General features: G+C 26.2%; 1 protein-coding gene and 1 pseudogene across 1 annotated transcript; both read right to left on the bottom strand.

Annotated features, from left to right (window-relative positions):
• Positions 1 to 18,049: 18,049 nt before the first annotated feature.
• LOC145846475 (mitochondrial adenyl nucleotide antiporter SLC25A24-like) lies at positions 18,050 to 39,938 on the bottom strand. Its single transcript, XM_082953233.1, has 13 exons — positions 39,759 to 39,938; positions 37,053 to 37,179; positions 36,894 to 36,904; positions 36,371 to 36,459; positions 34,886 to 34,997; positions 31,029 to 31,181; positions 29,791 to 29,901; positions 29,519 to 29,616; positions 28,637 to 28,698; positions 21,915 to 22,078; positions 19,616 to 19,763; positions 19,023 to 19,132; positions 18,050 to 18,121 (listed from the first exon to the last, which is right to left on the bottom strand). The coding sequence occupies exons 1-13, from the start codon at positions 39,915 to 39,917 to the stop codon at positions 18,050 to 18,052; spliced, it is 1,416 nt and encodes a 471-aa protein (XP_082809359.1). The 5' UTR covers positions 39,918 to 39,938.
• Positions 39,939 to 40,411: 473 nt separating this feature from the next.
• On the bottom strand, positions 40,412 to 41,282 carry LOC145846474 (exosome complex exonuclease RRP42-like; annotated as a pseudogene).
• Positions 41,283 to 66,801: the final 25,519 nt, after the last annotated feature.

Genomic DNA, 66,801 nt, shown 5'->3' with positions numbered 1-66,801 from the left:
AAACCTTTAACTATTTTAAACGTTTAATTATAATTTGTGCTTCATTGTTAATATAAACTTTATGAATCAATCTATTTTTACTAAACTTTTTTAAAGATATTACCTCATATACAATACTTTGCCTTTCTAAAACTCAAAGTAGAGCTGAAAGTAAAACCTTTGGGTAAAAATTCATAAAGCTAAAACAAAGCTCCAATCATAAAATATATTTTAATAACTTTAAATACTTTCTTACAATATCAAAAACATATAATAATTCTCATAATTTTAAGTTATTGTAGTTTTTTTTTACTACCTAGGAAAATTTAGAAAAATTTAGAAAACATAGTCTAGTTTATTTTGAATTGAAACCAACTTTTCTTTTAGAATAAATTAATACCTAAGCTACAACATAACCTGTTAATAAACCCCGTCAATAGTGCTCGTCGCATTCAAATGTTTGAAATTATTTTGCAACAATTCGTTTTGTCAGCTTGAAGTGCCATTCGCTTTGATATGACGAAGCTATCGATTAAAAAGGCGGCTCGATTTTTAAATTATTCAGCGCCGCTTCGACTATTCGCGCTGCTTTTATTTTCCGAACATTTTCGCCACAATCAGTTCATATTGCGTTGATTAAATTTATCTAATTACATTGCCACAGCTCGATCGAGACTGTTTATTAAGATTAAGTTTAAATTTTATTTAACTATTAGCTTTATTCCGTTATTTTATATCTACACTTTATTGTTTATCCCAACATTATAAAATCTGTAGCTTGCATATTGAAATCGCTTGATAAGTAGAAAACTTGTGCTGAAAAACTTAGTTGATAAGTAAAAAACTAAATCTCTTATTTAAACAAGCATCATTCAACTAATCTAGGAATCCGTAGTTTGTAAAACAAAATTTTGGTAAGCTAAAAACTCCTGCTGAAAAAGTTTTTGAAAGAAAAAACAACTTTATTTTTCTTATTCAAACAAGCATCATTCAATTGATCTAGGTATCTGCTGCAGCATCTTGAACAACAAGTTGCCAACAAGTATTGTCAGTTCATTTGAATAACGTGAATATCTACATCTAGTTGAACGAACATCTGATAATACACAAGGAGTTTGTTCTGCAAATTAGTGTATTGTGATTTTATCAACTGCCTTATCTCGCTTACACGGATGTTGTGTTATAAGAAAGATAACTGTGTTTAAAAATAAACTTGATCTAGTTAAGAGAAAAATTTGTTGAAAAGTGTATATATAATTTGATTACTTAGTTACGAAATATAAACATATGCAAACATAAGTTTTAAAGTTATCTGTTTTTTTGTCTATAATAAATATTAACATTAATAAAATAATATTTTTTGTCTATAAATACTTTAAATAATTAAACTTCTAGCCTTGTTATAACAGACTTATTTAATCAAGAAGAATAAGAAAAAAAAATTAATTATCACCTAAAAACATTGTTCATATATAAAGTTTTATTTTCTACTTCCTTTTTTACTTTTATGTAGTTTTGATCATACAACTCCGATCATCAGACCACTTAAACCCGGGGTGTGATTGAAATTTTTATAGAAATTTCACATGTTCTTGAGCTTGTCTAAAGGCACAAGAAATTCGAGATTCTAACAGACTTTTTCCGATGTTTTTTATCGTGTACTTCAACTTAAGATAAACACAAATACAGTTTACTATATTATAAGTTTTTTGTATCGCGTTTTTAACAGACTTTGCAAAAATAATATCAAATATGCTCGTTAAATTAGAGGTAATAATTTTTATTGACATTGCACTCTATAATAAACAAAAAGTTAAAATGTTCAAGTTAACTACGTCCAACGACCTGGTGCACGAAAAACATTTCTTTTATCGAGTCGTACACCATTTGGATAAATTTTAACGTCTTGTGACAGTACAAGGTATGTAGAAGTAAGTAGCTTGACTTAAAATTTTTAAAAAGTTTGTTTATACCACATAAAACTTTATTTCAATAACTTGAATACTACAAGGGTGTTTTTGTTAAACTTACTTCGTTGCCTTATTTTGCTTATACTTAGTTATTTAAAGATCAAGTATTTTATTGTATAGATTGATTAGGCCACTAAGTTTTGTATTGGAAGATATAATTTTAATTTAAAAGCTTTTTGATATCATTAACAAAAAAGTTCAAGTTTTTAGCTAATTTATTTTTACAGAAGTTTTTGAATTTATCATATCGAAAACTTTTTAAATGACACGGGTCTATCCTTATAAATAAAGTTTATAAAATTACAAAGTTTACTATGCACAAATTCATTTCAGTTTTATACTTTTCATAAAGATAATCTTTATGCAAATATGCTAATGTAAGGCTGCATTTTTTGTGAATATTTTGAATAAGTAAAATGATGGTACAGTAACAACATTTTGGCTATTTGAATATTTTTGTTATATTAAAAGTTTGGATGTTAGAAAACGATTATAGTTACAAAATAGTTTAGTAAAAAAGTTATGATAGTAAGTAAAACTTTGTATTGTTTTTGTCATACATTTTTTTAATGAATTTGTTAGTTGAAATTTATCTATTTACCATAGATAATGTTAGGTGCTTTGAATAACAAACACAACACAAAAGAAAACAAAAGCTACTTTAAACTTTGGTTCAAACATTTATTAACTGGTTGAAAGTTAAATTAAAAATCACTTTACAATGTTTAAGCTTTCAGTGGCTACTTAATAATAAATAATACAGCTAAATAATAATAAAAGAACAACTGTTATAGTTTTAGTTTTATAAACACAACATGCTAAAATAATTTAATAATTTTAATTTTTTTTGTTCTTCAGGTGAGAAAGCGACAACTAAACAAAAAATTATTAATTTAAATCCAGTGTGCCTCACAAATAGTTGTTTTAGCCAAGCTACAAAAAAATAGCGATTTATCCTAAAATAAATTCGTAACAAAAAAAAATTAAAGACATCAACCATGCCGAACCATACATTTCAGGGTTTCTCAATATTTTTTCATTAGCCGCCTTTTGAAGAAACTTAAAATTTATGGCCCCTTCCTACGGCGTTTCTCAAAACTTGGTACGTTTCTGTAAATCTACAGAAACGTATACTTATATGCGAAAAAAATTGCTTAAAAAATTTTCGCTTATAATTAAATAATTCAGCTTAAAAAGACTCTGCTTTCTTAGCTTTAAGTATTCATTTAAACTTTGTTATGCACTCCTGAGAGATAATTTCGACATGTATGTATTCTCTAGCGTTTTTAGTGTCGTAAAGATTAAACGAATTATATACATCAAAATTGTAACATTTAGCGCGTTAAAGCTTTTAATTTGATCCTAATGCAAAATTGAGGGTCGCTTGAGATTTCCACTACTAGCAAAATTCCCTCAGATACACAGTAACAAAAACTAATTAAATTTTATTTTAACCAGAGCGAAAAATAAACAGTACACATATAAAACAAAATAAAATAAAAAACTAATTTTTACGTAATACATTATTATACGACAAATACTTTATTTTTAAAACTTTATTATGTCAAAAATCGAACAAGACAAAATTTCAAGACTAATTTTGTGGTAATGTTTAACTAATAGTTTTTACAAGTTGAAGTGAAGCAATTAGTCTTAAGTTAATTTATACAAAACAAAAAGGGATATGTCTTAAAATAATTATTTTAGTGACAGTAACTAATATATAATAAAAAAAAATAATAATAATAAAATATAACACAAAATTGATGTTAGTTATTGAAATTTTAGTAAATATTTTGGACATAAATAAGTGTTTTTGAACTATAGCTGGGTAAAATATTTTATTTAATTTTAAACATTAATTTTAAAGTAAAATAACAGATCAAACTAAAAAAAAACATTTTTGTTAATAAGTTATTTAACTAGCGATGTACACTAACAAACTATATTTTTTGAGTCCTATAAATTGTTTATTATCAATTAAACGACAAAATACGCACAAAATATCAGTTATCGAGTTGCACACTACTTGGATACCTTTTAACGTCTTGTCTAACTTTATAATGTACATTAATACTATCTTGCTTATATTAATACTTCTGTAAAAAAAAAATATTTGAATTAAAGGAATCTAATAAATTTTGATTTATTGTAATTGTTCTAATAAAACAAATTTTAACCTTTATTTTAGAGCTTTAATAAACTTGAAATATGCAACTTTGTTTGAATACCAATGATATTGTAACTAAATTAAACTATTAATTCAGCAGTTTTGTTCAAAAGTTGCTTTTATTCATAATTAGTACTAAGATTATATTTCTGTTTCAAAAATTCAATTTTTAATAGTGAAAACAAAACTATATAACTTTGAATATTCTTATTAACGTAAAATATTGTGAACCATTGTTTTTCTCTTTTTTTTTGATTAAAATAAACAAATTGCGGTCATTAACCAGCTTGTCTAACTTTTTTGTTTAAACATTTTGAAAACGTCATCTACTTGGTTAGCCAATGACTAACTCGCTGTAAAATAAATTTGGGTAACAACAACAGATCATTCATATAGAAATGCTAAGACTTAATGGTCTGACCCACTTTATATTCAACCAAAGCATATTTTTCGTTTGCAAACGCAACTTTGTAAGGGCAAAATTAGTTTATATGTAAATGGTATATGATAGCTGTTTATTAAGTTTTGTACATTAATTAATAAAATTATAAATTAAACTGAATAGAATTCTTTTTTAGCCGCGGTATTTGAATTAACTAGTTATTTTTATAACGTTTCACATCTAGGTCAACTGTATTTAAACTATTAACATTGGTAAAGATAAATAAATAGTTTTATTTTTAAAAGCTAGTTTTTGGATAATGTTAACAAGCTCTAGTATAGTTAGTAGTGACAACTGTGAAAAAATTTCAATTAATGATTTTTGTAAAAGTAACTTATATACCGGAATACATTTTGTTATAGTAATTAGCTTTTTATATTTTTAAACTATTTTTTAAATTAACAATGTCGGTAGCAAAATATCTTCCAGGTTTTAAAAAGCTACATGCTCAAAGGTCTATTTTTGGTTCAAAATTAAGTTTCTGGTAAAAAAATGTGTTAAATAGTATTATTAAATTGTAAAAGATATGTTAAATCTTCTTTAAATGTTTTGTTTAATATTTTATTTTATGATGAAAGAAATTTTTTTATCTATACAATCGATATTTTGGTGTCAAATTTAAATTTTAGTACTTTACATGTAGAAGTTTTAAACTACAGTTTTTAATTTTTTTTATTGATTTTTGTTCAAAATGCCAGGTTTTTTTTTTAATTTTTCAAATTACAGTTTTTTTTTTTAGCCTAATTATCTAATAATTTTTTTTAATACAAAACTATTATATTTTACGATTTAAAACATATTAAGTAAATTTTTTAAATTATATGTGTTTGTAAAACACATAGTAACACGATCAAAAATGCTCAAATTGTGAAGTTTAAAAAGGGTAAGATATATAAATGCATAAAACCGCGATTCAGGAAAGCGAGCCGTAACGTGGTGGGTAATGTGTCAGATCAAAATTTTTAAGAACCTAGGGTACCTAGGTTCAAAGCCAGCCAGTTGTACATTTTTTAATGTGCTCATTTACCATTTCTATAGGATAAAATGTTTATGATCTATAATCAAAGTTGTATTTTATCTTAAAGTATATTACTTAGTTCAATAATTTTACAACAATTTTGTTGTAAAAAACAAACACTAAAAAATTATTAATTTTTTATTTCATAATTAATATTATAGTACAGAAAAATAAATATTTATTAAATTAAAACTTTATTTTTTGCACAAAAGTATTTAAATATAACAAAAGTACGAACATGTTTTCATCAAAATGTATAGAAAGTAAACAAAATAAGAAACAGTAAAAATATAATAAAAAACTGGTAAAATATTATAAATTTTTTAGTTTGTTTGAAAAGAAAAATTTTGCAAAAAATAACTCTATTAACTTTTACACTATTAAAAATAGTTACTATTACATATAGTTTACTACCATCCGGCTTTATAATAAAATAAAAAACTAAGCTTTTAAAAGCATTTTATTAACTATAAATTTGTTGGAAATTGGTTTGTTTTACTTAATTATTAAAATCAATCAAAGTTGAGCATTTAAAAATCAATGAATTTTAAAATAAAAAAAATTTAAGTAGCTATAGTTTAGTAAATATAAAGAGAAAAATAAACATCAGTAATAATTTTTTTTGTAGATATAAAGTTGACTTAAAATGTAAAGAAACTTTTAAAGCAATTGATAAAAAACTGCTTTAAACAGTAACTTTTTTTTAAGACACTTAATAAATTCATCAAAAATAACATCAAAAATTGAAAAAAATAACTAAAAAAAGTCAAACCTGTTCACATTTTTAAATTGTAATTAAAAACCAATAAATAAAAAAGGCAGACATGTTTACATATTTAATAAAAAAACTGTATTAATAATCATTGATAAAAACTGTTTCTAAACTAACATACAAAAGCTAATCTGAATCTAACTAATACACTAGTTAAAATTAATGCAAGTCTGGTCACATTTTAATAAAACAAACTATCTGAGTTAACAAAATTGAAAACATGGATCAAACTTAATTTGTCTAAGTAGCACACTTAACACATTTAAAATCTTTTTTTTTTTGGTTTGTAAATAAAAAGTAAAATTATACAAACAAAACATAATCAAAAAATAACTATCACTGAAATTTAATAACGATTAAACTATAATTAACACAATTTTATCTTAATAATAGTTCTAATTAAAAAGAAAAACCTAAGACAAGCTCTGCCACCATCTCTTTTTTGATAGCTGAAAGATCAGATGGACAGATTGAAAAATTTATACTATTCTTGATTTAGAAATTTTTTACAAAATTTTGTTGCATAAAATAAAATATAATTAAATTAATTTAAAGAAAAATTAAATAAATAATAAATAACTTAAGTATCATGTGTTTTCATCAAAAACATATAAATAGAATCAGAAACAGTAAAAATATAACAAAAAACTTTTGTAAAATTAAAAAACTTTGAGTTTTGTAAAAAATTACATTTTTCTATTATATATCATGTTTACACTCATTGTTCTAAATTATATAAAATTCAGAAACAGTAAAAGTATGATCACCAACTTAGATAAAAATTGCTTATATATGATTTTTCAGACTGCTACAAAAATTAATATAGCAACTTTTAATTGTTAAAACAAAGATTAAAAAATGGTTAAATTTGAGTTGGAAACATACCGACAATTGTATTCAAACCTATCTTGTTAATTTCTCTGACTGCTACAGAAAACTATTTCTCCCAAATCTTACATACATTGTTTGACTTACCTACCCATGATTCAAAGGCATAGAATTGGGGGTGCACAACTATTCAAATTCCATCTAAAAATAAAATAGGCTCTTATATGCTTATAAGAAAGCTTCAAGTATAAACTACAAGGCAGTTTTTATATGATTGAAAATTTATTTAAGTTTTGAGATATTGTAATTTTTGTAGAAAGTTTCCAATACAAACGTATGTACCTCAAACTTTCTGGAAACGTTCCTTTTATAGTTTAAAAGTTTTTGAATTTTGCTATTTTAAAATATTTGAAATAAACATAAAATCTAATTACTGCAAGGAATGTTTATATAACAATCAATCATATAGAATAATTTTTTAATATAATATAAATAGAAACTAACATAAATGTGAAGTATGATGTCCTTTTTCAAAAATTGAGCACTGTCATCCTATTTCTCCCTCTTGTATGAAGCCATTATTTACTTTAATAAATAATATACAAATTTATTTAATTTGTATATAAAAAATTACAAACCTGTAAATAAACAAAAGTTAAATAATTTTATGTAGTTAATGATCTTAATAATGTTACAATTTGTGAATAATAAACTTTTAATTATTATTTATATATAATTTCAATACATACAATTTTTTTTTAATAGAAAAAGATCAGTCTCACTCAATCTTCTACAACAATAAACGCTCATTTACACTATTACAAAAACAATTAATTGGTTTGTGACTAATAAAGTTTATAATTTTAAATTCTTTAGTAACAAAACCTGCATATAGAAGTTAGACCCACACTTGGGCTTAAACAATCTACTAAACAGCGTTATTGTATTTGGATATATACCAATTAAAACTTTTTTCTTAACAAGTTTTGCCACATACTTTTTATCATTTAGATCAAAATATTTTTCAAATAAATGTTTTTTTATTGTCTTTTTTAAATTGCGACCAGTTATAAAAATAATGAGTATGATCATAATTATTATATATTATATTTTTTTTATTAGATATGTCATTGCTTATAATGTCAGTATTACAAAGAAAATTTGAACATTTAAAAACTAATTCCATAGCTATTTTAGGTTTTAGTTTTTTGGTTAATAAGCTATTTGTAAAAACTTGGTCACCTAAAGTCAACAATATTAAAGGATTTGAAGAAGGTGAAGAATAAGAAGGTGAATAAGAAAAAGGTGAAAAAGAATAAAATGGAGAAGTAGAAGAAAGGGAAGAGTTTAAAAGGATTGAACCTGAAGGATTACAAAATTGTTTAACACAAAGGGGTTTTTTGTGTTTTTTTAGGTAAAATAGTTGGTGAAGTCAACAAAGCCATTTTTTTAGAATGTGGAGAAAAGGAAGACTTTAAAAGGATTGAACCTGAAGGATTAGAAAATTGTTTAACACAAAGGGGTTTTGTTTGTGTTTTTTTAGGTAAAATAGTTGGTGAAGTCAACAAAGTCATTTTTTAGAAGGTGGAGAAAGGTAAGAGTCTAAAAGGATTGAACCTGAAGGTTCAGAAAATTGTTTAATACCAAGGGATTTGGTGGGAAAATTTTTGGATGTAGAAGTTGGTTGTACTAGAACAAATAACAGATCAGAAAAATTTAATAAATAATAGGTTGTTTTAAGAAAACAGGTAAGCCGTACTTTGGGGTCCAAAAACAAATCCAATTAACTATTGTTTTAGACAAAGCTATACAAAAATTTTCAAAAACGAAAAAGCTAAAAAATAGCCCTTAAATAGCTGTCTAATGAAACAATAACCAAAACACTTTAGTTGCAAAGCTTTCGTCCTTTATTTCGAACATTTTCAATGCAAAAATACGGCTTATTCAATATATTGTTTTTAGTATATAGGTTGTTTTACTATTTTAAAGAAGTTTGAGGAAGTCTTATTGTTTTATTTGAAGAATTTTCCCTGTATTTACAAAATTCCAGAAATTTATTAACTTCTAATAAGTTAGTGTTAGTTTTTTTCTAACAAAATTGCCTGAAGGGCTTATACAACTTCTATCTTCTCTGTTGCTTGTAGAAAACAAGAGCTAAAATTATTTTATGTTTTAAAAGCGTTTCAATCATAACACTGATAATTCATTCTAACTTAAAAATTAGAATACAAAAAGTACACTTAATATTTTTTGTAAATTACAACCAACTCATTCTATTTAAATGCTACAAAAGAATAATAATAAGAAGTACCTCAACGAAATTAAATATTACTAAACAAAATAAAAAATGATGATATATATTTAACCTTAATACAAAACTTTAAATATAAATTATTTTAAATTTCATTAGGACATTACTAGCTAATTTATAACTATCACTATATTATACTAGGAAAATGTATTAATTTCTTTATCTATCATAATATACATTTTTCATTAAATTCTTCTTTTATTATTTATTTTATTTCTTATTTCAATGAATGATTTACAATTCTCAGCTTAGCATCAGTTGTTGTTAAGCTACTGTTACTACTCTTAAAACAGCCTCTGATAGGCTTAAAAAAAGCTTGCTCTAATTGGCTAATCTAGTAGTGGAATTCTCAAGCGACCCCAAAATTGATCCTAATGGAAGCTGTAGCTTCAAAAATCAAAATCATACAATTTATGTTACAAAAAATTTGCATAACTTGTTGTTACTATTGACTACGTATAATGTTTGATTTAATGAAATATAAATGTTTTTGAGTTAAATTGTGGTTTTTTTATACTTATTTTTTATGAATGTTTTCTGGGTTTGCAGAAGTGGCAACACATAAAGAGTCATAGGGGGTGTGGAGTGGAGCAAAATAAATTGCCTTGTATACACTTATGACTCTTACTTCAACATTCCATTTTTAATGTCTTAACATAACTGCAGAGTTTCAGATTAAATTCAATAACATTAGAGGTAGCTGTGTTCCCGCTAGGACGTTATCACGCGTGTTTTCATATGTTTAAATTTTTGTAGATTCGTAACTTTTTTGAGCTAGCTACGTCCCTGCGCCTTAGCATTCTTTTTTTTGATTTTCAAACGAGCAAAACTTCAAATCAAGAATATCTAGTTTATGAAAAGCTTCATAAGTAAGCTAGTTAGTTTTAAAATTTTGAACTCATATGTCCCATTTGCTCATTTGCTGCTTATTGCCACCAAAGGGGCCAAATGTCCCATTTTTGGGAAACCCTGGTGTGTGTTAAGAAATTTTAAAGTAAGTTACACGCTTGAAATATAATCGCAGTTTTGTAATATTTTCCAAATAAACTTTTTTTATATATTTTCTAAACCTTTTACTAACTCGATTACGTTTCAAGCCAAAAAGCCAGCCTCAATAAAGTATGACGTCGTGAAGCGCCTCTAGATAGTGATGACGTGTCTCAAGATAACGATGACGTGTCTCGAGATGGTTATGACGCAGATGGCACGATTGACCATCCAAACCTCGCATGGCCCGAGAAGAGGTTCTACTCTTCGGGGCTAAGGGACGCGGAGGCGCGCCCTGACAGCGATGACGTGTCTCAAGACAGTGATGACGTGGGTCATTGGAACTATGACGCGGTAGATGACGTAGACGACGACCGAATTGTCGATTCGAACGCGATCCCGCGCAACTTAAACCCACAAACTGCAGCTGACGGTTATGTAACATTGCAATCTGTTTAATTATGCAGCCTTCCAAACGCTCCACTTTTTTGCCAGTTGTAAAAAAATAACTCTTATGTTACTCGGAAATAAATTTTCATGAAAAATTTTGTCGTGGTTTTTGACGTTTCCGTGAAATTCACTACTTTGTAAATATATAAAGCAGTTTTTTGAATATTTTTATGTGAACATAATTTTGAATATACTCGAATACATTATTGCTAAAAGAAATGTGAATAGCTTGAACAATCGTTCTTTTTACTTGAACTTTAACAATAGATCCCTACATAAAACCCTGTATAAATTAAAGTTACAATTTTAGTTTGACGAAGAGCTAAACAATAGCTAGCTGTGGCATCGTGAAAAACTTCTACAAATATTTTTTAAAACAGAGAAGGAAGTTTTAAATCAGGCGGTCAGATTTAGGTGAAAAATTTTAAGATAAACCTTTAAATGAATACTGTATAATTATAATGAAGTATTTGTTTAATCAGTTCTACTGTGGTATGCTAAAAATAATACTAAGATTATTATTTAAAGTATTTAGTATAAAAATGCTCAAATGTTTTTTAAAGATTTTTGCTATGTAAGAAAATTTTCAGATAGAAATTAAATGAAAACTAGCCTCAGTAAAAAAAAACTGGAGTTAGCTATGTTATACTATATTGAACGACAAAAAAAAAGCTTAACATTTTTTGGTCCTAAGACCTGGTGCACGAAAAAATCTTTGTGCTTTTTCGCGAAGCAAAATGTACGAAAAAAGCTTACTGTTCCGAGGTACGGAAGCTAAGATAAAATCTGGGATATAGGTAAATTAGCAAGAAAACTACTTATTAGTAGTATTTGGAAATTAGCACGAAATTAAGAAAACTAAAAAATTTTAACTTTTATAAAATTTCTACTTATAATATTTCTTCAGCTAGAACTAAAGTGCGGTGTGCAATATTGCTCTTAGCTACTTAATTTTCAGTAAGCTAAGAACATAATAGCTAAGAAAATTGTTTGTTGTAATTTAGATAAAATTTAAATATCATTCTTTATTATTGAGAAAGTAATTTTATTTTACTGCTTAGTTTAAACAGTAGTTTAGTGGTAGTTGGAAATTAGCACTAAGTTTTAAATTTGGAAACTTTCAACTTTGTTTAATGTTTCTACTTGTAATTTATTTGCTTTCTTCTAAACACTAAAGATCGCTTTGCCCGCGGTGTACGACCTTACTCTTAGCTATCTAACATAAACTTTTTTCAAACTTTTTTTTTAGTTTACTAGATAGATATACTTAACCTAAAAAATACTCTAAGAATTTAATTTATGGTAATCCATATAAAATTGATATATTATTTTTTCCCTTCTAAAAAAGTTTTAGTTTAATGCTTAAATTTGAATAGTTTTTAGTAGTAGTTAGAAATCAGCATGAAATTTTATATGTTATACTATACAAATAGTTTCTATGTTTTTACTTTCAATGTTATTTATTTGATTTTTTTAGGTAGCACTAAAGCGCAGTTTTTTTTTTTGTTCTATAGTTTATTGAACAGAAATGTACTTAAGCTAAGCTTATATTAACACCTGCAAGAATCAACTATAAGAAAATTAAATACCTCAATTTTTTGTTAATATATTTATTAGAATTATCTGAATTGAAACTATTTTTTAAAAGAAAAAACTAAAACTATGTAAGCAATGTTTAATACTGCATATCAAAAGGTTTGATGTAAGTAGTTGCTTGTTTAAGCATGTAGCAATAAACGTGTTAGTTATTGGACATCAGTGTTTTCTAAATGATTTAGTAGCTTACAACATAGCTTTTAAAAAATATAAATAATACTTATTAGAATTGTTGTAAAGTTTTTAAAATATATTTTTTGGTAAAAAGTGTTGTAATGAAATGAACAGCAACAAATTCAAAAAATAACAACTGAAGTAAATTTATAAAAATCATAATAAAAATTGCATCAAAAGTAAAGTTGTGGTATATTTAAAAAATACTTAAGTTTTCCACATATAACAATCTAATTTTCCTGTTTACAAATTAATTTTAGTAGTTTTATATAAACGACTTATTTTAATTAATACGAGCAACAAATTTGCTTTACACAGTACTTGTGATGTTACTTTTCTAAAAATTATACAATGAGTACTAAAGTTATGTTAATGATGTAGATTTTAAGATAAAACAATTTTTTTTGTCCGGTGATAGTTATTTTACACCTATTTTACATTTATTAACTATAAACAAATTTTATGAGTTTATTTTTAAGTTAGCTTGATGTATTATGATTTGTTTGAAACAAAAAAGTTGAAAATTTAGTCACTTAAAAGCTTTTAATTTAAGGTAATAAATCTAAAATTTTAAAAATGAAACATAATGCAGCCTAAAATAGCTATGAAAACTTTTAACTTTATTTTAAAAGGCTTCTTATCATGGCTTTTAACTAAAGTATAATAAATTGTGGTTTGGACCTTATGTTAAAGCTGTGAAAAATAAATTAATTTTAAACTCAACCACAACTAAAACATAAAGAACTAGTATTTACTAAAAGTGTTTATTTAGCTGTACAACTAGATTTAACAAATATTTAATAATATAAACGGTTTCAGAGTGGAAAATTAGTAGTTATTTAATTCAACATGAACATCGATTCGTTTGATGTCAATCTCTTCAACAAGTTCTGTGAATTTATATTTAAATTTTCACCGCTAAGTATTTCACTTGCTCTTTCCATGCTACTGTTAGAATGTTAGAAAACCAAGGAGCAGCCAGGAAAGGCGTTGGGTTTTGTTAAAGAAAATAACATTCTCGAAAAGCTTAAACCACAACTACCCAGTTATCATGCCAGTAGCTTAAAGTTGCCAACTCCGTCTGTCCTTCGGAAGCTTTTCAGATCACCCCCAAGTACAAACGTGAAATGGAAACTGCTTTCAAGTGCCAAATGCAGAATTTAGACTATGAGAAAGACGCGAAGGGGTAAAGAAAAAAATTAACAAATGGGTTTCAGATAGTACAGATAGTAAAATTGAAAACACGTTTTTTAAATTGATCCCTGACACTGCATGTGTGCTAGTCAGTTGTATCAAAAGGTGATTGGTATCTCGAAAAAAAGTTCAATTCAAAGATAATCAAATATTCTAAGTTCTGTTGTGCAGAAGAAAAGCAACCCTCTAACCTTAAAATGATGGGAAAACTTGACGACTATGAGTATTGTCTTGCGAAAGAGTGTGTGAAACTCGATTTTGAGGATGATGATTTTGCCTGATAAGCTATTCGGTTTGAATGACGTTATGCAAAGACAAGATGCCAAAACAACTGAAGATCTTAAAGCAAATTTAATTACCAGCATATTGATTTAAAACTGCATGAATTCAAAATTGAACGCGACGCAAGCTCGGAAGGTTGCCTGAGTTTGTTGGGAGTAGAAGACGCTTTTGATGAAGAAGGCGGCAAACTTCAGCTAGATATCACTTCAGCTCGACATCCGAGAACGCTTTGCAACCAGATCGTCGACTTTACGTGTCCGAAGTGACCCACAAAGCCTTCGTTGAAGTGAACGAAGCAGGAATTGGAGCTGCTGCAGCAACAGCGTCGGAGATGGGAGATTAGTGTCAAGTCAGACCTGAACCGATTCCGTTTGTTGAGGATCATACGTTCGCGTTAATGGTTTTGTACAAAACTCAAACTTTGTTCATGGGAAAAGTATGTTCGTTGTAGAATGATTATGTTGTCTGATGAGGATTTTATCAAGTTTCTCTTTCAAGGTATAATGAATTTTAGTTTGGAATAAATTCTGTTTGATCTTTGTTTAATATTTCGTATTTATGTTCGTACTTTTGTTAATAAAATAGAATAACAGCTGGTTTGACTCTCTTATTGAGTTTAATGTGTTATAAGGAAGTTGACAAACTCTTGCTAATATGTTAAAATAACTTCATAATCAACTCCAACACAATAAAACCTCATCAGGCCCGTTAAACTAACATAGGACATTAGTATTACAACTTGCTAGTATACTGTTAAGTAGTTTATCTAGCTTGCGCAAAGGTAAGTAGTCACTATGTTTTATTTAAGTAAAAGATTCAAAAACATTTTATTTGAGGGCGGATGTGTTAATGTTTGTTACAAAAATTCATTTTAAGTGATGAAACTTTTTCATAAGGATAAGCTTTAAACAAATAAATAAAACCCATAACTAAACATTGAAAATTCTTTACTGCTATTTAGTAGTTGTTTATAAGTAAGATAGAAAAAAATCATCAAAGTTATAAAGTATTTGCCTGTTTTATTTTTAAACTTTCAATAGAAATTAGTATAAAGGTGGCTTTGATTTAATCTAAAAAACTAAAATGCAAAATAAATTGCTAAGACGCACAAAAAACGAAACAAAGTTTTAAAAATTTTGTACAACTACATTTTAAAAATATTAATTGTAACTTATTGAAACTTTTCTTGTTAATAAATCTTTCCTGTTTTTTCTTTGAGCTAATTTATTATATTTTGACGTATTAATAAGAAAATTATTTAAAAAAAATTAAACTAACAACTGTATTAAGCTGATTATTAATCTTGACATTAAATAAAAGTTAAAAAAGTTAGCTAGTTTTTCAGATGGATAAAAAAAACTTATTGACCTTAATATTAAATAAAAACAATTGATCTCAGCTCTACAAAATACAATAATTCGTTTGAGATAATTTTTGTTTAAATTTAAATTGCGAACGTGAATGATTTTTAAGAAACGTGTCAACTTTAACAAAGAAAAACAAGTGAAAAATAGCTTGATATTCAGATAGAAAAATTAAACTTTTCTATAATGTGTAGTATAAATTTTAAAGTTACCATTAAAAACGCCTAAGACTTTTTTATTTTTGCTCTTCATTATCAACTCAGAATATCTAGTGTAAGTTTCAAGTTGTATCCTCATGGCCCCCATTGCTGCTTATGGTTCCTTAAGTTTCTAAAATGGCCTTCAAGATTGCTACTTGGCCCACTTTCGGAAACCCTGATTTAGACAATCGACAATAGTTTGACAATACATTTTATTCAATCGTTGTCCAAAAAAACTGCATGGGCGAAACTGCTTAAAGCTAAGTTTCATCACAATGCTTAAGTGTTATTTAAATAAAACTCTCTGTTCCTATATGTACTTTTGTGTCTTACGGTTTGTAAAAAAAAATTTAAATAGATATTCTAAAAAACAAAAGTATTTTAAGTTTTTTAAAACTCCTTATTAGTTTTTTAATTTAATTGTTTTACCATTTAAATCTGATTAATTTGTTATCTGTCATATGACTTCACCACATGTGATTTAAAATATAAATAATATTCTGTTTTTTTTCTATAAATCAATAAACGTTTTCTGGGATTAGATTACCGTTTTTCAGTTGTAGCAAATTACAACCAAAAAGACAGAACAGCAGAGTTTCAAGTTACTACAATTAAATGACCTACTTCTCTTTTGAATGTCTTTCATTGCATATACATTTTACAATCTTAATTTTAGCCTTTAAACTACTTTCAATCTTATTATTTCCTACTTTTTGGTACCTGCTTCAAAAAAAAAAGCCTGTTTCATCTTCAATCAATTAGTTTAATGCTGGATATGAAGTTTTGACACATGTATCATGTGTTTTTCTTGTTAATTTTTTTATTTCATTTTATATTTTTGCTATCACCCATACCCCAAACCTTACCCTTAGTCGGTAATTTGTTTTTATAACTTATCTTTTTTTTCTACTATCACTGTCACCCCTAACTCTTGGTCGGAAGCTTATATTAATCTATTTATCTTTTTATTGTTATTTTTATTCTCGTGCTAAAGAGTCTTCGTGCATATTTGACCTGTTTACTAATCAAAGTGGATTACATAGGGGCGATCTTAGAAATGTGGGGACAACAAGTAGTGTTAGTAAGGGGCGAAAAGTTATGTAGGTAATTAACTAGTAAATGGGCGATGTCTAACAAAGTGAGCAGTTACTTTAACAATTTCTTCCAAGTGAGCTATTGTGAAAATTAATAAACCCTTGTCTGAGTTCCACAGTTATTTTTATCACTATTTAAACAAACACTTAAAAAACAACCCACTACTACATAAAAACTTGTGCATTGTACAAATTAATTTTTTTCTTAAAGCATAAATGTTTTCAAATAATTATGAAAGTTTTTACTAAAATTTATTGTTTATTTTGTTTTATCTACTAAGATCCAGTCGGTAGTTTACTTTATTTAAAATAAGGCAGTTAAAAACGTGTAACAAACACAAAAAATGACTAAGGCTTTTGAAATAAATACTTTGAGTAGTTTCAAGAATGTTTTAATTTGAAGTCATTTATAGTTCTTTAAAAACAATATGTTGAAATAAATCTAAAACACAATAAAAATTGATTAAATAAGAAAACTAGTTGTAAAATAATTAAACTTGTGCTTAATTTGATGCTGAATAAAAGTTTGTGTGTTAAAAATTTTAATTTATTTAACATTAATCTCTGTTTTCGTATGAAATTGTAATAAAGGCTTATATTGTTTAAAACTTATATAAAATTCTTTAAAATTTTCAAATTTACTAAAACACACAATAACATTCCAACACAAAAGTCATAAATAGCCTAGATAGATTGCATTGTAAATAAATTAATACAAAATAAATAAACACTAAGTAATTTTGCCTAATGGGAATAACTTGTTTTTTGATGTGCAAAAAATGGAAGACTCTTTTTCCTAAATGTTCCACCGAAAATATTCCTAAAAAAAAATAGTTTCATACAAATTAAAGTTGATAATACAAATAATATAAGTTTGTGGGTTACGAAGTTAAAAACAATCAACTAAGTTTACTATTTAGTTTTTAATGTAAAAAAAGAATTAAAATAGCTTTATAATAAAAAAATTATTATAAACTTATTAAACTATGTAAAAATATTAATCATATTTAATGTAAAATTTTGTTAGTTTTATTTTAGAAGCTAATTTTTTCAAATAGCAAATTTACAAAAAAATATATATATATATATATATTCAGATATTCATCCTTAGTAACTAAAAGTATTAAAAAATAATACATTATATGATGATCAAGTTAAATTATGAAAAAGTAAACATTTTAGTACAAACACAAATGTGGAAACTAACAATTAAACTTTTCAGCTGTAGACGCCAAGTTTTATCCTCATTTTTTCATAAACAACGTAACTAATACTGACTGCGGGAATAACCTGAAAATTATTTATTTATTTATTAGATTATTTCAATAAAAATATAAGTTCTATTTACTTTCAACATGTAAGTTTGCATATTAATATTGAAGTTAATAAAATACTTTAATTCCATTTTACTAATTGAAATTATGTATACAACATCTTATTTTTTACTTGTCTAAAATAATTTTACCCTGTAAGCTGCAGAGAAGCTTAATTTTTACTTTTCTTAATAACAAAGCATCCATTTAGCAATTAAAAAAGTTTACTTACTTAAAGTTCAAAATAAATTATACAAAGTATATTAAGAACGTAAATAAAAACACTCTGCATTACAAAATTCACATAAACTAAGTTTTTACTTAATCAGTTTTTTGCTTTGGCGTTAAAACCTCAAAAAATCTGTTGCTGTAAAACTCACATCAATTATTCACAAAAAAAAATCTATAATTGTAAAAAGTTTTTCCTAGTGGTAACAGGTAAAAGTATAAATTCAACTAAAAACTTAAATATTAATATGCTTAATTTTTTTTTTCAGACTAACTGAAAGAAAACTAAAAAAAGGGTCCATTTAAATTTTGAAGTATAAAAGCACTGTGCTAAATATTTCTATAAACAATATGCTTATGAAATTAAAAAATTGAATTATCTTAATTTATTTATCACAAATTGTTTCTGTAAAAAATGTCTATGTCTACATTTTAAAAGCAACTTATACAAAGTAACTTAACTGATAAATAATAAATAAATACAAAGAGACATTTATACTGTTAAAGGTGTTTAATTTTTTGTCTATAAGATAAATATGAATACTTTTAAAACAAATAACTATCAATTTAAATCTTATATTTTATGTAAAAACAAACCTTTACAACAATCTTATTAAATTAAACTACATGCTGTTAGATCTTTTACAAACCTTCATAATATTAGGGCCGAGACCGCGGTACAAACCAAAAAGTCCTTCGGTCCTGGCAATTGTGCCCAGCATTGAGAACATTCCTAACTTGTGGGCGTCGTTCTTTTTTACTGAAGAAAAATTCAAGTTGATATATTTATCACAAATTTAAATAAACTAGATAGATTTTTTTCAATTTATCGAGCTGAAGTGAAACCAACTGCATTTTTTGTCCTCAAAAGAGCGATTGCGTAGCTTTTAAGTTTAAAAAGTAGAACTAAAATCAAATAAACCAAACCTTGCGCATAACTAACGCAAATCGGGTAACTATATATATATATTTATTTATTTATTTATTTAAATACGCAGCACCAGCATTTTATTGCTGCAAGAGCAAATAGGTAACTGGATTTTTTTTTTAACTTAAATTAATGTTTATACCTTGAACATGTATTTTAGTCCTAAACTTTAACATGTATCTACCAGTACAAATGAGTAAGTTTGTTTTCAATATAAATATAAGAAACTAAACCTTGAGCTTGCATTTTAGTCCTCATTAATGCAAATAGGATACCTTTAAAATGAACAAAATAAGTATTAAATTATTAAAAAACCTTGGGCTTGCATTTTAGTCCTGACGAGTGCGAACGGGTAACTGGCAAACTGCCCGCAAGTGGTTGACAGGCACCCAGAAAATATTATCAGGGGAGTCCCCGGTTCCTTGCTGTTCCCGTACCTCTTCAAATACTGGTTCTTGAACGTCTGTTTGAAATAATAATTTAAATAATATTTTATTTTCTCATTATTATGTTAATCAATATGCATATTTGTCTTCAAATACTGGTTCTTGAACGTCTGTTTGAAATAATAATTTAAATAATATTTTATTTTCTCATTATTATGTTAATCAATATGCATATTTGTCTTCAAATACTGGTTCTTGAATGTCTGTTTGAAATAATAATTTAAATAATATTTTATTTTCTCATTATTATGTTAATCAATATGCATATTTATCTTCAAATACTGGTTCTTGAACGTCTGTTTGAAATAATAAATTAAATAATATTTTATTTTTTTATTATTATGTTAATCAATATGCATATTTATCTTCAAATACTGGTTCTTGAACGTCTGTTTAAAATAATAATTTAAATAATATTTTATTTTATTATTATTATGTTAATCAATATGTATATTTATCTTCAAATACTGGTTCTTGAAAGTCTGTTTGAAATAATAAATTAAATAATATTTTATTTTTTTATTATGGTGTTAATCAATATGCATATTCATCTTCAAATACTGGTTCTTGAACGTCTGTTTGAATTTGTTATTATTTGGTTCACTTTATCGATCATTTTGATTAAATAAAACTATGCTTATTTCAACTTCTACTAGGTTCTTGAAATCTGTTGAGTTTAGCTTAGCTTGAATAATATAAATTGTCATTGACTTCATTAATTAATTTTAATTATTTATTATATGACTGTTGTCAACCTCAAATACTGGTTCTTGAATGTCTGTTTGAAATTTTTAAAACTTTGAAAACTTAAAAATATATACGTTTTGTAATTCCAGTACTTAATATTTTTTTACTTGGGAGTTTTTTTAATACTTTAAACGTACATTTCAAACAATATAAAAATTTACTGATTAGATTTAAATGTTTAAAAATTTAATTTAATACCTATATACAAACAGCTGTTTCAAGTTGGACTGAAAATTAATTTATTATATTTTATAAACGTTTAATAGTTTAGTAAAAATTAAACTTGGCTCGTAAATACTTGAGACATCAAGTAAAAAAAAAATTGGTTTTTATATTGATTTATAGTGATCGATCATTTTATTACTTCAAAAATTTAACCAAAATTTAAATTATTAATAAGGTTAGCTTTAATTTTATTTAAATTAATCTGCATTAATTCTTTTAAAAGGTCTGTTAAACTGCTAATCAAAAAATAGCTTAATTAATATGTTTATTCTATTTATAAGTTGATATATTTTAGCAAATGTGTTTTCTTCTTACCATTTAGTTGGTGTTAAGTTTTATTTTTGTGTCATTGATTAGAATAATCTAGAAGGAAATACATGAAAACTTAACTCTATCTTAATCTATTAGTCTTAAGCTTTTTTTTTGTAAAATTATTACTCAAAAAAAAAGTTTTGCAATAAAAAAATCATATCTAAATAGTCTGCAATACTTAAAACTTTCTTTTTTTTTTAATGCATTAAACTAAGTTTTTTTTTATAAAAAGCTAACAAAAACGTATTTCAAACAAGTGTAGACTATAGTATACACCAGGGTTTCCCAAAGTGGGCCAAGTATCCAGGGGGCCAAGTATCCAGGGGGCCATAAGCAGTAAAGGAGCCACAGGGGGGCAACGAGGTCATAATTTAAAATTTACACTAGATATTCTGGAGTTGCTGATAAAGAGAAAAAAAAAGGTTATAGGTCTTTTTAATAGTAGTTTTTTTTGAGTAATCTTGTTGAAGGGGGCCATAGCTTTTTTCATTTCTGAAGGGGGCCATTTAAAAAAAGTTTGGGAAACCCTTGTATACAACAAGTACAGTAAAAGAACAGAAAAAAAAAGAAAATTTGAAAAAGAAAGAGTGAACAGTATAAAAAGCTGCATTTAACTTTCAACATAACTAAACTTCTATTGTGCAAACGCATCAATCCATAGCCAGAAAAATTATTTCAAGTATCACGTAAACACTGCAACATAAAAAAATGCACTTACTGTAAAAAAAATTTACCTAAAAATTAAAAAAGTAATTTATTGTATGAGAAATTAAAACCTCTTTTACATATAACTCATTAAACTTGTAATTTATTTACGGGATAGCAGTATATAATAAATTATATAAATATAATAAACGCTGTTATTTAATTTCCAATTTTTTTACCTCGTAAACGCACAGGTCTATGCCGGCGTAGGGAATTATTCCGACGAGGTTCGGAACGTAACCCTTAAAAAAGCACCTGGGTCCCTCGTTCACCAGCAGCTTGTGGATGCAGTCGAACACGCCCGTGTACTGGCCCGTCTTGCGGATCGCTAAGCGGGTCTTTACTACCTGCGAAATATTAAATTAAATACAAATATGTAGAATATTAAAGGTGTACTGGCCCGTCTTGCGGATCGCTAATCGGGTCTTTACTACCTGCGAAATATTAAATTACATACAAATATGTAGAATATTAAAAGTGTACTGGCCCGTCTTGCGGATCGCTAAGCGGGTTTTTACTACCTGCGAAATGTTAAATTGTATACAAATATTTAAAATATTAACAGAGTTGCCACTCGTATTTTCCAAATTTTTTCCAGGTTTTTCAAATTTCTTTCAGGTTTTTAAAAGTACGCACATTTTTTACAAAAAATTGTTATCTACATGATAGAATTTTTGTGTGAAATCGAATATTTACTATTGAAAGTGTTAAAATAGTTGAAAATTCCAGGTTTTTCCAGGTTTTTTGTTCGAAATTCTAGGATTTTACAGGTTTTTTTCAAAATTTCTCAAATTCCAAGTTTTTCCAGGTTATTTTTGCCTAAATTGTCAAATTCCAGGTTATTCCAGGTTTTTCAAGGTTTCCAGGTAAAGTGGCAACCCTGTATTAAAGGTGTACTGGCCCGTCTTGCGGATCGCTAGTCTCGTTTTTACTACCTGTAAAATATTAAATTACATACAAATATGTAGAATATTAAAGGTGTACTGATCCGTCTTGCGGATCACTAAGCGGGTTTTTACTACCTGTGGAATATTAAATTATATACAAACATGTAGAATATTAAACGTGTACTGGCCCGTCTTGCGGATCGCTAAGCGGGTTTTTACTACCTGAAATATTAAATCGAATACATTTTTTTGTTTCTTATATCAAAAATATTTGCATAACAATAATATTCATTATAATAGTTAATATGATTTAATTATGAATTAATATAATGACAATAATATTATAATTTTTATAACAAGTATATTTTTTTACTATATCATATTTTTAGCGTCTTGCGGATCGCAAGTCTCGACTTTACTACCAGTGAAATATAAAGTTTTATGTATACTTTTTTGTATTGTATATCATAAAATAGTTAGATGCCTGTATTTTAATTTATATAATGAATTTCATTATCATAATCGTCTGTCTTACGAATTGCAAGGCCTGTTTTTACTACCTGGAATATTTAAATTAATTGAGTATATTATATCACAGGTTTTTACTACCTGTCTGTGTAAAGTTTGTTGATATTTATTAAATTTAATACATGTATGTTGGAAATTATTTTAGCCTTTCATACGGATTGCTAAGGGGATTTTTACTATCTGTATTATATAAAGTTTTAGTTACATTTTTACAAAACTTGTATTTATAGTAATTTTCATTATCGTAACCGCCGGTTTTACGGATTACTTATCTCGTCTTTACTACCTGTGAAACATAATAGTTGTTATTATTTTTATAATTTTATATATACATATATATTGGTTTAATACAGGTTTAATGGTCTTACTTGCGAATAGCTAATTTGGTTTTCGCTACCTGTTGATTATCAACTTTTATTCATACTTATTAAATTTTATACATATATATTGAAAATTTCAGGTGTACTGGCCTGTTTAAGGATTGCTAAGCGGGGTTTGACTGCCTGGAAAGTGTTAAAAACGGTTGCCAAATGTTTTTGGCAAATTTTCTCCAGGTTTTTAAAAGTACACATTTTTGGGTCTATTCTTAGTTTAAAGTTAAGTTTAAGGTAAGAAAACTGTGTTAAAGAGTATAAAAACATTAAAAAGATACTTAAAAGCTACTTTAAATGTGTTTTTCGATAAAAAAACTTGATGATGACAAATTTTTTTTATCTATACATTAATTTTTTGTGTCAAATCGAAATTTTACTACTGAACATGTTAAAAAAGCTCAAAATTCCAGGTTTTTCCAGTTTTTTTCAAAATTTATCCGACTCCAGGTTTTTCCAGGTTTTTTTGCAGCCCTGTATTTAGCATATGCCTTTTTTAAGTCAACACGTCGTGTTAAACACTAAAGGTGTACACTGTAGTACTGAAATTACTGTACTAATATAGCATTTACTGATTTTTATATAAACAGTAAACATTTTATATGTTAATGAAATTTTGGTAAAAATTCATTTAGTTCATATAATGGATCTTTATTGCTAAGCAAGTTTTTGCAACCTGTTATATCAACTACTACAAACTTATGTTTAAAGTATAATACAAACAAGCCTGCTTATTTTATTGCTTTCAATTTTTATTTTAGATGTTTTTACTACTTTATTTTGTTTGAAACGTGCTAAACATGTTCTGTTTGTCTACTACTAAACATTATCTCATAGATGAACTAGTATTTAATATCTATCTGTTAAATAAAATTCACATTTGTAATCTTGTGCTCATATATTAGTAATTGCTTTGTTGTTAATAATTGAAATTTTTTCTTGGGTACAACTTTAACAAATACATTTAATATTCTGTTTAAAACTTCTTATTGATGGCACGAATAGATTTTATCATTGAAAAATAAACATGCTGCAATAAAATACATTGAGATATTTACTACTTGATTTATTTTTATTTATAATTGAATGTATTTTGATTAAACAAAAATTTATGCTATTTACTAGTTTCAGAACTTGCCTTTTTTAAACCATAACAACAATAAAGCAACAACAAGTCATTTTAAGAACAAAAATCTATTTCTTTTAAGTATTGTTTTTATTTTTTAATCAAACCGTACTCATACCAGCGTACATAAACCAATCAGGAAAAAAATTATTATCTTTTTTTGCTTTTAACACCAAAGATAAATAACACATGTTTTAAAATCAAAAAATTATTCGAAAAGCAAAACAAAAAATATGTAAAAAATTTTACTAGATATAGGTAAAAGTGAAAGGTATGTTATTGTGTTCACTAAACAAATAATATAAAACAAACACAGCTCAAAACAAAGATGAAATATTTGAATGTTAATAGGAGAAATATTGTGCAACAGTTTTCCCCGGAGTCATTAATGAAATAAATAAATTGTGAGAAATATAACCAAGTTAAGTGGATTTGGACTGAGCACAATAATAAGTATTCAAATGTAAATTAGGTAGGATTATATATCTTCTTTGATTATTTAACCGGGTTTATCTTATTAATATTTAAATAGAACAAATGTTCTGCACAAAATTAAACTTTATGGATTTGTGTTTAACATAAAAGTTTTACAAACTTCTAATAAAGAGTTGTTTATACGTTTTTTTTTGTTTACAGTTATACTAAGAAAAACTGTTAACTGCTAAAAAAATAAACTCTTATACTAAAAAAGTTAAATAAACGGTCAGTTTTTTTAAGTGCGAGTAGATTAGAGCGTCTGTAAACTTCAACTTATAGAAATCTAACTGTACTGAGAAAAATTAATAAAATAGATAAAAATATAATTTTCTTTTAATTCTTATTATATACTTAATACTTATATTAAATTTTAAGAAAATTATATTTTTATTTATTTTATTAATTTTTTTAATCTACTCGCAGTTTTAAAAACTGACCGTTTATTTAACTACTACATTAAAAAAACTAATCCAAATGTCATTAAAAACTTAGACTAAACAAAAAATACTTTAATATTAATTACAAATACGTAATTTAGGGATATCCGGTTAAAATTTGGTGTTAGGCAAAGTTAATTTATTACTCTTTTGTTTGTTTTTCAAGTGTTTTGAAAATTAAGTATAATTTATAAGTACTAATAAAATTTATATTAGTACTTCAAACATTCAAAAACTAACTAAAAACAAGTGTTAAAATTTTAGTAAAATTATTTAAACTACAAAGTTTAAAAACTAGGATAACATTTTTGCGACTTTTATAATATATCATTATTTTTATTTATACGTCTATATATTTAAAAAATATATATAACAAAAACTAAGCTAAAATAACTATGAAATACTACTAACTTGTTTCAAAAACAATAAAATTTCATGTACGTACGAAATGATTAGTGTGGCAACTTTAAAAAATTAAAACAAAATTTTTAAACTCACTAAAAAACAAACAAACCCATATAAACTTTCAACGCTTATCCACTACAATATGTAATATATATTCAAGATCAAACCATTACTTAAAACTTACATTTGTACTTCAAATGTTTAAAAACTAACTAAAAACAAGTGTTAAAATTTTAGCAAAAGTTGAAAAACTACAAAGTTCAAAAACTAGGATAACATTTTTGCGACTTTTATAATATATCATTATGTTTATTTATACGTTTATTATAACTAAAAAATATATATAACAAAAACTAAGCTAAAATAACTATAAACTACTACTAATTTGTTTCAAAACAATAAAATATCATGTACGTACGAAATGTTTAGTGTGGCAACTTTAAAAAATTACAACTAAATTTTTTTACACACTAAAAAACAAACAAACAAACCTGTATAAACTTTCAAAGCTTTTCCACTATACTACCGTCATTCTTATAATTTATTAGTCTCAGCAACAAAAACTACTTTAACTTTTAGCCTATCTTATTCAAGTACAGAGTAAATACAGTTAGGTGCAATTTATGACCTTAGTCTATATTTAAGTAAACCTTAATCGACAATTACACTTTAGTACTAAATTTATATTAATTAACATTTACTTTATTTAATACCGGCAATGTGTGCTATTTAAAATCATTAATTGCATATCTTGCAAAAGTGAAAAAACAGAATTAAGATTTTAATTGTCTGTAGATATCTTTCAATGTCGTTTTGGCAACCGTTCATATTTTAAAATCTTATATCAGAACCATACCGTTTCAACATGTGTAGTTGATAAATTATCTGATGATTTATTTTTAACTTTAAGTTAGAAATTTACAGGGTTTTCACTAGATTTTGGCACATTTTGGCAGGTATTTAAGAGAACTCGTTTTTATGCCTATTTATAGTTTAAAACTAAGCTTAATGTAAAAAGCTGTGTTAATTAGTATAACAACAATGAAAAGATACTGTTGAGGTACTTTAAATATGTTTTTTAATAAAAAAATTTTAATAATCAAAATTTTACAACTTAACATGTAAGATTTTAATTCAAGGTTTTTCCAGGTTTTTTAGTGATTTTTGTTAAAAATTCCAAATTTTTAAGTCTAAATTGTCAAATTACAGTTTTTTCCAGGACTCAATGCTTTTTGACAACCATGCATTTAGCATTACTGACAGTATACTAACTTTTAAACGAGTGGATGTTATTTTTAGTACTAAAAATTAAAATTCCAAAATTTAAAATTCGGACAAATTTGAATGATTGTATCTTCAACTGATATATTTTAATGTTACACCACAGTTTTTATTAATTGGCCTTTCTGGTACAATTTTTTTATTTCAATTTTTTTTTTAATATGGCTCCTGAGAAATTTATAATTCAAAGATTTTGAACTTTTGTAACTTTAATTTTTTATTTTATCCATTCAAACTAACTATTTGTGCTACTAGGCAAAAAAATAACCAACTAAATTAATTAATTAGGTATAAATTAAACATATCTGAATGCTAGAGCTGTAATTAATAAAAATATTACTTTAAAAATTTTACGTAGAACAGAAAATTTCAAGCTATTCTTAATTTGTTCACCAAACTAAACCAGCCTGTGTTATTCGCAAAGCTGAATTTTTATCAATAATTTTAAAAATAAATATATCTATCAGTATCCAAATTTTCTAAACAGCGTCTGAGTTTATAATAGATCTCGATTGGCCAGACTCAGTCGGCTTTTAAATTGTTTTTATTTTTATCTTTTTATAAGTTGCATTCAGTTTAGAATTCCGGTTACATCAAATTAAATAAAAATTTAGCCACTTATTGTGACTAAAATTTATTACGTCATTATGAGCTTCAGAGTGATCTCAACTATTTTTTTAAAAACTAAGCTTTTGTTCGATCTCAAATAAATTAACGTTTTTTTTTTCATAAAACTTATACTTTTAGTCTTGATCTATTGACTGAACCTGACTTTTTCTTCAACACTTTTAACTCGCATGCAAATAAATAACTGTAAAAAATCAGAGTGTTTCAAGTAACGCCCGTATTGGCGATGTAGATTTCCCCGAAATATTTTAATAATTAGCCAACCTCAGTTGACTTACAAATTGCATGTTGCAATACTTCAAGCGGTTAGACTTATTTAATTAACTTATTACAGCTCATATATATTACATTATTTATGAACTAACTTCAAGCGGGTAGACTACAATTTGTGAAATTGTCTTACCATGTTAATTGATCAATATGTAAAACTACTAAATAATTAACTAATTAGTACAGATAAATTAATTTTACTAACTTCAAGAGGGTAGACTACAGTTTTTGATATTTACACATACCCTACTACCCTATATAAGTTATTTTTATTATTAAATGATTTATTTTAACTAACTTCAAGAGGGTAGACTACAGTTTGTGAAATTGTCTTTACACATACCCTATATAAGTTATTTTTATTATTAATTAATTTATTTTAAGTAACTTCAAGAGGGTAGACTACAGTTTGTGAAATTGTTTTACACATACCCTATTACCCTATATAATTTAAAATAATTTATTTTTTATAATCAATAAAATTATTTTAACTCACTTCAAGAGGGTAGACTACAGTTTGTGAAATTGCACCGGCGCATGCTCCAGCTAGAAACCTGTGAGATGAAAATATTTTAAAAAATAAAAATAATATATAAAATATAAAATATAGTATTATTTAAATAATACATAAAATAAATATATATATGATCCTGTGAGAAGATAATGTTTAAATAATAATAATAAAATGAAATGTTTATTTTAATAAGAACCTGAGTGAAGAAAACAATAGATATTATATAACATGAGTATTAATTTTTTATATGAATCTGAGTGAAGAAAATTTTAAAATGTTATGCATCATGAAAATCTATTTGTTTGTATGTACTTGTGAATGTGAGAAAATATTTGAAAATATTTATTTGTTTTGTAACAGCTTGGTTTAACTTATGAGTGGAAAATCTTATATTTTATTTTAAACCTTTTTTTTCTTTTTCCTGTCAAAGGTTATACATAAATATTTAACATTAATGCAAAATAAACTCTTGAAATAATAAATACACTATTTCTCCTCTAGTAGTTTAGATTTTTTCATTTGTTATTTAAAAAACAAAACATATAATATTAACTCATTATTTTCACTCACCTGTGAGTAAAACACATTTATGTGATAAGTTTATTATAGTTATTATATTATTTTATTTTTTCACTTACCTGTGAGTGAAATAAATATAAATATTTAAACTTTTATTTCTTAAACTTATGAATGAGAAATTAAAAAAATAGTTTACATTTTATATTTATTTTACTAACCTGTGAGAATATATGTATTGTTGTTTAAGTTTTTTAATTTGTTAACTTGTTCAAATTACATGTCAGTGGGGCAAGTTTATATTTAAGGTTTTCAGGTCAACATTTATACTTATTATTTTTAACTTACCTGTGAGTAGGGCAAGTTTCTTCATTTCTCTTCTCGCGAATAACTCCTTCATTTTCTCATAAGCCAAGAACTTTATGGATGTCTCAGGTGCTATCTGGCAGTATAATACAAGATCACATTCAACTTTGAGTTACAGGTTAGTGAAATACCCGCTAAATATTTATACAAGTTCAACAATTTACCTTAACAATACTGGGTTATAAAGAAACTTATAATTATTAAATAAAAATAACCTTATGTAAAAAATGTTAATAAATTATTTAATCACCTTGACAACGTTCACCCCGTTTCCCCTCCAAAAAGATCTGGGTCCGCCCTCGTCCAATATTGACTTGAAGGTTGAAATTATTCCCATCCTGTTCTTGTTTGTTGCATGTACCTGTAAAAAAAAACTATAATATTGAAAATTGTTCCCATTCTATTTTTGCTTGTACAGTGTACCTGTAAAAATACAAATTATAACATTATTACAGACAATTTTTTAAAAATATTAAAATTGTTCCCATTTCATTCTAGTTTGTAGTTTATGTACATTCTGTTATTATTTATAAAATATATAAGTATACTACATGTTTAGTTTTTTAGAATCCATATAAATTTGTTCAAGAGAATTTATAAATATTTATTATATAAAACAACAGTTGTAAAAATAAACTTTCAATCAAGTGGAGCAGTGCACGTCCTACTTAATTAATATATATAAATATTATATAAGATGTAACGTTAAAAAGCGCTAAGTCCTGGAGATCCTGATAAGCTAAGCTTATCGGAATATATACCACAGAAGTTTTTGAGTCAAAACTTTATTCCGACTAACGGCGTTTCACTGCTCTCAAATAAATTTAAGAACAGATCTATGGAGTCTCAAAAAAAAATATTAAAGCTATTCTTAGAGCTTTTTTGAGACTCCATAGATCTGTTCTTAAATTTATTTGAGTGCAGTAAAACGCCGTTAGACGGAATAAAGTTTTGACAGAAAAACATCTGAGGTAAATATTATATATATATATTTAAAATAAAACAATAATTTATAAAAAACTTGCATCATAAATTTCAATCTACCCAATGGTGCGTTACGAATTCTAGTTAATTGATACAAATAAATAAATAAATATAAATAAAACAAACAATCAAAAACTTGCACCATAACTTTCAGTCTATCTAATAAAACGGTACAAGTTCTAATTAGTAAATTTATATAAAATAAATAAAACAAACAATCAAAACTTGCACCATAACTTTCAGTCTATCTAATAAAACGGTACAAGTTCTAATTAGTAAATTTATATAAAATAAATAAAACAAACAATCAAAAACTTGCACCATAACTTTCAGTCTATCTAATAAAACGGTACAAGTTCTAATTAATTAAATTATATAAATAAAATAAATAAAATAAAACAAACAAAAACCTGCACCATAACTTTCAGTCTATCTAATAAAACGGTACAAATTTTAATCAACAATTTATATAAAATAAAATAAATAAAACAAACAAACAAAAACCTGCATCATGACTTTCAATCTGTCCAGTGGAGCGGTGCAGGTTCTGCTCACGGCACCGGCCATGGCTCCAGACAGAAGTCTTTTGAAGGTTTCTGAAAATTTGACGTCGTTGTAATCGTCAGGTACCAGCAATGATTCGCCCGAATCCAGAAACTGAAAATTAATATAATTATTAATAATATCATCATTTTAAAGTAAAGATTTAATATTTTATGCAAGGTTTTAATTTTTTGACAAGGTTTTTTTAACTTATAAAGTGAGAATCCTACATAATTAGTAGAAATTTAATTCCGAACTTCCGACATTATTTTTACGGTAAAAGAACACGAGAACTATCAGACGTTTCAAGTTTTATAAATAAGATTTAGGAAATTTCAAAATTTTAGAATAACTTTTAAAAACTAATACCATGTTAATAACACACAAAACCTTACAAAGCACAACACATAAGTTTTACCTTAAATAGATTTACAACAATTGGAATTATAGTGTACAGCGGTATTCATGGTGTGCACATGAGTACATTAAAGAGTATAAAAGTTATTTTACTGTTCACACCAATATTAGTAAAGAGAAAAGGTTTAATTTAAATGACGTTTGTTTTGTCTTTTTATTTTCATTAGAAAAACAGTTATAACATAAATAAATGCTCTTTAACACGTAATTTAAAAATAAAATATTTTAAAAAAAGCGTTTTTTTATAGTCTTGTGTGCACAGAGTTTATTTACGGTCAATTTATTGTTCAGAGTCTTAAAAAAGATTGAAGACAACAGGTGTTGTATATTTTTTACAAAAATTCTAACGGCTTTTAGTTCTTAAAATTTATCAAAATACATAATTTATACAATATTTCGATTAAAAAAATAAACATATTTTAGTTTAAATTAAAACTTATATAAACAGCATTCAAACTGTATATGTAGTTTACAAAACAATGAAAAACAATTAAGAAATCAAAACAAATGTCAAAAAAAGTTACTTGTACTAAAATTTAACTTATATATTTACCCGTGTTGAAAGTCAACATAAAAAAATAATATATCATTAAAAATTCTAAAAATATTAACGTAAAAAACCTAAAATAACCTTTTAATACATAAGAGTGACATGTGTTAATATTTGGATATTACTTTGATTTAAAAAAAAAACTTTATGAACACAAAAAACTGAACACTTTTAATTGTAGCTAAGTCAAGGTTTGTAAGTTTTGTAAAGCTTTTTATTAAATAAAAAATGCATAATTAAATAGAAGCAAAACTTTAAAGAAAAACTAAACTATTTATGATAAGATTTTTAACTTTTAAAAAAAACTTTTTTTTTCAGAAAATTCTAAAGTTGTACATACCAATTTTGATTAGATATATGTTCTTCACAAAACTTTTTAATTCAAAAAATTGAAAACTAACTTTTTCTCACAACTTTTCCTAACATTTTATTTTAAATCTAAAGTAGAATAAAACTGAAAAACATATTTTATTATTCAGTATTAGTCTTAAATACTAAAGTAACTTTATTAAAAACTGATTGAAACCTTGCGTTTAAAAGGATACGATCAGCAAAAATGTTACTGAAAGATATTTATAGTATTTTAACTGCGTAAATATAAAGGTGTAATTTCGTTTTAATCAAGTTAAATCTTAAATAAAGATAGCTTCGCAAACAAAAAGTATGAACAGACTGGTTGGTAATGTGACATTTATCAATAAAATTAAAATCACTTAACCAATTTACAGTTAAATGTTAATTTATAAATAAATCTGGTTATAAAATAAACGTGATACAGAAATTATATTAATACTTTAGTTTCGAGGGAGTAAAAACGAATATAAACATAAAGAAAAAAGAAAGTAATCTCAAACAGTTTAATCATCAAAAACTGTATACTAAACATCAGAAGTTTATCTTTAATACTGTTAAAGTTATAAAAGTAGTGTTGTTTAACACTTTTTACTAATTATAAAATACTAGTTTGTCAGTAAATAAAACCTAAATCAATAACTTTGATTCTAAATAAAAAAATTGTTTTGTAAACAAAAGAATTGTGGTAAAAAAAACATATAATTTGCTGAAATATAACTCACTGACTAATTCTATAAAAATAAATTGAATCAAAATATCAGAAAATAAATATTTTTGATTGGTTTGGTCTAAACGTTTCAAACTTATACTCTTTATATAAAAAGTAACAAAAAAACACAACAATCTTACTCTTGCTCTAGTTTTCTTTATCTGTTTTAAACAAATAATAATAAGTCTTCACATTTGGTTAGTAAATATTTTTTAATTATAAAACATAAAAAATAAAATAATACTAAACACACTTATATTGAAGCGTTTCCAATTTATAAATACAAACACATAAGTTCATAGCTGCTATTTAAAAAATTTAAGTTTAAAAATGTACAAACCATAAACTACGTAGATTATTTTAAGATAAATATTTAATTCAATGTTGCTCACGAAAAAAACACAAAAATTTAAACAAAGAAATAAAAAATATTACGGGAGTTAAGAATGATGTACTTATTGTTGCATATTCTTCACAAACTATCAAAAAATTATACATTTCATAAATAAATGGTATAAATAAGTTTAAATAAAATTGTGCACGGTTTTAAATCTTTTTTTTCTTTATTTATCATATTTTGTAGGTCACAATTATAGTAATAACTACGTGAATATTTACATGTTTTGCATTGTATCTATCCAATTTTATGTCTAACATTAATTTCATTTTAGTTCTTTACATAATTCAAAAATTTACATATTCATTAAAAACTTAACCGTATTATAGTGGTTTACATTTTAGTAGACATTAAAAATTTTATAACCATCTAATAAACATGAACACATTTATCACTGGTATAAACAGCACGTTCAAAAAAATTAAATGTATTTACGGCACCTTGTACTGCTTTAGTTTCTTTTTTTTGTATTTATTGATACATTTTAACACTTGCATATTAAATATACAAGTAGTTATGAAAAACCATGTATAAAGTTTTAACACTTATATAATAAGCAATTTACATTGTTTTACAGTTTTCATTACAGATTAACAACAATACTTATATCAAACTTGTGACATTTAACACTTTCAAACATTTAAAATGTAACGTTCGCTTATAACAAACTCTTAAAAAGTAAACAGGTGTTAGTGATACATATATTAAATATAAAATGTGTTAAAACATCACATCAACAAACTGACACTTTCACAGAAGTATTAGTATATGTTCACACATACAACCATGTGTACAACAACTCACACATTTACAGTGAGTCATAAATGTATTCTCATGTGTTTTTTTTTTAATCAATACACATTGGTAAGAACACAAACAAACTCACTTTCATAGTAACACTTTAATATTTATCAAAACATGTGTAAAAACAACTCACACTTTTTCATAGTAAGTATTAGTGTGTAATGTATATACAAATATGTAAAAAACAAACACGTATTTCAGCTCACACTTTCATAGTTGTGTTAATGTGTATACAAATATGTAAAAAACAAACACGTATTTCAACTCACACTTTCATATTTAGAGTTAATGTGTATACAAATATGTAAAAAACAAACACGTATTTCAACTCACACTTTCATAGTTAGTGTTAATGTGTATACAAATATGTAAAAAACAAACACGTATTTCAACTCACACTTTCATACTTAGTGTTAATGTGTATACAAATATGTAAAAAACAAACACGTATTTCAACTCACACTTTCATAGTTAGTGTTAGTGTGTATACAAATATGTAAAAAACCAAACACGTATTTCAACTCACATTATCATAATAAGTGTAGTGTTAAATAAAAACATAACAGCGTACACATCAAGGAACTCACACTTTCATGCTTCCAGAAACGAACCATTTCTTTGAACGATGCCGACGGATACAAAAGTTGAACTTCAAGCCATTCATCAAGGTCTATCTTGCAGTCTCTATCCTTGTCTAAACTGTACATTAAAAATATAAATGAGTATTTTTTGTCTTTGTCTAAAATGTGAAGCATTTATTTAAAATGTTCATTTAGCAATTCTTCCACGTCTATCTTGCAATCTCTATCTTTGTCCAAACTGTAAATTTGTTTTTATTTATATAAGCATATTAATTCGTCCAAGTCTATCTTGCAATCTCTATCTTTGTCTAAACTAAAATATATAACTATTTTAAAAATAAATTAAGTATTTATTGATTTATCAGCTAGTATCCAAGTCTGTTTTGCAACCAAATTTTGACTTAGTCTAAAATATGAAACAATTTTGTAGTTAATTAAAATGTTTATTCAATTATCCAGGTCTAACTTTCAATTCTTTATCTTTATCTTAACTATAAATAAACTAAAATACACCATAAATAAGTTAGTTTGTAAATATTAACATACGTATAAGTAAATCATGCAGTCTATATTAGGGGTGGGCAACGTTTTTCAATCAACGAGCCGGATTCGGAAAAATTTAGTCTTTTACGGGCCGGAGCATTTCAAATTAAGGAGTTACCAGATTCAGTATCCGGATCCAGCCGAACTATGACTTTTTTAGATCCGAATCCGACTGGAAACTAATTTTAAGTCGTGATACGGATCCGGTCGGATTCTAATGTAAATAAAAGTTTCGGAACCGGCGGAATCTAATTTTATGGATACAGTTGATCACTTTTTAAATCCTTCAAATTCAAAAAAATTTCTCAAATCTGACAACTTAAGATGTAGATTAAGACATTCAGATGTTCAGATAATGTCTATAAAAAGAATTGACATTGTAATTGACAAAGGTACGAATATAAAATATCTTAATTATTAAACATGATTGGGTTAATTTTACAAAATGATATTCCAACTAAGTTAAAACAACACAAAATATTAGGACAAAATGGTGTACTTATTAGTACACATTAACTTATAAAACAACTTTTTAGCATGTTTTGAGATCAAATTCTTACAGTTTTTTTTTTGTAAATATATGATAGAAAGTTTTATAAAAATTTTGTAATATTGACCCTTTGCGGGCCTGTAAATTCGCTCGCGGGCCGCTTGTTTTTATTCACGGGTCGGCTCCCATTTAAGTTTAAAAAACGCTCGGGGGCCGGTCATTTTAACTCTGCGGGCCGTACGTTGCCCACCCCTAGTTCTATATGGTAGTCACAAGCTTAAGTTATATAAATATTTTTAAGTATTAAGTTTTTAATGTCGAAAAAGAATATAAAGTTTACTTAAAACACATTGTTATACAATTTAATAAAATGTATAAAAAGTTCATCATATTTTTGAATACTAACTAACTTGCTTGCAATGCCGACCGATAACAAAGTAAATTTTAAAGCAACTTACTGGTTTACTATTTTTTCCACCTCATCTTCTTTCAAATGTATCCCAACTGAATCCAACGCCGCACTCAGTTCCTCAAAACACAGAACAACCTTTTAAATTATATTTTTTAATTATTATCTGTAATTCGTGCAATCCAGTTTTACTTACTAGCAAATGCAACCAAGTTATTCAGTTCATGCAGTTAATTAGTTTTTATTTTTAAGAGCAGGTTTCTTAAGATACTTTTACCATGCTATAAACCGTTTAGTGCCCCAAAGTCTTCAAACAACAATAAACAAAAGCTGCAGTAATAACTTAATACTTAAGACTTTTAATTTTACTATCACAGACTATAGTTATTTTTGAGTTTCATCTAAAAAAAGCTTCATAATACCTATCAAAATTTAAAATAACTAAGTTTACTCAAAACGATCAAAACAACCTTTCTTCAGAATGCTTGGTTATATGATGTAAAAACAATTTACTTAACTTAATTTGTAAAATTTCAAACATTTATTTTTATGAGCATCCCAAAATTACAAACCATCTTCGTTTCTGTACGAATCTCTTGAACATGAGTCTTAATTTAAGCTCGTGTTCGTGCAGATATTGATAACAATATTGAGATAAACAAACCCTCTTCAGAAGACTTTTTATAAAATGCATTTATTAATTCATTAAATTTGAAATCAAAATAACAAACCGTCTTCGTTCCTGTCGAATCTTTTGAACATGAGCCTTAATTTAAGCTCGTGTTCGTGCAGATACTGCATGAAGTCTTCAACGTCGATCGCTCCGTCGTTGTCCTTGTCACCGGCTGTTATTATTCCCTGTATATATGAAATATATGTAACAAAACAATAAAACTTTCAAGTAAATTGTTTTTGGAAATACAGTCAACCAAAGTATCATACTATTACTATTCCCTGGAAATTTATATGTTGATCTTTAAAAAGCTATGACAAAAAAATTAGATAATTTACAGTATTCAGCTGTTATTATTCGCTGGAAAATAAGTATTTGTTAGTTGTTGCAAACTTAAAAGTTATTATTCTCTGTAAACATATATGTTGATTTTATAAAATTAAAAATTAGATAAATTACAGTATTCTGCTCTTATTATTCCCTGTTATTTTGTTTGTTAATTGATCAAGAAACATGAAATCTTCAAGTCAACTAAAGTCTCCGGCTGTTATTATTCCCTGTTAAATGGTTAAATATATTGAACGAATAAAATGTTAAAGTATTATATTTCATTCATTAGGAAAAACTGTAAGAAACTGTAGGAAAATTTTATTCTGTGAAAATATTTGTTAATTGATCATGAAAGTATGAAAATTTTAGTCGACTACAGCATCCTGCTTATATTATTCCCTGCAATATGTATATGTTGATTGAAAAACATATAAAAATATATGATTTAGAGTATCTTGCTGTTATAATTCCATTGAAAAAATATATGTCGGTTATAAAAAAAAAACATAAAAAATTAGATGATTTACAGTATCCTGCTGTTACTATTCCCTGTAATATGTGATATGCTGTAAATTGATGAAAATAAAATTTCTATCTCAGTTATTTACTTAAATGCTATTATAATTAAAACTTCATGCGTGTTATGAGATTGCTGTTATTATTCCCTGGAAATATACATGCTCATAGTTGCAAAATATAACATAACTTTGAGGTCCATTGTTCACTTAAGCGTGTCAAAATTAAAACTTCGTTCATTATGAAAAGTTTTAGTCTAAAATCTGCTGATTGAGCTCTTGTTATTTCCTATAATATATTTGTTAGTTGTTACACAAAATAACAAGAAATAATAAACTGTTCAGCGAATAATACAGAATATTGAAATTTCGTGCAGGTTTTGTCGTTCAACTAATTTTAAATTCCAATAACAGCAGTGTTTGATTAAGTGTTATTCGATTTTATTAATATACGCACTTGAACTTCAACGTTTAATTGCTAATGCCAACAGTAGGTTGGTTAATAACTTATTTTTATTCGTTTGTGTATGAAAAACAACATAAATGAATGTATAAACGTTTTAATACAAAGTTTTAATTGTTTAAAAGTTTCTAGGAAATAATTTAAAGTTAAAACCTTTTGATAAAAAGTTTGCTTTTGTACTTTCTTTTATCATAAACTTAATTTTTAAATTAGAAATAATGTTACAGTTTTTTTTTTAACTTTAAATTAAATATTAGTAATTAAAGACTTGAATTTAGATTGGCATAAATTATTTAATATATCTAAACTAAATTAAATAAATCTATTTTATTTAAGTTAGAAAGATTTATATTTTTCAACTTTACCATTTTTAATCACTTTATCTTAGTAAAAATTTTAACAATTCTGAAATATTATGTGTTACACTAGTATTATTTTCATTATATACTTCCTATTTTTTTATGGCATAATTTAGCTTAAGAATGTTTTTTTCAATAAACTAAGATAAATTTATGTTTAAAACTTTAGGTAGTTTTTACTTTTCTCTTCAAAGACAAATAGTGTTTTAAAACAGTACATAACGTTATTCAATTTTAGCTCTTTTTATACTTTATGAACATAAGATTAATTTATGACAAAAATATCTTGGGGGTTTAAGTTTCTTTTAATTAAAGTTTACTAACAAATACATTTGTTACACTAAAAGTTTTATCAGTTACAAAACAACTATAAATTCTTGCACTAAAAATTGTCCACAAATTCGTACTAAAATATTTAATTGATTATGAAAAGTTTTAAATTTACTAATCTATATACTTGTTATGAAACTTTTTTTTTTAACATAATTATTTTTTGAAATCAAAACTTTTATTTTTTTAAACTTTTTAAAAGTCAACTTCAAAAATTTAGTTTTAAAAGAACAAACAAATACTTACTAATATAAAAAAACTATACTGATGTTAAGTATAAATAAAAAACAACATACTGATTAATGTTGGATTTAAAATTTTCAAAAGTATTCTAAATTTTTTATTGAAATTGCCTCAGCCTGGAATTAGGGACTTGAACTATTTTAGTACAAACTAATTAAAACAACTTTTAAAACAAATAACTAACAGTTAAATTTATGTTTTAGATTCAACTCAGCATGTTCAGGAGATACAAGTAAGAAAAACAATTATATGTGAAATACTTTAAAACAATTAAAAACAACTCAATTTAAAGTAAAATAACTGGAATTACCTCAGTTTATAATAAATATTTTTAATGATAAACTCAATTTTAACAACCTCATCATACATACAGGAGATACATACAAAAAATAAACAACTCTCGTATGTTCTCACTTATGAGCATCAAAATTTACTCATGACCACTAAAGAATAAACATCTTTAACAGAAACACTGTTATGACATGTAAAAAAGTATTTTAAATAAACATTTAAACGAAATTCACCTCAGCATGACCGGGAAACCCTCCTCTGATTCCGTTTTCCTTCAAAGACTTCTTCAGTTCCTCCACCCCAATCCTGCCGTCTGAATCAAAGTCCAACCTCTCGAATATCTTCCTGTACTTCGCCTCCTTCTCAGGGCTAATGCCCTCATTTTTGTCCATGCCCTCACTGTTGTTTATTTCGTCACTGTTGCTGCTCGTTACTTCATTGTCTCCTGTTTTACTCATGCTTCCAACAAATATAAAAAAGAAGCAAGGTTGAAATCTGTTGGAAATCAAAAAAGAAATAAACCTACAATGCAATTTACCTAATATAATGTACAAATATAGTATAAAAACACAATTTTAATAAAATCTTTTATATAACTACTTATCTATTTTTTTAATATAATTTAGTAGTTAATTATTATTACATAGTGATAACTTTTCAAAGGTTTATAAACCACACAAAAAAAAACTATTAACAGAAATTGCTGTTTGTAATCTAACAAACTTTCTTAAATAAAACAATGTATAGTATATGCTCCTAAGTAGTATACCACAACTATGTAGTTTACCAAATCAATAAAATCACTATTAAAATGAAGCAATCATTTTTTAATTTAACAAACTTTATAAAAAATACATTGTACATGATCCTAAAACACAATGTTCACTCAAAGGTACCCAACTTTGTCAAAGTCCTTGCTCATTCCCTTCTCCAGCTTCATCAGCTTGCTGAAGCCCTGGTTCACCCTCTTTCCCACCTTCTTGGCCGTCTCCAGCATCTCGTTGACGCTCTCCAAGCACAAGCTGCCCTGGCCCTCTTCTTCACCCCGGTGACCATCCCCTTGCTGGTGACCCCCACGATCAATGAAGCGTGACTGCAAACTCCTCCTCCAAGGTGGCGTCCACCACATGGTGGTTCCAATCTTGCTGATGGTAACCAACACAGGACAGTTGGATGTCTTCAGCTTTATGACATCTTGTGGGTCGTCGGGGAGGTTTATCTCGTACTCCCCCTCATCACCCGCCGTTGCCGTGACGTTGGGGATTCCAATGTCGTGAAGAGCGGCTTTGACCGCAATGGAGCAAGCATCAAACAAGTTGCCACCGTACTCAAGCATTATGACGTCAACATGGACCACCCAACAGTGCCTTCCAGGGACAATACATAATTGGGTCAGGTCAAGGGCGCTGTGGTTGTTGTAGCAACGGGCCAGGTGGGTGCATATACCGTTGCTGAGGTCCTGGCCGCCCCTGCCCTGGAAGGCAAGGCCCGCGTTGGGGGAGCAGTCCACGTGGAACTCCACCCAGCCCTGATTGGGTTTATTGGTTTTGGAGTTCCCAGCTCAACTTTGACCCCAGTCAACAGCTCTGTGTTGCCAAGGCGCAACCTTGATGAGCCGTTGGTGTTGACAAGGACGCCGGTTTCCAATTGGACAATTCTGTAGTCTTCAGGGTCCTGCCATCAATTCGGAACTCACCGTTGTCAATGCCGTTTACTATGAAGAACTTCTCAGCGTCACTCAAAACTGTGTGGGCCATTTAATTTATTATTAGTCTGCAATAAAAAATTAGATCAGTTAGTTTCTTTTAAAATTTTAAGAAAAATAAGATAAAAACAAAAAAAATGTTAGAGTTAGCAGTTGCTGAGTAACTTTTTTACTTGTTTAAAAAGTTATTAAACTAGCATCACCAAAATAATTTTGCTTAATTATCATTTACATTATGTATTAGTATAAACATAAATATCATCATTTTTAAAGCTAAATTACAACTTTTTTAAGATACCATACATAAAACTAAGTTTTCTATTCTTGCATAACTTTTAAAGAAAAAGTTAAAATTTATTTAAAAGCCAATGTAAAAGACAACTGTAAAAGAATAATTGACTAAAAAAATATGTAAACTTAAAGTAGACCTATTATAGTGCTTTTGTTAAAGAAAAATACTTTTATAGAAATATTTTAATATGTACAGTGCATTCTTATTTAGAATTTCTACAAACTATTTATAGAAGTGTGATTCAACTCTTTCAATAGGTTAAACATTGCAATTAAAAAACACTCAACAGCTACAACTTGTCAAATTGATTGTAAATTGACCATGACTAAATTTTTCCAATTTGTGAAAAGGTAATTTATTCAATTAACAAACAGAATTTGAGGCACAACTCTAATTGATAACTTTGAGGAACTGTGTAAATTGTTTAATACAGAGAATCGTTCATCAGTTGAAAAAGAAAGTACTGGGAAAATTTATGTTATTATTATTTAACTATTTATATTATTTAATTAGACAAATTAAAACTATTTGAAGTTGTATTTCTAAAAATTAAAAACTATAATTCTATATTGTACTGCTTATAGGATGTTTAACTTCTAAAGTTATATAAAAGTCAATAAGTGCTAGCTACAAAAATAAGTAATTTAATTTAAAACATTTTCACTTATTTTTTCTTTAATTTACAAACTCAAAAATTATTAGACTTATTTGAAATTGATTCTTTCTAGGTTTTTGAGTTTTTGAATTAGCCTAATTTAGATTGAGGGATCTAAAGGAGTATTAACCCTGCACCATAATATAAATATTTATAAGTTGATTATAAAATGAGTTACAAAATCCCTTAAAACGGTTCTAAAACCTTTATAGTAAAAGTTTTATACATTAAGTAAAAAAATTAAAAAGTGAACAAGCCATCCATTCTATTTTAAAAAGGGTTAAAACCGTTTTTCCAAATTTTCAGGATACTAAGATTTATAAAAAACTGTTTGAGAGCTTTTTATTAACCTTCATTATACAGCATACAACCTCAAAATTATCACTTAAGTTTGTAGGTGGAGGAATATATAAGTGAAGTTTCCCAAAAAAATAATTTGCTGTTTTGACTGATTTTATAAAGTTATGTAGCAAATTCTATTGTAGTCTTGAACTACAGGGTGTCCAGTCCACTGTTTTTTTTTAAATTATTTTAAAATTTTCTGGCTTCCTTCTAGGTTTTTTAAAAAATAAGTTTTATATTCAGTATTAGAAGAAAATCAAATTTAAGTATATAAGTGTTTTAATAGTTTATAATATAAAAAAATACTGTAATACCAGTTTGAATGCGTTTTATAGTAATAAAACTCTGACTTTTTTGTATATAATAATAGTTATATGCTATGTGTAATCAAAATTTCATTATTTTAAGTAACAAAACTGTTCATGTCCTAGGTTTCTCAAAGACTTTAGATGATTTTGTTTAAAATTTTAGGAATTTTTTCCTTAAATTTTCAAATTTTGGATTTTTTCAAGTAGAATGGTCACCCTGACTGTATATATTGCCTTTACAAGCCGTAATTAAATACAAATAAACTAACTTATTTATATGAATTTATTTTTCAGGTATTGTACTGAATTTTGAATTTTTAGAAGTATTTGTACTTAGATCATAAGCAGGTCAAGTTATTCTTACAAAAAATCAAGATTGGTGTTTTTTAAAGCTTGAAGTCCGGAACTTTAATTTATTTTATACTTTATAAACTTGCTTACTTTAGAGATGTATTTTATTTCTTAAACACAATTTAAAACAAAACAAAATTTTAATTATCTAAAACCAAAGATTTTCTAGAAACTTCATCCAGGTTTTCTGAAATTCTTCCTGATTTTTAAAGCACAATATTTTGATGACTATTTTGAGTGTAAGTTAAGTTTAAGGTAAAAACTGTCTTAATTAGCACAACAACATTAAATAAATATTGTAGAGCTACTTTAAATGTAATATAAAAAAAGCCATTTAATAATAGCATAAAACTTTATCTTTCTTATGACTGATTTTTGTGTCAAATCAAAATTTCATTATTTGCATGTAAAAATTGTATTAAAACCTGTTTTTTTATTCAAAATTTCTAAAATTGCAGGTTTATTTAGGCTGAACTGTTAAATTCCAGGCTTTTCCAAGATTCTATGTTTTATAGCAACCCTGTATTTAGCTACTTTAAATGTGTTTTTAATAAAAAATTTAATGATACAAATATTTTTTCACCTCTATGATACATATTTTGTATTTTGTAAAGATTTGTTCCTTTACACGTAAAATATATAAAATTTCAAAACTTTTCAGGTTTTATTTGTCAAAATTGTTAATTTCCAGGTTTTTCCAGGATTTTAACTTTTTGGCAACCCTGACACTTTACATTATATGTATCTTCAATTGAAATCAAAACTAAAAGTTTGTGATAAATACTTTAAAAATATTCACATTATGTGAAAAAAAATCTTACAATAAAAAAAAAAGATTCCGTTAATTTTAAACAAAACTGTTTAGTTTTTATGCACATTTGGTTACAAATGTAGCAGATAGATTTGATTTAAAGTCTTTTTTTAGATTTTACATTCTTTTGAGTGCAAACACTTAAAAGAACAGCTAAAACTCATTAATCCTTTAATGCATCATGTCTCAAAAACTAAAATAACAAATTTCAAGGTTTTCTGTCAGTTTACCTGGCAGCTGAGATAAAAAAATAAATTGCTTCAAACAAAACAAAAAATGCCGTTTATATGATAAATACTAATATTAATATCTATTAAACTTCTAATGTGCCTAAAATATACACTTCCATTGGAAATGAATCACATGATATAAAAACAAATTTTCAGCACAAATTTAAATAACTAAAGTTTTTTAAGATAATATTAAAATTTTAAGCAATTAATAACTTTTATATACGTATAACACTGATTATTTAAGTCAAGCAGTTAATTTAAGATTTATATAAAATTATGTTGGTAGCTGCACTAATAAAAGTTTATTGTTTAAAAATACTTAAAAAACAAAAACACATCAAAAATATGAATACAGGTTTTTGAGAAATTTCTTTATCAAGAAGAAGTTATCAGTGTATATATAGGTATACGTATAAGCATTACATAAATTTTTAAAGCAATTTTTATGCAAACGTTTTAGTACTTTATATTTATTTCTAAGATCTAAAAATTTACTTATGGGTTCTTCAGAGTCCAAAGTTGTAACTAAATAGGTTTTGTAACCATTCAATGATTTTTGTTATTAAAAAAATACATGAAAAAAAAACAACTCAAACAACTGATTTGCGTAGGCTAATCAAATGAATTTTTGTTTTTGCAGTTTTCATACAAACGTTTAAGTACTTTATATTTATTTTTAAGATCTAAAAATTTACTTATGGGTTCTTCAGAGTCCAAAGTTGTAACTAAATAGGTTTTGTAACGATTCAATGATTTTTGTTATTAAAAAAATTGTTGAAAAAAAAACAACTCAAACAACTGATTTGCGTAGGCTAATCAAATGAATTTTTGTTTTTGCAATTTTCATACAAACGTTTTAATACTTTATATTTATTTTTTAAGATCTAAAAATTTACTTATGGTAATCAATTATTATTATTAGTCAATATTAGTAACAATTCAATGATTTTTAATTAATAAAAAAACACTTAGAAAAAAATAACTCAAACAACTGATTCGCGTAGGATAATCAATTGAATTTTTATTTTGGTGAATTTAAATTTAAATGAACGCTTATAGAGAGTTAATCTCTTGAGAAAACCTATTTAAGTTTGCTTTGAGTTGGAATTGATATAATTTTTTAAGAAGCATAAATACTTTAAATAACGTTAAATTAAAGATTAAATTGTTGAAGTTTTTAAAAAAGAATGAAACAAACAGCTTAGACATAAAAATTGAAAGAAAATCAAACTTTGTGTACAGAAAACAGAAACATCAAAACAAAAGAAAAAATTAGATAAAAATATAGGACGTAATAATTACTTTTAAACTTGAGGTAATTTTTTGTAATGTATTAGGTTCAATATTATTTTTTTATTTATTGATTTTGTTTTTAGTTCCACATGAATTAGATATTAATTAATTTAATAAAGAGAAAAAATATCTAAAATATTTAGACTTTATCATGAACCTGTTTACATTTTAAAAAATAAATAAAAAAAGTGAATTATTTAAAAACCTAGTTTTAAAATAATTGAACAGAAAATACAAACAGAAAAATAAATGCAGTAGCTACAAATTGTTGAATTATCAACATATCCCAAGTAAGAACATGATGCACAATTCCAATTCACATTTTCTATATCTTGGCAAATTGTCAATACAGCAACTATGATACCACTTTTGGCAATTATTGCATTGTACCTAAGATAGGATAGATAGGATATGTTAAACAATTTGGTTTATTAAAAATAATTGAATCATTACAAAACCTTTTAAGTTACAACTTTGGACTCTGAAGAACCCATAAGTAAAATTTTAGATCCTAAAAATTAATATAAAATACTTAAACGTTTGTATGAAAATTGTAAAAACAAAAATTCATTTGATAAGCCTACGCAAATCAGTTGTTTGAGTTGTTTTTTTTTTAAGTATATTTTTCTTATTAAAAATCATTGAATTTTTACAAAACCTTTTTAATTACAACTTTGGATTCTTAAAGAAACTATAAGTAAATTTTTAGATCTTAAAAATAAATATAAAATACTTAAACGTTTGCATAAAAATTGCTTTAAAAAATTATGTAATACGTAAAAGTATATCTATATATACACTTCTTGTTAATAATTTCTTCCAGGTTTCGAAAGTACAAATTTATAGGTCTATTTTTAGTTAAGTTTAAGGTTAAAAACTGTATTAAATAGTATAACAACATTAAATATACTGTAAAGCTACTTAAAATGTGTTTTTTTCATTCAAAAAACTTTTGATGAAAACATAACATTTTTATCTATATGATAGATTTGTTATTTGTAATCAAAATTTTACAATTAAACATGTAAAAGTTGTTTAAAAATCTAGGTTTCTACAAGATTCCAGGTTTTGTGGCCACCCTAAATAATAAAATGTATAATACATAATAATAAAGATAGAATTATACAGATTCAAAAAATTAATACACTTGAAAATATACTAGAGAATCTCTTGAAAATTTAGAAATGAGAGTATATTCATAAATCCTAGATATAAAATTTAATTAAAATACTATTTTATTGAACCTTAATTCAGGGCCTTTATCTCATGAAATATATATAACATCAACTTTAAACAGTTATTTATAACTTGTGTCACTTGAAGGTTAAGATTTTAAAATTGTAATTTTTTCAGTTTTTTATTTTTTTTTGTTATTAGCATCACATCACTAGGCCTTACCTTTTAAAATTGTGTAAAAATTAAAAAAATTATAAATATGAAGTAAATAGATAAATAACCATAAATTATTTACAAAAAAAATATGTTCTTTAAGAATAAACCAAACAGACTGTTGTTACAAGAAACACGAAAACTCTTTTCAAACTGGAATGTAGAATTAAACATTTTAAAGTTTAGATTTGTTTTCATTATCTTTTTTCTTTATTCTTTGAACATGTAATCTAAATATTAATTTTATTGTATATGCAAATTCAAGGCTCATATTAGGTAGATTTTAGAACTGAATTGTATATTCAAAATTCAACACTTAACCAAATAGTTAGAAAGCACAAGGAAATTTTCAACATTTGTAAAGTTTTTGATTAGAAAGCTTTTCTAGTAAATAAACAAAAGTTTTTCACTACTTTAATTTCTTTTTTTAAGGGATAGCTCAATATCCAGTCTGAAATCATCCCTGGTCTAATCACACAAAATTATTAAGTAAAAAAGCAGTTGTAATAAACAAAGTAATTTATTTTTTATTATAGTTATCTTTAAAGTAAATCTTTGAAAAACACTTGAAGGATTTTATGTACTAGATTTTTTTTTATTTACATTATGGTTTTTGTTTTACCTAAATTTAACTGTTAAGGTTTTATGGCTAACAATTGCTATGTTTTATTAAAGATTTGAATTTTTTCAAAACTCGAAATTGTCCACAAAATCTTGTTCAAAATAATTAGTTTAATTTGGTCATTACTTTCAATGTCAGAACCATTAAACATCAATATTAGTTATAAGACTGATACATAATTAATGGAAATTATTAAACCATAGAACATACAGCTTTCAACTTAACTTAAAATTCTAACTTTAAATAATTCTTATAAACGAAAATTATACTGATTTGATGATAAAAGTTTAAGTTTTATATGTACTTATTACATTCAGGGTAAACATTTTTATTTATATAAGTAGAGACGAAAATAACTAAGTATATTTAAATGTTATATCTAAATTTTGATTCTTGTAAAAATGTTTCGTGTCCAAATTTTCTTTCTCACTTTTACTTTTAATTATAGTTTTAAATATCTCAAAACTCCCTGTGAGCAATGAACTAAAATAACTAAAAAAGCAAACCAATTCGTAACTTATCTTGTATACTGATGACGGCACAATTACTAATAATCAGCAAAAAAATCTACAATTTTAGAATTATGTAAAGTTTTTAGTGAATAAACACGATGTTTTTTTTTTACTTAAATTAAATCTAGTGAGACTACTTCTAATTATCTTCTACACAGATTTCCCTAGTTAACATTGAAATTAAATGCCACCACGAAATTGTAGGAGATTATCCGCACTTTCTGGGCTGGCACGCAAAAAACTGCACCAAAATGGGCTGCGACCAAACTTGCGTCATCTTCGGGAGTCCTTGACACACGAGAGAAAGCTTGCTGCGTTTTGTCCCGCCGTCGATAGGAAGCAGGAGCAGCACCATAGCGAGAAAAAATACCCGAAAGTGAAGCTGAAAACAGAATCGTGGAAATAATGCCTATATCAGGGCAGGATCAGGACTTTTTTTTATCCATTACAGTTTTACGAACTTTTTAAAGAGGTGGTTGTCATAGTAAATATTAATCTGTTTCCCCTCTGTGTGAACACAGGACTAGTGACAAAAAATAACTTAGTGAAAATTGACTAAATTAATCCGGCGTATTTAAAGTAGCTTATGAAAAAATTTTAAATTCCATAATTGCTAGCTAGCTTTATTTTTTGTTTTATATCAGTTTATTAAAATGTTACTCCAGCTTTGTTAGGTTATTTTTTTAATTCAAAGTGTATTGAAATATTAGTTATTAATTAAAACTTTTCTAGAAAACAAAAAATAAATTAACAATTCTATACGCTTATCTAGAAACATGATATAAGACTTTAAAGATGAAGAAAAACCGAAAAAATCAAACTGTGAATTATAACTGCAACTTAGAAGTTAAAAAATTTAGATCAACAACACAACTCCCATATCAATAATCAACGCCTCAAAAGAACACAAGCATTAGTGTGGTGGATAAAATAACATTAAAATTTATATTAACACAAGAATACTATTATAAAAAAGATCAAGTGATTAACTTCAATAGAAGTAGTCAATTATCCCAGCCTCAATTTCTTCTGAGGTGGACTTTTTGAAACCTGATCATTCCCTGACATACTCGGATCTTGCCCTGATACACGCATAATTTCAAAATTCTATATTCGACTTCGTCCTCGGGTAACCCCCTAGCTTTGGCGTCCCTGCTTCCGATTGAGGCAAGGGACGTATTCTGTCAACTTTTCAATTCCGTCATCGTGAATCATGATTATGACGTAATTTTGGTCACAGCCCACTTTGGCGCAGAGTCTCTCCTGGCTGGGCCACACTGTCAGTGCGCAGGACGTCCCTCTCAACTTTGCGGATTCTACGTGCCTCGTGCCGATGATGATTTCGATAATTCGAGCCATTGTGACGTCACAACTTTAGTTTAAAAGTTATGACAGAGAAAGCTGTGAGAGAAAAAATTGGTAGTTTTAGCAATTGTAATTAAAGTAATAAATTATTTACATCAAACTGCTAATTAAATGATTGAAACAAAATTATTTTTAGCTTATTATTAATACTTGTACCTTGCATTTGTCGATTTATATTACTTACAGGAAGTTATTATACATTTAAACATGTACAATTACTAAAATTTTAACTTAATAGATAGAAAATGATGACATGGACTAACAGGTTAAAATAATGCAGCAAAAAGTAAGTAATACAAGTTTTACCTAAATCTTTTGTTTACGTAATTTGAGGAATTTCTTGATCAAATGCTGAGAGTTTAGGTAAAACTTAATTGGGCCATATATTTGAAAAATAATAATAAGTTGGAAAAAAATATAACAACGTTATAAAACTTAATTATATAAGTCTGTTAAAAATAAAACTTATTAAAAAAATCATTTACTTTTGATATGAAACCATTTAAAAAAAAACCAAAACCGTGCAAATTTGGAACTTTTCTGAAAATTTTATTGAAGCATATGCTATAATAAAAAAAAATTTGAAAAAAAAATTAATAACGTCTTAAAACTCAATTTAATAAGTATGTTAATAATAAAAAAATTAAACAAAAAAAAAAGAGAAACACGTTGCAAAGTGTAAAAATTCAAAAAAAATTAAACTTTAAAAGCTACAAAGTTAAATCCCAATTCGATTAAAATTATTGTAAAAAGCTAAGCAAAAGAACGTTTTTTAGAATAAAAAAAAGTTCCAAGTTAGCATTAAATAAATTTAAAATACGTGGTTTTAAAATTTGATTAGAAAAAATTGCAAAATATTCTATTCCATCCGAGGTAACGTTCGTAAATTTACCATACTTAGATGTTTTTAAAGTTTTTACACAAATAAAAATTTGTAGCTGTATGTATCATAAAATTTCTAAATGCTATCAGCACTATTATTTTTATTAATGTTTCGCGACAGCCATGTTGATGGCTAATAAAAAAACTAAACTTATTATGTTTTATTAGATTATGTGGACAACTTGGAGCTTAAAAAATCTTTTTTAAGTATAACTGAAAGCAACTAAACAGTAATGTCTAAATTAAGGTAAAATAATATTCAAAGTGAAAATTTTAAGTTAAAATATTTTTTTTATCATTTTTGAACAAAATTTATTTAAAATACTTAAAAAAATATTTTGTTTATCAGTAAATTTAAAAGTAACTTAAATATAAAATATAAATTTTAAATAAGTACCACAAGAAGAAAATAGAAACTAAAGCAGGTGGATATGTCTATTTGTGTTTACTAAAGTTTCTTGCAGTATCTATTTTATTCAGAGCTCCGTTGAAGTGTGTTAACTCGTTAAACACGCAGAAACATGTGTTAGTTAGATCAAGAAAAGTAAATATAATTGTTTTTGGTTAGTTTTTATTATACATTCCATCGAACTTGCTTCGCTTTAATCTTTATTAAAAACGATTACTTGGAACTTTGAACATTTACTTAAGTAAATCATAAAAATCTAATCAAAACTATTTGTTATTTAATTGATCCTTACTGCATAGATCAATTATTAAAAATAATGACTAACAATGTTGATATTAACTAATCTTGTTTATTTTTTCCGTTTAAAAACTCACCTTTTTTATCTTAAATCTTTACAAGATTGTTGTAGCATATAAAACAGTTTTAAATTATCTTAATTTTTTTTCATATAACAAATTTAACTCAAACTCAAATTATTTAAAAAAAAAGTTTTTGCTTTCAAACAACTGTTGTAAAAAATTTAATGATATCAATTAATTTTTTTTAAATATATTGTGCAGAAAAATTAGTTGTTGTAAAAATTTTTTTGTAAAATACTAATTTCTTATTGCTACTGTCTTTTTGTACGAATTTTTTTTTTAAACAAAATGTTTTAAATAATTTGAATTGAGCTTAAGAATACCTCATTTCAAATGAAGTTCTCTTGTATTTTTTTTTCAGATTGTGTACTTTGTACTAACGAATATTCAAAAACTTGAAAATATACTTTCTAAAACAGTTCACGCGAAACCTTTTAAAATCGAATTAAACTCTGAAAGCTTACATATACTTTATGTTATGTTTTTATATGACTGACAATCTAAAACGCTTTTTTGACAAGCTTTTGTTTCATTTTTAATCGTAACTTTTCGTTGTTTATTTTACACTTCCGTAGCTCCGTAACAAGACGGAACCATAAGTTAAATTTTGTGATAATTCACAAAAAATTTAAAAATCTTGTAAAACAAATGTCTACGGTTAATAGGATAAAATCCTTGTTTTAGCTATTTTTTTAAGTAAGTTGTTTTGTAATAATAGAAAATATTAAATTAAAAAATAATGCCATAGAGCGCATACGGTCTGTTGTCCTCACTTAATTGAAAAATATACTTTTTTTGAACTCGGCGAGTTGCCAGCACTGCGCAGACGACTGCAGGATTGTGTGCGGCAATGACAACAACAGGGTATTCCCCTCTTCCACCAAAAATGGTCCCTCTGCCGCGTTGACGCGCGGCAAGCAGGGACCGAAGCTACTGAAAGGTCGCATTTCACAGATAATTTAGTTTAATCTTTTTTGTAACTCTTTTACCGAGGTTTTTCCAATCTATACCAGTGCTATTGACAAGTGTAGAACTTTGTTCTTTTAATATTATATATGATATTTTTAAGATATTGTTATGATTTTTATGTCCTAGGACTAAATACTTTGAGCGTCTTTTTTTATTGTTCAGTAAACTATAACATAATTATATAACTGTGGCCCGCAAAATACCTTTTCAATAAAAAAATTGATCTACGACTTAAACAAAGGTGCCGACCTTTTATAAAGAACGTGGTTAATATATAAAAAAAACTTTTAATAAGCATTTAAATGTAATTTTTTAGCAATATTTTTTCTTCGTTGGTCCATTAAAAACGTGTCGAATGATGAGTTCATGTGCACTTTTGCTTACACCTTATATGGATAAAACAATTGGTAGACTGCCTATTGTGAGGAAAGGGCTAGACTATTTTTTATATAATAAAAGAAAATACCTCTGTAGGATGTAGTATTTTTTAAAAGACTTACCTTAAGAGTATTTAATGAAAAGAACAGTAAGTAGACTTTATGGGCGCTTACAAGCAAAAAAAAGTTATTTTGTAATTTTTTTACTATAAAAGTCTTAGTCTTGCTTCTGTTTTAAAATTATTGACTATAAGTACTTTGCTGTCTCGAAACTTTTACTTAACGAGTCGCAGCTTACCGATTCATTTTCTATTACAAAGTTTGAAATAAGTAAACGAATAATTATCTATACAAGTTTATTAAACTATTAGCTATAGATGAATCAAATGCAAGCGAATTACAGTACGTGAAAAGACTAATGGAAAAACTGTATATTTAATAATTTTACTGTTGTTTAAAATAATTGTTATATAAAAAGCATAACATGTAAGCACTGAGTTATTACTTATACAGATAGCTCTTATGATCTTCATTATGTATATAACTTAGATGAGCTAAAAGTTAAAAAATCTACTTTGAATCTAAATAACTGTACAGTAGGGCTTAGAAACTTGTTTAGTCAGTAGGCCAAATTGATCAAAAAAAAATTGACGGACTAGAAGTTTTAGTTTTTGGCCAGGTAATATTTCAATAAAAAAAATCAAAATAAATTCTTTCAAAATATTATTGTACTGATGCAATATTACATACTCTAATAAAAATAATGTTTACTGGATTAAATTTTAAACATTTGGCGCACAAAAACAGAGTTTTATTTATTTTTGAACTTTATATCAAGTATTTTTCGTACACAGTTTAAGTACCAGCCTTTTAACAACAACTAATAATAATATTATTTTTTTAGCATTCCATTGCTAAATAAAAACAAATTATGCTATAGTTGTCTACAACGGCAACATATACATAAGCTTGAAATACAGCAAATGTAATATACAAATTTCAACCATTACTTTAAATTATTTTTAAGTGCATTATAACTGTATTGGATTCACTTTCTAAAATACTGACTTTTACTAATTTTTTGTAAGTATAAAATTAAAAAAAATAGTAATAACAACTGAAACTTAAAAATACTTTTAAAATACACTGTTTTTATTGATGGCTTATTTATATAGCTTTTTTTATATCTAAGACTTGTATAAAATTCACGGTTAACTATATGGAACATTTAAGATTCTTAAAGTTTTTCACCGTAGGACTAAATACTGTAAACAATTTTCAATTTTTGATTGTTGTGCTTGTTTACATAAAAAGTAAAATCATTTGAGGGAAAACAATGCTTATTACATAAAAGTTTTGTTTGTTTACATAAGCAACTTTTACTAAATATTCGCTTTTCCCAAGGATAAATTGCGTTAAACTACGTAAAATTATTAGAAAAATTTCAAGGACTGTTTGTTATAATTACCAAACTTGTTTTCCCAAAGACTTTAACGAACATTGCTAAATATTTACTACTTACACATAAATCATACGATGTTTTTTTTTCAAAGATGTATATAAACAAGCTTTGGTGCGTTCCTATACTCAAAAAAAAATCGAGGCAGAAATAATTTTATTTTCAACAAGAAATTACTTTGAAACAAAAATGAAAACCATATTTTTTTGCTGCTTTTTCTTCACTCGGCTACTTGCCAACACTGCGCAGACGACTGCAGGATTGTGTGTGGCAATGACGACAGCAGGGTATTCCCCTCTTCTGCCCGAAATGGTCCCTCTGCCGCGTTGACGCGCGGCAAACAGGGACCGAAGGGGCAGAAGGGTGAGGTCGGGCCGCCGGGGGAACCAGGGGATTTTGTGAGAAGCCTTGAGGAGAAAATGGCGGCTTTTGAAAAAGTCGCTCACTTTGGCGAAGAAGCGTTCAATTTGGTATCAAAAATGGAAGAAAAAGTGAAGCATCTGAAAAATTTTGTTCACAAAGTGGTGGGCAAAGAAATTGCAAAAAGTAAGTTGTATAAATTAAAATGTGCAAAATATTTTATTTTTTTTAATTTAAAGATTTAGATACATTTATGTTTTACAATTATTCAAATCACTCTTTAGGCTTGAGAACTCGGAAACAAACCAAATTAGTAAAAGTTAGTTTTAGTTTATAAAAAGCAAACACAAGTAAATTGTCACAGCTTGCGGGTTAGGAGTGCAGGACAAAGGAAAAGTTGCCGACAGCCGATTGACATCCGGGAGTCACGCAAGTTCAAATACTGCGTACCTGCCGGAACATGGGAGGTTGTTCGGCACCAGTGGCGCTGGGGCGTGGTGCGGCCGATACTTTAAATCTGGTAAACTTTAGACAACTTTTATTTAAAATTACTAAAGCTTTGTTTTACCGTTGTTTATTGATAAAGACGTGTTTTTCTTCAAAGACTAAAAGTTAGTTTAATAATAAAAGTGTTGTTTTTTTTGCAAGGTAGGAGAGCTTTAGAAATGTTTTCAAGCTGACTTCAAAAGTAGGACTAAAACAAAAATATTTTTAAGGCGTGATCCACGATGACCTGTGGGTGCAGGCAGATTTTGGCGGGAACGTTGTTGCCGAGGGGGTAGTTACTCAGGGTAGGCACAGTACTGACCAGTGGGTCACGAGTTACCGAGTCCAGTACAGAAAAGACGGAGAAGACCAACTCCAAACTGTCCTCGACGAAAATAACCAGCCTAAAGTAACATTTGCTTTTATATAAAATCAAGATTGTTTTGTTAAAGTATTTTTACGAAAAACAACCAGTGTTGGATGCTTTAAACTGTTGACAATTTTTTTAAACAAACTAAACTAAGCTTAAATAAAAAAACCCAGAATTTTCAAGGAAACGCGGATAGGGATACGCCAGTCATAAACAAGTTTGAGGAAAGTATTCGGGCCAGGTATTATAGGATCCAAGTGGTGGCGTTTCACAGGCATCCTTCCATGAGATTCGACTTTATCATGTGTTAACGTAAATTTTACTAATCAGCTTGTTAAAAACTTACATATTTTATTCATTTTTTAGATTAAACTTTAATGATTTACATAAGCTGATTAATAAAAAGTTGTTCTGATTTTTATATAGTTTTTTGTCGTGTGTTAGAAATAATTTATTGAATGTTTTCTTGTAATTTTTAGTCTAATTTATAGTTTAAAATAAAAAACATACAATGTCCTTAACAATTTAATCAACAAAAAAGAAACTTTGATTTTGTTTATAGTTTTTTTTATCGCTTGTTAAAGTTGTGACTTTTATATTTACCTAGTAATTGGATTCCAACCTTTAACGTTTCTTCTTGTTTTACAAATCGTTTAACGTTAATAAAATGTTTTATAAAAAGCTGTTTTTATTTATTTTTGCTTATGTTATAGCACTGTGAAGTCTATTTGGACTTTTATTTAGTAAACCTGTTTATAAGTTTTTTTACTCAAAATTTTATCAGTAAAAAGTAAGATAGACATTTACAAGGTATAAGTTGTATTTTTATAAATAAAACTAACTTCGATTTAATAATTAACTAGTTAACAAATATCATTAAAGAATAAATATAAAAGAAAGCTTATACTAGAAATGAGTTTAATTTAGAAAATTAAAGTACTTAATTGATAATTTTTTGAGAAAACTTATTTTTACACTAACAAAGTGTAAATGTGCAATATAGAAAATATTTTTAATTATAAAGGATTAAAAAAACTTTTTTTATGAAACAAATATATGAGAAATTTATAAGAAAATTATATACATAAACGAGATAATATTTTAACTAATTTAATAACAGAAAACTATAAAACATGTAGAAACATCTAAAATAAGAATTCCAAAACGTTTTAATTATCTTTTCTTCGAAAAAAAAACAAGAAGTTAATCGTCTTTCTTTAATGCAAACTCCGTAGTTTAAATGTAAGTTTTCTATTAATTACAAAAACAAGCTTGATTTTTTCAACATGATTATTTTACGTATGATAAGTAAGCTGTTCTGAATTAAATAGATTTTAAAACGAAAAATAAACTAACACAAAAACTACTTCGATGCACTTTTATAACAAAGTTATTTTAGTTTACGAAAACAGTTCAAAACATTTTAAAAAATAAAGAAAAACTAAAAGACAAGCATATTTAATTAAAATAAAATGTTGTTATTTAATCATAAACTGTTTGCATATCGATAAAATACGGAACTATAAAAAAGTTGATGAAAATATGTCAGTATTTATAAAAAAAATATGGTTGCACCTATTTTCAGTAGTATTTTTAATGTATGAACATAGCTTTATAATTATTATTCTAGCAATTTAAAAAAAATTATCAAAATATTAAAGAATTTTTAGTTCAAAGTAAAATTTAAAAAATAATAAAATGTAGTTACGCCTTTGGGGCATACTAAAAAATTCAAATTAAATGAGAATTTTAATTTAAATATCTCATTCAACAATTAAATAACACTTTTAGAAATCTCTATTAAGCTACTTTGATGATGAAATATTTTAAATTTAATAAGTACTTAGTAAAACAAAAATTTAAATGATTACGGTGAATAGGATAAAATCCTTATTCTGGCTAGTATTTCAAATTGAGTTGTTTTGTAGTAATGGAAAATATTAAACTAAAAAATACGATTATAAGTTAATATTACGATTAAAAATACGCCATAGAGTGCATACGATTTGTTATCTTTACTTAATTAAAAAGATACACATATTAAAAATAAACTTTTATTAATGATGGACCTTTAATAGTTAGTTAAGTTTCACAAAACTACTTTTTCTGAATATAAAAGCAAGCCATAAAAACATACCATAAAGTTTTAATTTTGGTATTATAGCTTTCATACTTAGGTAATGAATTTTGTATCACAATTAGCAAAGTTCAATAGAATACAAAATTTCTGTTCTACGCCATAAAACCCATTAACTTTAACGTGTGATCAACCAAAAAGTTTGTTGTTAGTTCATTCTTATTGCATAGATAAATTAAAGAGACATGGTCCTACTCAAAAAAATAGAGAAAATTTAGTTAATCAATTTTACTTTTTCAGCATGAAACCAAAGACCATTAGTGTTTAAAACACTTTAAAGATTGGTTTTTGTCATTTGACTGTTTCTTTTGTAACAATAAATTAACAAGTAAAGTTGTTAGAAGTTATAAGCAGACTTTAATAACAATTTATTTGAAATAGAAAAAAATTGAAGCAAATTTCCCTTGATAAACAAATTAAGTATTACAATTATTGATCTATAAAGTCACCTTTATACTGCTGATTATGATTATTTTTCATAAAAATACATAATACCGTTTTTAAAAGTTTTAACGTAGCTTCTCTTGTAAACGTTATTTTATTTTAAGTTGAAAATTTTTCATTAACTAATGTTAGTTAAATAAGTTATTTATTAGAAAAATTTCAAAAACTTTAATTTAAAAAGCTTATCAACATAATTTCAATAAATACCAACTTATTATCTTCAAATCTTGAACAGTTTAAACTAGATTGATGAAAAAAGTACAAAGTGGGCCAGATTTTAGAGTAAATCTATATGCGTAATTTTTAATTGTTTTTAATATAAATTCTTAGATACTTAATTCTAAATTGTCTTAATAGTTAATAATTATTTTGTTTGCGCTCTTTGTTACAAAACTAAATAAACAAATAAAAGCCGTTTTTCTTCTTCTACTGGCGGAATTCAACAGCAGCTTTGAAAAAAGAACGGTGTTCAGTCATGCATAAAGTTTTATCCTTTTTGCTAGGAGAAAGTATCTATTTTTGCTAACTGCTTTAATGTTATGACAATAGTCTGTCTTAACAACAGATTTTCATATATTAAAGTTTTAAATTTAAGTAGATTTTAATATGTTTTTAATAGAAAATATAGTTTAGAAAATGTACTATTTTAATTTAAGTAAATGGGTAGTAATTTAATGTGTTGTAGTAGTTAAAAATAACTTTTACTACCATAAAAAATAGTAAGATTCCTCACCAGTTTGTTTGATCATATTTATGAGTCTGGATTATTTTGAATTGTTGTATATATTTTTTTGTATAGTCTGTATTTTTATATGCGTTGGTTAGTGAATTTAAACGTGTAGTGTTCTGTTTGGAGGACAGTCAATAGAATAGAAAGTTTTGTTTAGCTAAGTTACTGTCTGTATAGAAATGAAAATTTATAGGCATACTTTTGATGACCCTTAATTTAAGCTGTGACTTCACAAAAAAAATTAAAACAGTCCCTCACTTTCCTCTGGTAAGATGACTAAACTTTGTTCTTACAATGATCAACCATGTTTTTTGCATGTGTGTCAGCCATGGGTTTTGGTCTTGTAAAGTTTAACTCACTTATTTTTTTATAATATAAATTATAGTAAAAGTTGATAAAAGAACATTATATAAAAATAAATAAATATATTCTTTTATAAAAAGTACTTGTTGTACTTAAATTTATAAATACACTGATAAGAATGTGGTTAAGGGCATAGGGGGGGGTCCACCTTGATTTTTACAAGTTGATCTTGTTTTATAGAGTTTTATCTGAGCTATCAGACATAACCGCTTGGAAAATTCAAAGTATTTTTTGAGATATGAGCAATCAAAGTCGGTGACCTCAATAGGTTCCTAATAGAAGTCGCAAACTAAAAACGCAATAAAAGACCATTTTACTAAGAATCTATCTCCTCCTTCATTTTTCAAGCAATCTTCTTCAAATTTTCACAGAAAGTGTATTATTATATTTTAAAAAGATTGAGTGCAGGATTTTTTTAAATTTTGAAAAATAAAATTTTCATTAAAAAAATCACCTATTTTCTTGGTTTTTTTATCTAAAGTTTTTATTTTTTAATATTTTAAAAATTCTTATCAGTGTCTTTTAAACTATTAAAAGGAACGTTCCTGAAAGTTTGAGGTCTCTAGCTCAAAAAAATGAAGGAGAAGATAGGTTTTTAGTAATTTTTTAAATTTCCAAGAAAATTGACCTAAAAACTTTGCGGTCCATACATTAGTGTTGGAAACTTTTTATAAAAATTACAATATCTCGGAAGTTAAATAATTTTTTTTAATTCTATAAAAACTGGCTTGTAGTTTATACTTTTAGCTTTCATATAAGACCCAATGTTATTTTTAGCAAAAAAAAATGTTGGACCCCCTATGCCCTTAATTTATAACTTTTCAATTTATCAGACAAGATAATTTTTATTCCACTTAATGCCAAAATGACAAAACTCTAACAAAAGCAAACAAATGAATGTTTTCTTATAGATATATATTTTTTAATAGCTATGAGGTTTAAAAAGTATTCAAGGTTAATAAACTGTAATTTATTTTTTCCCAAACTTTCTTCAGTTTTCTTTTGAACTCAGGTTAACTCATGCTAGTTTAATTAATTCAGACTGGTTTTTGGTCACCCAGTCTAAAATTTTTGCTTCAATGATTGACAACCCTGTTATTTATTGTAATTATATTAGCATTCTGAGATATCTATGTTAAACTATTTTTTTTAAATACTTAAAATAATACTTAAATTTATTACTTATAAAGTAGACAAGTTTTATAAAACAGCTATTTCAATATATTTTTTGAGTGTGTTTAAAATATTCTTATTTGATTTATAAACAGATAATTTGCTGACTTGAGAGTTTTTTGAATTAGTAGCAGGGTTCCCACTTCCCTATAAATCCCTATAATTTTCTATATATATTTTTTGAAATTTTAGTGGGAACCCTGACACAGGCATATGTACACATTATTTAGTGCTTGATAGTTTTTAAAATATCTTAGATAAAACATATAACTAGTTTTTTTGTTCAATAAAATTATAAGATATACTACAATTTAACTTTGTGACCCCAGCAGGATTTATATACAAGTTAAAATTTAAAATAAAAAGTTTTTATGACATCAAGAATATATCAACAGTTACAAAAATGAGTTATGAAAAAAAGTTTGTAACACTCAGAAAGCGTCTTGACCAGCTAGGCTATAGACAAACACTTGGTATTGAAACATTGCCTCTGGTAAGTTGTGTCCATCTATATAAAATTTAATTTGAAAAACTAGTGTATTGTTTTAAAAAGTTATAGCTAATATATGTTTCGTAATGATTAATATTGGCCATTGAATTTTAATGTTATATTGTGTATATTATTTCTTTGCAAAATAATTAATGCTGTATATTTGCTTTTGTTATCTTAGTTTTGAGGAGTTAGTGTTTTAATCAACAAATTTTATTAATGTTTTATTATTTTTTTTAGGTAGAGCGATTATTTAGTGACCTTCTACACACAACAAACAGTTTGAAAAATCTTAAAATAAGCAAATTGAAAACACCAGAGTCTAAAAACAATGGAGGTAAAGTTTTTAATTTGTTATTGCTTAAATAATTCAAGTTGATTAATCTGTTACTAATTTTAACGATCAGTTAGATTAAATAAATGATTTACTTTTTCGGTTATGTATTATTAATTATATATAAAATTAACTCTACTAAAATAAAAAAATCATATGATAATATTTACCTTACAAGATAAGATATTTTTGATATTATACCTAACATTGTAAGTTGTAGTTGCTGTAATGAATAGTTTAACGAAATATTTTTAAAATAACTATTTTTATATGTACTTTGTTAGCTGGCGATGCAGATCATATCAAAGTTGATGATGATTTCATTGAGGCATACAAAATTGAAAATTCTAAACTGGTTAAGGAAAACAACACTTTAAACCTTCAGTTGTTGAAAAACAAAGATGAGCTAGATGCATCAAATAAAAGTTAGTTGTACAAAAAACAGTAAGACTAAAAATATAATTTGTTTTAATTTTGTTTCATTATTCTACAATTTAGTATAAACTTGTTTATTCACTAGTTGTGAGTTATAATTGAAAACTTTAGCTACAAATATAGTTTTGTATATATTTTCCCTATAATGCAATGATAACATCATTTTGTTTTTTATAACTTATAAAATTTTTGACTGCAGTAAAAGTTTATTTGAGTTTAATTTACTAAGATATATTTTTTGATAAATCTTGGTCAAAAGTACAATAAAGTTAAATGATAATGAAACGTGTCTTGTAATATTTTTTTGATTTTTTACAAGACTAATGATATTTTCTCACTAAAGAAGCACTTAGTTTTTGTGGTATAAGTTTTGTTAAATAACTAACTGTATATATATATCTTAATAAATTCTCTTAATCTAATTGATAGCTTAGTGGTTAAGACTATGTCTTATTAAATATGTAATGTGTAAATGTTGTTTTGAAATGTACTACTAATGTAGTATTATAAATTTTACTGCACACTTTATTACTTATTTGTTTATGCAAATATTTTACAAATAATCTAGAGAAATTATATGTATTTTGAAAATTTCAACTTGTTTCAGGGTTTGTGCTCATCAGGCTAAATCAGAATTTCCCAAACTTTTATTTTTAAATTGCCCTCTTTGAAGAAATTAAAAAGGCTTTTGCCCCCTCCAACAAGACTACCATTTAAAACACCTAATACCTTTTATTTATTATTTTGATCTTCATCTGCAACTCAGGAATATCTAATGTAAGTTTCAATTGTTTTAAAATTGCCCCCCCCCCCACCATTTAGCCCCTTTACATATTTTTGCCCCCCAACTTACTAAAATCGCCCCTCAGGGGAGGTACCGCTTACTTTGGGAAACTCTTGGCTAAATAAATATTTTGAAAAAGATTGCAAAACATCAGTTTTTTCAGTGTTTGTGCTTGAAAGTTTTAGAGTTTTAGTTTATGTTTCTGTTGTATATGCAACCAAGCCCCAAAATTTGATAAAGACAACTATTCATTGAAGCACAAATTAAAATGACAAGTTAAAAATACTCAAGTTGCTGGGTAAGCAATTGATAGATGTTGAAAAATACTTTAGTTTTTATTTTATTTTTCTAAAATAGCTTTTATAAAATATTTTTATTTTGTTGTTTTACTAATTAAGACCCCCTGATACCCAAAATATTTTTTAAAGGGAATTTTCCTTACTTTGAAAAAATATCATGCTAAACTGGTCTAAAACAAGAATTTTTTGCGTACAATCTGTGTTGCATTAACTTTAACTGAAATATTTTCTTCAACGTTCTATAAAAACACATAATGGTTAGTTAGTGTTGTTGTTGTTAGGTAACAAAACTTTTTTTTGTAAGTTTAAATTCATAGGAGTCAACCTTGGTTTTTACTTATCTTTTGTTGTAGACTAATCTTAGTTATAAGTTACTTTTAGTTAACTGATTAACTAACTTCAAAGATCCTTTGAGGTGTAAGCAATAAAAGCTAGTGAGTTCAGCAGACTGTTTCATTAAAATCTATGTTTACCTTCGTTTTTTAAGTATTCTTTTTGAATTTTCATTGTAAATCCATAAGTAATATTTTGATATTTTGTGTAGAAAAACAGCTTAGTAAAAAACATTTAATCATCTTTTTTTTTTGATGTGTTCAAAATTCTATTTCTATAAATTTTGAAACTATATAAAGAATCTTTCCTAAAAAAATACAGTCTTGAGCTAAAAAAAGTTAAAAAAGATGGATTTTTAATAAAGTTTTGTATTTTCAGAGAAAAATGAAGATAGACAAATTGTGGTCCATATATTTGTGTTGGCAGGTTTTAACAAAACTGACTGACAGTATACTTATAGTTTATACATTAATCTTTAATGTTTGTGAAAAAATGCCCAAACAACCCTTAAATTTTATTTTAGTTTAAAGAATATTTTGTTAGACATTTTGGATTGAGTTTTGTGTTTTACTACATTTATTTCCATTTCGATGGGTGCGATTTTGAAGAGTTTTAAGGTTAGAGTTACAATTAATTATGCACAACATACATAAAATAGTGATTTAGAAGATTAGCAATAACCTTATGTACTATTTTGGTCTGTATCACGTCTGGTAAAAATTTAGACATTTAGTCACATATAAAAGGTATCACTATTAGTTGTTAACTTGAACATTCAAACATTGAGTTTCTGATTCTTAAAAAAAGCCCAAAAACAAAACCAAGTCTTGGTCTTGGTTTTAAAAGTATATGTTTTCCTTCCAGTAGTATCATTGAAAATAATAATCTTTGTTCACAAATTAAATAAACACTTAGAAAATTTCAATTTTTTTTTAAAAATTGCCTTGAAATTTTTTGTTTATTTTTCAAATGTTTTATTATACTACTTACAGGTAAATGTACTTAGCCATGAAAAGACTGGTGATACTAGTAAAAAGGTATTTATTAACTAAGATTCCTAAAGGCAAGAAATGTTTTACTAGCGTTGCTTGTATATACTTTTTAGCACTACTGCTTCAAAGTAATGTTTACTTTTGTCATTATCACCAGTACTACAAATTTTATAGTCGGCTAGCCCAAGTTAAATGTTTTAACAAACAAGATTCATTAATTTTAAGTTGATTTTTTTTTCTTTCAGTGAATTGTTATTTCACTGTAAACTGTTCGAATGCTATGACACACACGCATATTTTTAAATTATTAAAATTGTTCTTGAATTAGTACTGTTTATATTTTAGGCCCTGACTTTTATGTTTTTTAATAAAAATATTTGTTATGCTGACGAGTATGAATAATTACAAATTTAATTTATTGTCAAAAAAAAAGTGAAGCGTCAAAGGCTGTTTACATAAGTAGAGTTGTGACTTTCACTGATTGCAATTAAGGTTGCTGGTTGTTCTAGTTATTATTTTTTGTTACACTTATATTGTCATGCGTTTAGTCTCAACCCAGTTCAAAAGAAATATAAGTTTAAAACTTCTAGGTTAAAGACAGCCCTGTTTACAACGAAGTCACCAAAATCCTATTCATATTGTTACTGGCAGCACGTGTTTATTGTTTTGTTCATGTAAAAATAAATACATGAAACTTACAACAAGTTGAAATAATATATAATAGTTTACTAAAAAAGAGTTCTGTATAAAACAGATCACTGCAGGGTTGCCACTTGTTTTTTTCAAAATTTTTTCCAGGTTTTTCCAGGTTATTTTTGCCTAAATTGTCAAATTCCAGGTTTTTCCAGGATTTTCAGGTAAAGTGTCACTGGTTTCATGAAATTTTAGTCTAAATATATGAAGGCTTTAATGTTATTAGAATTATTCGTATCTGCAGTAAACATTAAAACATATTATGACATCTTCAGGTCTGAAACTTACTACGAGGAAGCTTGAGCACGAGAACGCGGACCTGAGGTTCCTCAACACGCAGTACGTACACAGGCTGAAGGTTGTTGAGAAGGAATCGGCGGAAAAAACCGAAAACATTCACAAGCTGCAGGAGAAGAACCTCCAGGCAGTCATTCAGACTCCCGGTTTGTTTTGCGTTTATTTGTTTTCGAGATTTTTTATGTCAACTTGTTTATAATATAGACCTATTTTTGACTTGTTTTTGTTTTAGATTTTCAAAAAAGATGTAGCTACATGTTAGTATTTTGGTTTAATATTAAAATTTATTTCAACAGTCATCAAAAGCCATTAATATTTCTGTATAATTAATAATTAAAGGCTAATAGTTAAAGCTGTAAAAATTGGTATAATTAATGCTTTAAGCTAAAAAGTGTATGAACATAAACAGTCAAAACTCATTTTGCTGAATATTTATTCTTTATTCATTTATCCGCAGGCGGGCGCAAGAGAACGATTCCGTTCAGAAGGCAGCGGATGAACATCGACGCCTCTCTGCCGCCCTCCAGTGTTCAGTGTTACGTCAGCAGCCAGCCCGACGACCCGTACATCGCCGACCTCGTGCAAGTTTGATTTGTTTGGAATATATTTATATAATAATTAAACTAATATAATAATTAATATATAATTTGTTAGATTTGTTTAAAAATTTATGTTTAAAACTTTATAAAATAATTTTAATGCAAAATGTGTAGCGTTTTTAACGAAGGGAATTTCCTGTTAGAAAGCTTGTTAGACATGAATCGTGAGTCTTATGTTTTGAAAAATTTTAATTAAATATTAGTCGTTTTGGTTTATTTATTTTGTTATATTGTTATCATTTTAGTGTTAAGTTGTGGAAAATAAGTTTTTTGTTTTTATTTTTTCTTGTTGTATGTGCTGTTTAAAAGGCCTAGATTTTGATGCCTGAGTCCAACATTGCACAATAAACAATACAACAATGAATAAAAGCATGAACACTCAGTTTTTAGAGGCTCAAGAAAGTTGTTTAGAATAATTATTTGAACAAAAATGTGTTTGTTAAGAGATGTGTTTAATTTAAAAGATAAATCTTTGCAGCTTTGTAATATTTGATAAAGCTTGGTATTTTCAATTCTACGAAATACCGTTGATAATTTTCCTAAGTAATTAGTAAAATTCACGAGAAACTTTGTCTTTGGTAAATTCAAGCAAAACCCAGTTTTTGTTTAAACCTCAGGAAAACAAAAGAAAAAAGTTAAATGATTATAAAATATAATTATAATAAGTTTAGTAATAAATAAAACAAAAATGCTTAATTAGACTTTTTTAACCAATAAAAGTTGGCTGTACATTTGTTCCTTTCATACATCAGTAGCTATAATTTCAACAATCACAAAACTTAATAGTTTTTAGTGCATATTAAGAATGCTATAATTAAAAAAAAGTATTAGAGATTTATTTTTGTAAACTAAGTTTAAAATCGAGGCTGTGTTTTAGAAGTTAATGAGCTAAAACAAGTTTTTAGTAAACAATAGTTTAAAGTTAAGCAAATTTGTTTCATGAAATCAAAATTAAACTAATTATGAAAACTTTATAGTAGTAGTAATAGTATACTGTTAACCGTTAAATTTTATTATTCTGCTTGGTTTATTTAATATAAACAAATGTTTTAGGTCGCAGATGACAAAATAGAGCAATTAAGAGAGCAAGTTGAAAATTTAAAACAATCCGAAGAAATTAACCAAAGTAAAATATCATGTCTCCGTAATCAAGTTTGTAGTTTCTATTATTAAAAACTTCAGCTAAACAAATATTAGCAAGTTCAAGCTTGGTTTAGGCTATACTGTTTTACTTAAAACATAAGATAAAATTTTGAAATACATTAAAATGTTTATAAGCTGTACATAGCTATCTGATTTGAATAGACTTTTAAATATAAAAAAAGTCAAGTTTAAATACAGTATTAAATTTCTACCAGGTGAAAATATATAAAATATTTTATGTGATACAACGTTAAATTTATAATATTTCTGAGGAGAAACATGTATAATTTGAAATATGTTGATATACTTTTGAGTGCTTCTTTGTTAGTTTGACACTAAAGGTATAAAACTACACACTGGATTTAAACAAATATAATTAAAGATCTACAAGCTTAATTGCATGCCTTAAAAATCGATATTACTCATAAAAAGAAAGTATAGATTAAAAACTAGCTGAATAAAAGTTTAAAAGCTTTCGATA

This window comes from Thalia democratica, unplaced genomic scaffold, assembly GCF_965202585.1.
Source record: "Thalia democratica unplaced genomic scaffold, ktThaDemo2.hap1.1 HAP1_SCAFFOLD_459, whole genome shotgun sequence".
NCBI classification, from domain to species: Eukaryota; Metazoa; Chordata; class Thaliacea; order Salpida; family Salpidae; genus Thalia; species Thalia democratica.
The sequence above is the reverse complement of the archived record's forward strand: the minus strand, read 5'-3'. Positions and strand labels throughout refer to the sequence as shown.

Bases quoted from the DNA above. Each gene is read 5' to 3' on its own strand.
- LOC145846475 (XM_082953233.1), bottom strand. From the start codon at position 39,917: ATGGACAAAAATGAGGGCATTAGCCCTGAGAAGGAGGCGAAGTACAGG. The intron at 29,902-31,028 runs GTTTTTGTTTGT...TTTTTTTTACAG, and splicing joins GATTGAAAGTCATGATGCAG to GTACATGCAACAAACAAGAA. The intron at 22,079-28,636 runs GTTAAAATAATT...TTTCGCAGGTAG, and splicing joins AGTCTACCCTCTTGAAGTGA to TAAAGACCCGCTTAGCGATC.